We start from the raw sequence: 72,089 nt of genomic DNA on the forward strand, positions 1-72,089 counted from the left end.
CAGTTTACATTCCAATCCCAAAGAAGGGCAATGGCAAAGAATGTTCAAACTACTGCATCATTGCACTCATTTCACATACTAGCAAAGTTATGCTCAAAATCCTACAAGCTAGGCTCCAGCAATATGTGGACCAAGAACAGTGGTGGGTTTCAAAATTTTTAGAACCTCTTCTGTTGTTGTGGTCTGCTTTGTGGGAGTGACTTGATAGCCATGTGACTGGGAGGGAGTGGTTGCCTTCCATGTGATCGAGTGGGAGTGGCAACCAAAATGCTGGCTCAGAAACTCTGGCATTTGAAACACCCAGGTCTTAAGACCGTTGTATCCCTAACCCCTTAGAAAAAAAAACCCCAGGGGTGTTGAAAATTGACAGCTTTAAGACTTGTGATCTTCAACTCTCAGAATTCCTCCTCTTGCTCTTCATCTTGTGACAAAATTAGTGGACCAGATGAATGCCGTCGACATAGTTTACTTGGACTTCAGTAAGGCTTTTGATAAGGTAGACGATAACCTACTACTAGATAAAGTAGAAGAATGTGGGTTAGACAGCACCACCACCAGATGGATTTGTAACTGGCTGACCAACCGCACTCAACGTGTAGTCCTCAATGGAACTGCATCTACATGGAGGGAAGTATGCAGTGGAGTACCCCAAGGCTCTTTCTTAGACCCAATACTCTTCAACATCTTCATCAGTGATTTGGAGGAGGGAATAAATGGGGAACTCATCAAATTTGCAAATGACACCAAGCTGGCAGGAATAGCCAACACTCCAGAAGACAGGCTTAAGATACAGAAGGATCTTGACAAACCTGAACATTGGGCACTATCTAATAAAATGAAATTCAATGGTGAAAAGAGTAAGGTTCTACATTTAGGCAACAAAAACGGAATGCACAGGTACAGTATAGGTGGTACCGTGCTCAATAGTAGTAACTGTGAGAGGGATCTTGGAGTTCTAGTGGACAACCATTTAAATATGAGCCAGCAGTGTGCAGCAGCTGCCAAAAAAGCCAACACAGTTCTAGGCTGCATCAACAGAGGGATAGAATCAAGATCACGTAAAGTGTTAATACCACTTTATAATGCCTTGGTAAGGCCACACTTGGAATACTGCATTCAGTTCTGGTCGCCACAATGTAAAAAAGATGTGGAGACTCTAGAAAGAGTGCAGAGAAGAGCAACAAAGATGATTAGGGGACTGGAGACTAAAACATATGAAGAACGGTTGCAGGAACTGGGTATGTCTAGCTTAAGAGAAAGAAGGACTAGGGGAGACATGATAGCAGTGTTCCAATATTTCAGGGGTTGCCACAAAGAAGAGGGAGTCAAACTATTCTCCAAGGCACCTGAGGGTAGAACAAGAAGCAATGGGTGGAAACTAATCAAGGAGGGAAGCAACTTAGAACTGAGGAGAAACTTCCTGACAGTTAGAACAATTAATCAGTGGAACAGCTTGCCTCCAGAAGTTGTGAATGCTCCAACACTGGAAGTCTTTAAGAAGATGTTGGATAGCCATTTGTCTGAAACGGTATAGGGTTTCCTGCCTAGGCAGGGGGTTGAACTAGAAGACCTCCAAGGTCCCTTCCAACTCTACTATTGTATTATTGTATCTTGATGATGTGCAGAATGGTGGGGGGAGGGAGCTGGAACCGGTTCTAAACGGCACAGTAGATTTGTGGAACCTCTTCTATAGAAGAGGTTAGAACTGGCAGGAACCCACCCCTGACCGAGAACTGTCAGAAGTATAGGCAGGATTTCAAAGAGCCAGAGGAACTAGAGATCAAATTGCCAACATAAGCTGGATCATAGAGAAAGCTTGGGAGTTCCAGAAAAACATCTACTTCTGCTTCATTGACTATGCTAAAGTCTTTGATTGTGTGGATCACACCAAACTGTGGCAAGTTCTTAAAGAACTGGGAGTCTCCGCCCATCTGCCCCTATGCTTCCCCCCCACCCCAGATCCTGCCCTGGGTCTCCACAGGAACCCGGTCTGCTTTAAAGTGAGATTATTAAACTGACTTCTGCATTTCAAATGTCTGAAAGAAATTCAGCCAATTAAAGAGTTTATATACAAATATTTGAAATAAATTATATGAAGGAAGACAATGGAATAATTTACCAATATTAAACAATTTCATCACTGGGGTTTTTAAAATAGAGACTGGACAGTCATTTGTCTGAAATGGTAATGGGTCTCCTGCTTGAGGACTAGAGCAGGAGTGTCATTTGATTTCATTGAGGGCTGCATCAGGGCTGTGTTTGACTTTTGGGGGGAGGTGTGGCCAAGGTGGGTGTGGCCAGCATGATGTCACTTGTGTCAGGGGGCGCCTATGGTAGCCCAAATGCTCTGCCAGCAGAAATGGGCTCCAAAGCTCCGTTTTCAGCTTAACACCCTCCTGCAACCCTCTGCCAGTGAAAACAGAGCTCGGGGGTGGGGGGCATGTTCTAGCTCCCTTTTTGCTGGCAGAGGCACTGTGGGCTATTTTCAGGGCAGCCCCACGGGCCAGGTCTAAGCACCCTGCAGGCCGGATCTGGGCCTTGAGTTTGATACCCCTGGTCTAAGGTCTCCTGCTTGACTAGAAGACTCCCCAGCTCTATTCTGATTGACTAATGGACTGAGTGGATGGGTGAGTTATAATGTGACCAGGAGGGTGTGCTCTATGAGGGCCACCCATGAACCTTACCCACAGATAATTCAGAGCTCCCTGGTTTCAAAAGGAGCATACACAGCAAAAATACAGGACATCAAGCGAACTAGCAAAATTCATGCAGTTGTTGTTTGAAACTTCTCTCAGTCGTGGGGAAAGGCCCTTAGATTTACTATCTGACTTTTATCATTAAAACTGGCACAAATTACCAATACCTTCTCTTTTATCTTTAGATCAACTTCAGTGTCATCAACCAGGTGGCTGAGCAAAATCATCATTTGCCTTTTTCATATCGGTTGACCCCAAACCAAGAACCTCCTTACTCAGCCATTGTCCAGCTGCTCCTGCATTTCCGATGGATGTGGATTGGCCTCCTTTCTCAGGACAATGAAAAAGGAGAAAAATTCAAAAGACGCTTGGAAATTCTCGCTCTAAAAAATGGGATTTGCATTGTCCTCTCAAGAACCGTCCCAGAAGCAAATATGCAGTCAAGTGCTGGAGACACTCTCCTCCAAGAAAAAAGGAAAATGTTCATTTCTCTTATCAAGAGTCAAATAAAAATTATAGTATGCCAACTGGACTTTCAAGCCTCAGCAATTGTAGCACTAATAATACAAACCATTGATATGACTAATACATCCACTGTGGGAAGGGTGTGGATTGCAACAACTTTGACAATTTTAAGTGTAGGTCTTTTTGACATCTTCCTTGATCTCCAAAATAAATATGCTTTGTTTTCCTTCCTCATCCAGAGAAAGAGAAGGACTCAGTATTATGACTATAAATCTTATGCCATATCATATGGAAAGGAAGCATTCCAATGTTCCTTTTCAAGTCCTCTGTTATCTAAGAAAATTTGGAAAAAATGCAGAGAAAAAGAGAACTGGGAATTCCCACCCCATGATGTGATTGCAAGAATCCTGTCTCAGGATTCCTCCAGTATTTCCCAAATAATTCAAGTTGTGGCCTGGGTCCTCAATGCTGCCTCTTCCTCCCAATGGAGTAAGAGGAGATTGCGGGCTGGATACCATCAATCAGCCCAGATTGTAAAGGCATGGCAGGTAAGTCTTCTCCTTTGAGATTCCATTGATTCTCCATTTCCAATTCCGCAATATTAAATTAGATGTAGAAAGGAGTGAGATATTCCAAAGAGCAGTTGCTCAATTTGTGCTATTTGAGAGTGAGTGTCAACCCTGAAGCTGGCCTGACTGAGGCCATTTTAAAGTTTCGGTGTTGTCACACTGGAGTCAAGGGATATGGAGGGGGGAATAGAGATATCTGGGGTTTTGTAGCCAAAACAAAATATTTTCTCCTGGGAACCAAGGACATTCCCATCAATGGCTGGAGGGAGGATGGGTTTAGTTACCAGGCAACCAGATGACACCTTGATTGGACCATGTGACTGATTGTTTGGAAAGGGGAGGGAAATTTTTACTTTTAATTAGGTGAAAACTGCAGGAGCATTTCGAGACAGTTTTCACCAGCCTATATGCTTATATGATATGTCCTTAAAAACTGATATTTGAGGAACCTGCTTGCCTCAGAGTCCTGAAATAGGGGCATATTACTTGGAACCCTGACATTAAACTGGCTCTAAAAAAAGTTTTTTTTATGTTTTAATTTTTTACAAACATATCAACGTGTGAACAGTGTGGCACCTGAGTGTCTTACATTTTGCTACAAATGAAATAATATTCATCATAGTTACTACAGTTGAAAAGCTTATATAGTTCTGGTAATGAAACACATATTTCATTGAATTATAATCTTTCATTATTTAGTTATTCAATATTTCAATACATTATTTTTATGCCAAGCATCTTGTAATAGGTATCGTTCCTTTAACTACCAACAGAATATTGATAATCATATTTGTTACATTTCACAAACTTACATTGTTCCAATAATAATGCACATATTTATGTTAAGTTATAATCTTCCATTATTTAATTATTCAATATTTCAATATGTTATTTTTATATTATTCTTTTTGGATCTTGAGATTTGTTAGATTCGGGCAAGGAGAGGACAGACTCCAGACAAATGTGACAACAGCTCTTTATTTGTTAAGTAGATCCGATCCAGCTGAATACGGGGTCGTGCAGCTCCCCTTTTATGGGGAGCTGGCAGACCTCCCGACCAATCAGAGTATCCCTTTGTTGCCGCCTAAACGGAGGACCTGAGTGGAGACTTACAGCAGTTTATGCAAATATCTAACACCCCTCCCTTCTTAGTAGGCGCATTCCAGTTCGTTTCGTAGTCCTGTAAGTATGCGGGTCTTTGCCTTGTTCTGGTCGACCTGCGTAGTTCGGGTTGAGCCGGTTCCTGTACTTGGTCAGACAGGTGTCTTTGTTCCACTCCCCTGGTTGGTGTCCGTTCGTTCGGGATACGCTCCGTAGTTACACCGACCTCGGGTACCTTTTCCGGTTCTGCTGAATTGAAGTTGTCTGTGAGGGGTGAGAAGGCTTGTTCTTTCTGTGTAAGCAACACCTCGGTAGGAATTAGCTCTTCGTTTGGTGACCTAAGATTGGAATAGGTTAGGCGACCCCGGAGTTGGTCAATGTGCCTCTTCCAATTCCTACCATCCTCCAGCTCCAACAGATAAGAGTGAGGTCTGGTGATGCCTATTACCTTTGCAGGAATCCATAGAGTTCCCCCTACATAGTTGTGGGCGTATACTGGATCCCCTATGCTAAAGTTCCGAATCTTACTTGTGGAGTCCAGGGGTGACGTGGCAGAGTAATTTGGGTGTAGCCGGTCTAGGTGGGACCTGAGCCGGCGGCCCATGAGAAGCTCGGCGGGGCTCCTCCCTGTGGTGGCGCTGGCCGTAATGTGTTGGATCAAAAGGTAGTGGTCAACCCGTGTTTGCCAATCACCCGGGCCGATCCTAGCGAGGGCCTCTTTTGCGGATCGCACCATTCTCTCCGCCTGGCCATTGGATGCCGGATGGAATGACGCGACCAGGGCATGCCGAATTCCCTGGCTGGCTAAGTAGGTCTCCAATTGCATGGCCGTGAATTGGGGCCCATTGTCGGAGACCAGAACATCGGGCAGGCCATGAGTGGAGAAAAGTCTCCGTAGTACCTTGATGACCGCCTCTGCCGTGGTAGAGGTCATCAGGACTACCTCTAGCCACTTCGAATATGCGTCCACAACTATTAAGAACGTATGGTCCTGAACTGGTCCTGCAAAATCTATGTGCACCCTCGGCCAGGGTGCCTGCGGTCGCTCCCACTCCTTGGCAGCCGCCTCTGGGGGAGCTGGTCTGAATTCCTGACAAGGGTTGCATGTGGCCACCCATTCCTCAATCTCCCTGTCCATGTTAGGCCACCAGACGTAGCTCCTGGCCAATGCCTTCATCCTTACGATACCTGGGTGTCCCACATGTAAAGCCTCTAATACATTTCTTCGTAGTTTGTTTGGTACAACCACTCGATCCCCCCACAATAAACAACCTTTCAATACCGACAGTTCATCGCGCTTAGACCAAAACTGTTTAAACTCGGGTCCCACAAGTCCCTTGGGCCACCCCCTCCATACCCATGTTAGTACTTGTTTGATTACGCTGTCCTTATTTGAGAAACGGGCAACATCAGCAGTGTCCAAACAGTCAATCAAAAGGACCGGTGTCTCCGGAGTGGGGTCGGCCAACAGATTCGGCAATGGGCAACGGCTTAATGCGTCCACATGCCCCAAAATGGAACCCGGTCGGTGTACCAGCTTGTAAGAGTACGCAGCCAGGAAAACAGTCCACCTGGTCATACGCGGGGAAAGAGATACCGGTGTGGGATGGTATCCTGCTAACAGACCTAGCAACGGCTTGTGGTCTGTTACGAGTTCGAAATCGCGGCCGTAGAGGTACTCATGAAAACGCTTGACTCCCGCTACAGCAGCCAATGCCTCTCTGTCCAATTGGCTATAATTTCGTTCCACAGAAGACAAGATCCACGAGTAGAATGCGATAGGAGCTTCATTTCCATTTGGCATTCTGTGGCTGAGAACTGCGCCAATGCCGAAAGGTGAAGCGTCGCATGTTAATACCAGAGGAAGGGTTTGGCTGTACTGGACCAGTAGAGAATCGGTCGTGAGCAGGCGTTTTACAGCGGTGAAAGCGGCCGCCTCAGATCTTCCCCAGGTCCATTTGGCGTTCTTTGCTAGAAGTCTGTGCAAGGGTTCAGCAACGGTAGCTTTCTGTCTGAGGAAAATGCTGTAGAAGTTAAGAAGTCCGAGGAAGGCCTGCAACTCGGTCTGATTTCGAGGTGTGGGGGCGCCCTGAATTGCTTTGATTTTTTTGGATGTTGGGTGTATTCCCGAGCCATCAATCATTTAGCCCAGGAATTCTACACTGGGCACATTAATTTGGCATTTTTCCTTTTTTAGACGGAGACCCTTTTCACGAATTCTGGTCAGAACTGTTCGAACACGTTTTAAAAGTTGCACCTCATTTGCAGCGGATACTAAGATGTCGTCGAAATAGGGGACGACTCCTGGTATTCCCTGCAAAAGCTGTTCCATGACGCTCTGGAACAGTCCAGGGGCAATACTCACGCCGAATTGAAGGCGGTTGCATTTGAATGCACCCCTATGCGTCACTATAGTCTGGGCCTCCGCTGTGGCGCTATCAACAGGCAACTGCTGGTAAGCCTGTGCCATGTCTAACTTTTCCTGGCCCCAAGGAGTGTAATAAATGTTGTACTATGGGCACAGGGTACACGCTTTGTTGTAGAGCGACATTAATTGTACATTTATAGTCCGCGCAGATGCGGACTGACCCATCTGGCTTTACTGGGGTCACTATTGCGGTTTCCCAACAAGCATGGTCGACTGGTTCTAGGATCCCCTGGTCAACCAGTTTATCTATTTCCTTATAAATTTTTGGTCGGAGGGCAAAAGGCACTCTCCTGGGCTTTAGTCTGATAGGCGCCACATTTGGATCCAAATTAAAAGAGATTGGCGTCCCCACATACTTACCAAGGATGGGGCTGAACACGTCCTCAAACTCCTTAAAAATCTCCTCTGCGCTGCTGTTTTCAATGGCGTTGATGCCTGTGACTTCCAGACCCAGGGCTTCGAACCAGTCCAGTCCCAGGAGGCTTTGCAATGGTGCGCTGGCCACGGTTACCAGCAACTGGACTGTGATGTTCTTGAACTGGACCCGAAATGTGACTTGACCCACGATGGGGACCCTGTTCCCCTGGTAGTCGCGCAGCAAGATGTCCGGGTTTCGCAGCTGGCACTTCGTGAGACTGGGGATCGCCTTCTTCATGGTCGACCACGAGATGATCGTCAGTGATGAGCCCGTGTCGACTTCTAGCTTGCATGGGGCATCCTCAAGGAGGACAGTGAGTTTCAGCTTTTTGGGCCGCTTGGTGCGGACCTGCCCTATCATTCTGAGATAGGTTCTCAGTGGTTCTCTCTGGGCATACTCTCTCTTGGCTGACTCCCTTGGCTCACTCTCTGGGTGCCCTTTGTTTTTCCGCCAAGCCCCTGGGTTGGGCTTCTGTTGGCAGTAAGATGGAGGCTTCCATGTTGTGGCAGGGACTTCGCTCCGGCACACCTTTGCAGTGTGCCCCATTTTGTCACAACGCTGGCAAACAGCGTCCCGGAATCTACAAGTAGACCAGGGATGTTTTCCTCCACAACCTGCGCAGGGCGGCAAATGGGATTTGAATTTCCGCGCTGGTTTTGTGCGGCTGCTGCGCATGCAGTGACTGTCTTCGCTCTCCCTGTCTTCGGTCTCTTGGTCGGTGGTCTCGTGATGCACACGGGTCTGTCTAGTCCTGGATTGGGGTGCATTGTGCTGGCGTTGTAACATCTCCGTTGACTTATCCGCTGATTCCAATGCCCTTGCCTCATCGAGTGCGATCTGCAATGTTAAATTGGATCTTGCCAACAAACGTTTCTGCAGGGAAATGTCCCGCACTCCGCATATGAGGCGATCCAGGATGTGCTCGTCCATATTTCTGAATTCGCAATACGTTGCCACCTTTCGAAGTGCTGCAATGTATTGGTTGATGGTTTCGTCCGCCTTTTGATTCCTCATGTAGAACTCGTGGCGGTGAACGTGTCGGGAAGGCTTGGGTGCGTAGTGTGTCTGCAGCGTCTGTTGTAAAGCCGTCCATGTGACTGCCTGGATGGGGGTTGGCTCCGATAGGTCTCTGGCCATCTCGAAAACCTCCCGACCGCAGTAGCCCAGGAACATGTTCTTTTTTCGGGAGTCCGGTACTCCCATGAGATCGTTTGCCTCAAGGAAGCATTCAAATCTCAGCATGTAGGATTCCCAATGTTCGGCCACTGGGTCGTACGGGGTTGGCGGTGTGTGCATAGCCATCTTGTCCTGCGATTTGAATTTGCCGCGCTGAAATGGCTGCCGGGGTTCCCGCCAATTCCCGGGGCTGGATCACTTGCTGGAATGTCTTCTTGTAGTTCTTTGTCCTATCTGCCTCTCGATCCCACCTTCGTCGCCAGTGTTAGATTCGGGAAAGGAGAGGACAGACTCCAGACAAATGTGACAACAGCTCTTTATTAGTTAAGTAGATCCGATCCAGCTGAATACGGGGTTGTGCAGCTCCCCTTTTATGGGGAGCTGGCAGACCTCCCGACCAATCAGAGTATCCCTTTGTTCCCGCCTAAACGGAGGACCTGAGTGGAGACTTACAGCAGTTTATGCAAATATCTAACAAGATTGTCTTCTGGGGTGTTGGCTATTCCTGCCAGCTTAGTGTTGTATGCAAATGTGATGAGTTCCCCCTCAATTCTCTCGCCTAGATCTTTTTTGAAGATATTGAAGAGTGCTGGGCCTAAAATTGAAGCTTGGGGTACCCCATTCCTTACTTCCCTCCAAGTGGATGAGGTTCCACAGAGGACTACATATTGAATGTAATTTGTCAGCCAGTTACAAAGCCACCTGATGGTGGTGTTACCTATTCCATGTTTTCAAGAATAATTTATTTATTTATTTATTTATTTATTTATTTATTTATTTATTTATTTATTTATTTATTTATTTATTTATTTATTTATTTATTATTATTTATTATTTATTTATTTATTTGTTTGTTTGTTTGTTTATTTATTTATTTACTTGCTTGCTTGCTTGCTTACTTGCTTACTTATGTATTTCCTTATTTACTTACTTACTTACTTACTTACTTACTTGCTTACTTACGTATTTATTAGTTTGTCAAACATGTACAAGATAGCAATATAAATATGAACCTGGACATGAACGAAGGAAATGGATAGAATCAAGATCACGTGAAGTGTTAATACCACTTTATAATGACTTGGTAAGGACACACTTGGAATACTGCATTCAGTTCTAGTCCCCACGGTGTAGAAAACATGTGGAGACTCTAGAAAGAGTGCAGAGAAGAGCAACAAAGATGATTAGGGGACTGGAGACTAAAACGTATGAAGAACGGTTGCAGGAACTGGCTATGTCTAGTTTAATAGAAAGAAGGACTAGGGGAGACATGATAGCAGTGTTCCAATATCTCAGGGGTTGCCACAAAGAAGAGGGAGTCAAACTCTTCTCCAAGGCACCTGAGGGTAGAACAAGAAGCAATGGGTGGAATCTAATCAAGGAGAGAAGCAACTCAGAACTAAGGAGAAATTTCCTGACAGTTAGAACAATTAATCAGTGGAACAGCTTGCCTCCAGAAGTTGTGAATGCTCCAACACTGGATGTCTTTAAGAATATGCTGGATAGCCAACTGTCTGAAATGATATAGGGTTTCCTGCCTAGGCAGGGGTTGGACTAGAAGACCTCCAAGGTCCCTTCCAACTCTGCTATTGTATTGTAATGTATTGTATTGTAATACAAATAAATGGGGACAGTAGGACAGAGATGGTAGGCATGCTGGTGCACTTATGCACTCCCCGTTTACGGATCTCTTAGGAATGGGGTGAGGTCCATGGTAGACAGTTTAAGGTTGAAGCTGTGAAGGTTTGAGGATGTAACCACAGAGTCAGGTAGTGCATTCCAGGTGGTGACCACTCCGTTGCTGAAGTAGTATTTTCTGCAATTGAGTTTGGAGCAGTTTACCTTGAGTTTGTATCGATTGCTTACCCGTGTATTGTTGAGGTTCAAACTGAAGAAGTCGTTGACAGGTAAGATGTTGTAGCCGACAATTTTGTCTACAATGCTGGTGCAGTTCCAGATTATCCAAGCCCAAAATTTCAAGCCTATTCTAGGGATTCTATTTTGAGTAGAGGAGTGGAGTAGTCTTCTTGTGAATTACCTCTGGACCTGCTCAATTGTATTCATTTCTGATATACAGTGTGGTTTCCAGGCAGACGAGGTGTATTTGAGAATTAGTCTGGCAAACGTTTTCAATGCCCTAGTTTGCAGTACAATGTTACTGGAGAAGAAGCTTCGCAAAATTAGGTTAACAACTCTTAACACCTTTTTGGCAATGCAGTTACACTGAGCTCTGTGGCTTAGATCGCTTGAGATGAGTCCTCCTTGGTCCTTGATGGAGTGAGAGTTGTGTATGAGGTCATTTCCAGCTAACTTGTATTTTGTGCTATGATTTTTATTGCCAATGTGTAGGACAGAGCATTTCTTAGTTGAGATTCAGAGTTGCCAAATGCACAACCATTCTGACACATGGTCAAGGTCACTTTGTAGCTTGAACATGTGACATAGTTTTTTGAAAAAAGAGATGTAAATTCCTGCGGAATGATTGAAAGAAACTTCCCATGAAATACTGAATCAATGTTTCAGATGGCAGTGGTGGTTTGAAGAGGTTGAATTATTCAGATTACCCCCAGTCCAGAATAATAGCAAGAATAACATTGAATAAAGGCTCAAATTGTCATGTTTTTTCTATGTTTCTGCAGTTTCATAGCTTCCTGAGAAACTTCCAACATCACAATATTTCCAGAGATGGGATTTCTTTTGAAGAAAATGGAGTTGCTGTTGGTGGCTTTGATATCATGCAGTGGACATCACTTTTGAACAAATCAGATGCGGGGGTGAAAATTGGTTATGTAGAAAGACGAGCCTCCTCGGAAGTCAAGATTTCTGTCAATCAAAGTACCATCCAATGGCCAACATTATTTAACAAAGTAGTTGAGGATGCTCGGATTTTGCTCTTCTGTTTATCTCAATAAGAATTATTTCTTTTGTGGCAGAAAAAAAATAATTCATATTGAGGCCAATTGAGATAACTTCCAAATGAGTGAACTTAAAGCCTCATTAATTTATTAGATATTTTCAGAGTTTGTTGTATAACTTCAAATCCATAAAAAAGCACACACAGATAACTGATTCAGATGGGTTCATTAATTTCTTTATATATATAAGAATAGATGAATAAATGTACAATACCAACAGGTGGTTCTTCCAAGTAAACACAAGGCAGGAGAGTTACAGGCAAACACAAGCAGTTAGTTTCATATCAGCAGACAAGCCCAGAGAGACTGATAGTTTACTTCACAGAACAGCAGATTGTTAATACTGCTAAGCCACGCCCAGATTTCTTACCCCATGTTTACTTGCTAATTATAAGGATACAGATTCAGCAATTGCAGGAAGGTTCCACACCCATTTGCACTATTCAGGTGACCCTGAGGGCACAGATAAATTCCAAGTGCCCTCAAAAACTTTTAGAAACCACCAGATGACTGCAAGGAATATAAATCCTTCCATACTCCACCATTCAGTCAGAACTGAAGAAGCTCCTGGAACTGAGAAGCAAAACGTCTTCAAGGGAAAACAAAGATCAGTGGTCTGGGAGACAATCCAGAATATGAAGGGTTTAGCCCACTGAATTGCATAAGAGAAAGATATGATTAAGAATGTGGTGAGGGAAGTGAGGGCAGATTAAAAAGTCATTTACATCAGTGGTGGGTTTCACATTTTGTTACCACCAATTTGCCATACATGTGTCTGCTTGCTTCTTGGGCGCCCCTTCCATGCATGCACCTGGCCTTGTGCGCTAGCACTTTGCTTGCATGCATGTGCCCGGCCACAAAAACATGCCTGAATAGTTTGGCATAGAACCAGGGAAAGTGGGCAGGCGTGGTGATTTCCCCCCATGATTTTGGGTTTGGGTTTGGGCGAACCACCTCTGATTTACATACAATGGTCAGTTATACAAGAGAAAGATAGGGACTCTAGAGAAACCTAGATGTTGTCATTTGCCCCTTGCAAGTAGAGTAATTAAAGGTCATGCCACTACTTCTTGACTGGTTTTGCTCAATGTGCTCCTGGGCTTCTGGAAGCAGTTGATTTCAGTAAATCCATCTAATTCATAAATTGCCCTGAAATAATCTTTCTATTTATGTTTAGATGGTACCTTATTCAAGATGTACAGAAAGTTGCTCCCCGGGTTACACCAAGCTTGTGAGAGAGGGAGCACCAGTTTGCTGCTACGACTGTTCTCTGTGCATGGAAGGAACATACTCTGTGCAGGAAGGTACAGTAGGTGGCTCCAAATATAATTTTTAAAAAATCAGGATATAATCAATATTCTCTATTGTTTTGGGGGAATATTGGATAAAGAAGCAAGAAAAACATCAACTTTCCTAGAGCATTCCCAAACCATTCAAAGGCACCACATTTTATATGATGATGTGAACATTTAAATAAATAATGAAGGGTAACTGATTTCTATTGACTTGTTACTTTCTTGTTTGGTTTTAGGAAAGAGGATAAGTTTTGAGAGCTGATAATCACATTCGTCTTCAGCCTTTAAAAATAGTGTTGATCATTTTAACTAATGTTGTATAATGTGGATATCCCTGGGCAGAATTATTATGATATTTCTTGAAAATGAAGTAGTTGATTTCTGATGTGGTTTTCATGCTCCTACAGTTGCAGAAACAGATACAGGCTAACCAATTTTATTCCCAGATGCAGCCCATTGTGAAAAGTGTCCAGATGACCAGTATTCCAATAAGAAGCGAGATCAGTGTGTCCCCAAAAATATAAGCTTCTTATCCTATGAAGAATTGTTGGGACTTATCCTGGCTTTCTTTGCCATTGCTTTGTCCCTAACCACTGCCTTTATTCTGGGAGTCTTCATTAAATACCGTGAAACTCCCATAGTCAAAGCCAACAACCGGGACCTCACCTACATTCTTCTGATATCCCTTTTGCTTGCTTTCTTGACCCCCCTTCTGTTTATTGGTCATCCCAAGAAAGTGACTTGCCTTCTTCGGCAAGTCACCTTCAGTTTTGTTTTCTCAGTTGCCGTCTCTTCCTTGCTGGCAAAGACAATTATGGTGGTAGTTGCATTTTTGGCCACGAAGCCAGGCAGTGGCATGAGGAAATGGCTGAGGAAGAGTCTGGCCAACTCTATTGTTTTATCCTGCTCTGGTATTCAAGTATGCATCTGTATCATTTGGCTGGGAATCTTTGCCCCATTCCCAGATTCTGACTTTCAGTCCCAACCAGAACACATCCTGCTGCAATGCAATGAAGGCTCTGTCACCATGTTCTACTCTGCCCTTGGCTACATGGGTTTTCTGGCTGCCATTTGCTTCTTTGTGGCATTTCTGGCTCGAAAGCTGCCTGGTTCCTTCAATGAAGCCAAACTGATTACCTTCAGCATGTTGGTTTTTTGCAGTGTTTGGATCTCCTTTGTCCCCACCTACCTGAGCACCAAGGGGAAATACATGGTAGCCGTGCAGATCTTCTCCATCCTGGCCTCTAGCCTAGGTTTACTGGGCTGCATCTTTATCCCCAAATGCTACATTATTATCCTGAGACCTGCCCTGAACAACAAAGAACATCTGATGATGAAAACTCATTAAGGTTTCTTATGTTGGTGTTTATTTTTGTTCAGTTTACATGCAGTACTTTGAACTAATGTTTTATGTGTTGTAGCTTATCTTTCTTCATTCAATGTGAATTTTGAATTATAATAATTGAGTAAAATGTTGCTAAAACAACTCAAATTCTTTGAATTAACCATATCCCTAAATTGCCACAATCTGAATTCATGTTAAATCATAACAATCATCAATGACATTAATAAAATTTCTGAAACCAGGCCAAATAAACTGTTACCAGAGATGTTTTGATGTGGTTTTATATGAAATCAAAGAATATGGCTAATGATGGTGGGTGTTTTTGTTATTATATAGGTTGATTCTGCGGTTGTTATATATTATTTTCTGGGTGATGTTCTTACTTTGTTTTAAAAATATTTAATTTCAAACACTGAATATATTTGATTGATCTCTTCTGGTTGAATAATGTAAGATCACTCACAGTTAAATAAATGAGATAGATAGATAGGTAGATGGGAGAGATCAAGAAACAGAAAAACAGAGAAACATATAACATTCCATATATTAAGAATAGATAAATTATGAGCATGAACTTCAGAGCAGCTTTAACCCCAGAGGGGTTAGCGAAGGTAGAGGGGAAGCCCCAAAGACTATATGGAGAAAGGCAATCTCCTGATGGAACATAGGGAAACCCCTTGGAGCCAGCTGGAAAAAAGATGGTCATTATGGCCAACCCAAAGCTGTGACAGATTGATGAAACACATGAAGATAAAAATCAAAGAGCAACATGGCTGAACTGGATGAGAACTCTCTAATCTTCTGCAAATGAATTTACCCTGATATACCACTAGAAAACCATGAAAGTGGGACTCAAAAAAAGGGGTTGAGCAGGATTTTTGCTCCATGAGAGTAGTGCCAACTAAGCTTCCAGAGCTATTGATGTATCTGGAAAATATTAACAAAGCAACAGTAAAAAAGGGGTGGAAACTGAGCTAGAAAAAAGCCTAGACTATGTTTTTGAAAGAACTTTAAAAAAAATCAAAGAATACTAGGAATATGCTTCCTATTATTGTTGTTGGACTGATGTCGGATTTAAAACACTTAAGGAGAAGCCTTTCCAACATTTAAAAAAGAACAAGGTCTGTCAGGGGGAAAAAAAATGCCCTGGGATCTGAGATCAATGGACCGTGGCTGATTCCCTTCCGCATATCTTTTGAGATATTGAGAAAAATAAAAGTCTTTAAGTATTCTAATTAATAAACAAACTTTAATAACAAAATAATAAAAGTAAATGAAACAGAAATAACTAATTGGTTACATTTTGATAATGAAAGCTACGTCTGCCAAAGTTGGCTGCCGAACAAAAAAGAGAAGAATTTTTGGAATGTGTAACGCGTGCGCAATAAATCACTTTCAGATAACATTTTGTTTTATGACCTGCGCAATAAAGCTTTCTTAGTTTAACTCTTGAATGTCAGTTTAGGCAGTTCAGGCTTAGCAAACTTTTTAACATCGTGACACCCCTTCTTTTGCTAGTCTGGGCTGACGTCATCAAATCATCAATTAAGGCACATCTTCTTTCGCAGATACTCGTGTTGATTTGCGGCGAGTGGTTTGTTAAGCATGTCTGCAATCTGATCATGTGTAGAAACATATTGCAATTTAACAAAACCTTGCTTAACTAATTGCTTTGTGTTTTGATAACGAATGTCAATGTGTCTGGACCTAGAACCTGTAAAATGTGACTCAGAAATATAAACAACAGATACATTATCTTCCATCACGGTGATTGGTCGAATCGGACGTGTCCAGATATCTGTGATCAAAGCATCAAACCACGTTAGAGAATTACAAGCATCTGAAACACAAGCATATTCAGCTTCAGTAGATGAACATGAAACAAAACTCTGTTTTCTCACTTGCCAGTAAACAGGACAACCATTTAGGAACATCATGTAACCAGAAGTGCTTTTGCGTGACTTCTTGTCGCTCGCCCAGTCGGAATCAACAAAACAAATCAACTTTGGTTGATCAGTGTGTGTTGGTTCTAGCAATAACTTCATGTGTTTAGTGTGTTTCAGGTATTTCAACAACTTCTTAATACATGACCAATGAAATTGTGTTGCCTTACCTACGTGTCGTGATAAAAGATTAACACTAAGTGCGATGTCAGGTCTGGTCCAACTACTAATGTATAATAGTGAACCAATGACTGAACAATAAAGTGTTTGATCCTCGAACTCAGGACTTGGTTCATGTGTTAAGTTGTGAAAATCTGTTTGCATGGGTGTCTTTGTTGTGCTAGCATCTTTCATGTTGCAATGATGTAGAATGTGGTCAATTTTCTCTTCTTGTGAAAGACTAAACCCCTTCTGTGTCTTTTCAATTTGAACACCTAAATAAGTGCTAATGTGCCCTAAAGATTTTAGTGTGAAGTATCTCTGCAAACTTTTGGCAAAAATCTCACTCATTTTCTTATTTGGACCAATATAAACAATATCATCAACATAAACAAGAATTATCTCATATGCATTGTTAGATCTTTTTGTGAACACGCATTCATCAGTTTCGGACTTAATAAAGCCCATTGAATTTAGTTTGTCAGTAAGACATAAATACCACATTAAACCTGACTGTTTCAGACCATAAAGACTTTTGTTCAGGAACCAGGTATCCCCTTCTTGCTTTCGGAATCCTGGAGGGCTTCTCACGTAGATCTCTTCATCTAGGTCTGCATGTAGATAAGCTGTGTCCACATCAAATTGGAAAACTTCTAAACCAAGAATAGTTGCAGTGGTTAAAGCAATTTTTACACTTTCAGTTCTGACTGTTGGTGAGTAAGTGTTTGTGTAGTCCTCAGGATAACGTTGAGCGAAACCCTGAGCTACCAGTCTGGCTTTGTATAAAGACTCACCATTTGGTTTCTTCTTGATTCTGTAGACCCATCGGGTGCCAATGACTTTCTTGTTTGCTGGAGGTTTTGCAGGTGTGAATACATTAAGTTTCTTTAAACTGTCCATTTCATCCTGCATTGCATCATACCATTTGTCTTGTTCTGAATCAGGAAGCTGTTTTATTTGTGTGAATGTCTCAGGAGGAAGAGTAACGTTGCAAATCAAAGGTACTGGTGTTTTTGTCAGTTGCCATGAATAACGTTGTGGAGGGATTCCTTTTGTGGCCCTCTTGGAGCGTCTAGGAACATCAGTCCAGTCTTCTTCTTCATCATCATCATCCTCGTCCTCACGTTCGTCGCTAGCATCAGCATCCGCGGCTTGCGAAGACGGAACATCAGGTTGTGAAGAACTGGTAGAAGGAATATCTGCCTGCGAATTGTCATCAGGCTGCGTGGCATCTGGAACACCATCTCTAGGAAAATAAACTTCAGGATCATTGGAATGAATCCTGGACCAGCCAATGTCTTCCTCAAAATTAGCAGATTGTGAAATGACAATCACATGTTTAGTATCAATGAATTTGTACCATTTTGAATTATCATCAATACCCATAAATCTCAGTCTCTTTGCTACTGTACCTCCCTTTCTTCTTTGACTTAAGGGAGTGTTCACCATAGCATATGAACCAAAAATGTGGAGGTTCTTGAGATCAGGCTTGTAGCCATACAGCATGTAGAAAGGAGTTTGATTGATTACACTGCTCCAAGTACGGTTGACAATGTAATTTGCATATTTGATTGCTTCACCCCAGTATGCGTTACTGAGATTGGCATCTTCTAGAAGACAACGCATCATGGTTTGTAGAACCCCTTGTCTTCTTTCTACGACTCCGTTATGAGCCGGTGTATATGGAGCAGATGTCTGATGAAGAATTCCATTCTTACGCATCCAGTCCTGGAAACGCTGAGACATGAATTCTGCACCACGGTCACTCTGGATTCTGGTGATGCGAACTTGGTATTGTGTAGAAACAAATGCTGCAAAGTCTTTAAAGATCTGAAAGGTCTCAGATTTCTCTCTCATAGGATATACAAATCCATATCTAGAATGATTATCTACAATTGTTAAAAAATACTTTCTGCCACCAAGTGTTGGTGGGAAAGGACCCACTATGTCAGTGTGTACCAAATCAAAAATGCGTGTTGACCGGCGTGTAGCGTGTTTGGGAATTGCAGCCGCCTTGGATTTAGCCTTTTTGCAAACCGCACAATCCAAAAACACCTTACACCCCTTTAGATCCAAACCTTTTGCGAACTCCGGCATCTTTCTAAGAACACGGAAACTGGCATGCCCCAATCTTCTGTGCCACTTATGAATACACCTGGAATGCAAAGGTTTACCAGTTAGTGAATTCTCAACATTAACAGTTTCATGAGGACCCTCAGGCTTGCTCTGAGCAACCTGTTTCTGTTTTCTCTGTTTGTTGGCTTTAGGAGCCTTCGGCACAGTAACGCTTTCTCTCTCTGGGACAACTCTCTCTGGGTTTGCGTTGTGCCTTTTTGGAGTTTGCATACTTGCCTGTGCTTGCCCTTTAGGCTTTGGCTTTAAGTAATAAACACCACCAATCAGCATGGTTTCAGCAACAATATCACCATCTTTAACTAAGTAACTTGCTTTTTCGAGGTGGTGAACCTGGAACTTTAACTCTCTAGACAAGTGACTTTGACTAAGCAAATTACTGGTTGCTGAAGGTATGTAATAAACATCAGGGATGTGTGTATCGAGCTCTTCAATGTAAACAGTTCCTTTTCCCATAACCTTGCAAGTGTGGTTGGTGAAGGAATACAGTTCTCGATACTCGGGCTCTGGTTCGCCCATCTCTGTGAAAAGTTCCCTTCTGTGGGTAACGTGCACAGCTGCTCCACTATCTAAAGTCCACAAAAGACGTCTGTCGAACTTTGGATCAGGTTGTGGAACGTTGGTTATGGCCAGTGTCACAAGTGGAGCTTGTGAATCACGCCTTGCACCACGACGACCTTGTCTTCCGCCTCTACCTCTGCCTCTGGAATCTGTTCCTCTGGGCTGGTACGTGGCGGGAGCTGGAACTCGTTGGGGACAATCCCGGGTGTCATGTCCCACACGGTTGCAGGTGTAGCACTTTGTCATCCTTGGAGCGTAGCCTCTTCCTCGGAAGGGACGTCTGGCTGGAGCCTTTAACGCTGGAGGCCGTTGCAGATGTGGGGTAGCTAACCTGATAGCTTCGTCTTCCACTAAAAGTCTGCAAACGTGGTTAACTGTGCGTTGAGCAATAGGCACGTAGTTAATCTTTGCAACAGCATCTTTCCATTCATAATTCAATGAGTTAATGATGATGCTAATCATTTGGATATCATCGATTACATGGCCATTTTGTCTCAATTCACTTCTCATTCTTTTCAGTTTGGTCAAATGTCCACCAATTCGTTCACCAGGTTTCAACTTCGAACCATGGAACTCGGACATGAGCAAACATGAGGATTCAATTGAAACGGGCCTGTAGCAATCTTCCAAAATAGCCCATATTTCTTGGGCAGTTGCATCAGGTGGAAAGATACCTTGGATCTCAATTTCCATTGACATGAGTAAAGTCGTGATTGCTCTGTTTACGAGGTCTCTTATCGCAGGTGTCCAGGGTTGACGGGGAGGATTAAAAACCATGGAATATGTGCCTTCTCTTCGAAGCAAGAGCGCAATTTCACTAACCCAGGCTTTATAATTCTCTCCTGACTCCTTTAATTTGGACTCACCAGTCAAGGGGGTGACTGTGAATACCTGCTGAGGAACAATTTGTTGCTCTGGTTGCAAATCTGGTTGTTGAACCAGGGGATGCTGGGGTTGCATCATTGGCCTTTGCGTGGCAACATCAAATTGGCTTCCTCGAATTCACCTTTGGCTTTGCCTTTTTCCATCTAGGGAGGATTCGACACCGCCAGGGGGTGTTGAAGACTTAACCTTTGAGGGCAAAGTTTGGGCTTCTGTAAAACTCATAGCTAATTCTTTAAACCTCATCATCTTTTGCTGTAATGATTTTTCTCCGCCAGCAGATGGCAGTGCAGCTTCACTTCTTGGCTGCAGCCCTCTATACATGGCTGGAAGTTCAATGGGCTCAAAGGGACCACGTGACCTCGGTGATGTGTACATGTCTCTTTGTTCTAATTGACCAATGAACTCTGTGGGGTGTGTCTTAGGCTGTTGTTTTGAAGACAAGATGGCGTCCTCAAATATTTTGGGAGTGGGGGAGCTCCTCCTACTTCGCTTTATTTCTTCAAAACACGCTCTCGCCTCCCTAGCATATTTTTCAAACAGCTTTATTTGATCAAGATAGCTTTGCATTTCTTGCTCATCATCTGGGGAGATTTCATAAACTTTGCTTTCTGCGTGGGAGGATTTTTTCTCTGCCGGCAGTTGCCGTTTAGACTTTTGCCGTTCGTTAATTGTATCTTGATAATGAGGAAGATTTACTGACCTCAGTCCGTAGATCTTGCCTTCTGTAACTCCTTCCCTCACATCTGGCTCGGCACCTGAAGAATCTTGCTCCTCTGTGTCTGAGGGAATGGATTCTTTCGAGCGCTTTCCATGTCCGTGTTTTTTTCTTTTCTTTCTCTTCTTTGACATGGCTAATTAGCCTTAGTCGGTTATCTTTAGATAGCATGAAGGGAAAATACAGCCATAAATTGTAGCCATCTCAGCTTGTATCATCGGACCAACTCTGCTACCAAGTTGTCAGGGAAAAAAAAATGCCCTGGGATCTGAGATCAATGGACCGTGGCTGATTCCCTTCTGCATATCTTTTGAGATATTGAGAAAAATAAAAGTCTTTAAGTATTCTAATTAATAAACAAACTTTAATAACAAAATAATAAAAGTAAATGAAACAGAAATAACTAATTGGTTACATTTTGATAATGAAAGCTACGTCTGCCAAAGTTGGCTGCCGAACAAAAAAGAGAAGAATTTTTGGAATGTGTAACGCGTGCGCAATAAATCACTTTCAGATAATATTTTGTTTTATGACCTGCGCAATAAAGCTTTCTTAGTTTAACTCTTGAATGTCAGTTTAGGCAGTTCAGGCTTAGCAAACTTTTTAACATCGTGACAAGGTCACCATCTATACTGACCAGAAAAGTGCATACAAAAGGGAAGTGACTGATGCAATATTTATAAATACTCCATAAAGACTCTTGTGATATTCAGAGAGGACATTAACCAATTTGAATGTGGAAAATATTCTTGGTGAACTTAGAAACTATACATCTATCTAGATATTATTTTGGGGGAAAGCTTAGAGAGCTGATGGGTTTTGGGGCCTCGATGGATTATGAACTTTAATTTGCAAAAAGACTCCCAAAGGACTACAATAGTAACAGTGTGGATAAATTTAATGTGGACTATAAATTTGACTGCTGAAGGAAGAATAAATGGAGGAAGCGCTTACTCTTAAGATATATGAGTAATTGATTATTAATGATTAATAGTTAATTGTTAATTAATCACCTTGTAATCTATAATGTATGTATGTATGTATGTATGTATGTATGTATGTATGTATGTATACTTTTGAGATTGTGGGCTTATCTTTACTGATATTTTTACTAATATAATATTAGAGAGTTGAAGGTGATGCATCAGGGAATAATTTTAAACTGTGTAAAAATAATTACTGTGTTTGCTATTTTGCTATCCTGGCAAGGTGGCTTCTGCACCAACATCTTCTACGTCTAGTCCAACGATCCAACAGACAAAAATTTCTTCATTTTTACAACAGGAAGAAACTGGAGAAAGTTCAAAGGACTTAACTGTTACTCAAATGTTCCAGTCTCTTATGAAGGGTCAAAGTGAATTGAAAAAAGAGGTAGCAGACTTTAAAAATCAGCTCAGAAATGTACAGCAGCAAACAACAGAAAATAAACAAAAAATTGGGGTACTGGAGGAAGGGGCGGTTGGGTTGAGGGAGGAGATTAAGGCAATGCAGAAGGGGAATAGAGAATTGGAAAATGTTATGGTAAAGATGGAGCTCGAAAGAATGTCCCTTTTTCTCAGATTTCAGAACCTACTGGAGACAGAAGATGAAGATCTTAAGGATACTATGTGTACAATCTTAGCAGAATATATTAAGAGAGATAAAGAACAGTTGCTGTGGGATATAGACCTGGTTTATAGGATTAATTCAGAATATGGCAGAAAACACAATGTTCCAAGGGAAGTACACGTTAAATTTCTTAGGAAGACCATGAGGGATGAGGTTTTAGGAGCCCAAAGTGGGGGGCATTAAAATACAAAGAAAAGAAATTACCATTCTTAAACAAATTCTGAAAAAGATAAGAGATAAGAGGAGGAAGTATTCCTCCTTATCCAAGAAACTATACAGCAAAGGAGTTTCGTTTAGATGGTTATTGCCAGAAGGAATGTTGATCTTTTGGGAGGGAAACAGAATTAGAATTAATACAGTTATGGAGGCAGAGGCCTTCATTAAAAAACATAGTGCCCTCCTAGAGGATGAAATTGTAAGTAGTGAAAAAGGTGACAATACACAAAACCTGAGGGAGGGAGGGGCCGTGGCTCCGCCAGAGGACAGGGGGGAGGGAGCAATATTGAAAAGACTCAGGTCACAAAAATAAATGTATCTGAAATAATTGTAATTGTTGATATATTAGAAAGTGGCAAAAGAGATGATTGATCATATGGTTGATACAATGTATAACAAGATGCTGTTTCTGTTTATCTTTTATTTTTTGTTTTTTGCTTTTCTCTGTAAAGGTTGTGAGATCTGGAGGGATTTCTACCCCTAGCACGATGTAGCTGCAAAAAATTTTTGTATATCCATCTACCCTTTTCCCACAAATTTTTAAAAAACCAATATTTTCTTTAAACAAAGATATATGAGTAATTGATTATTAATGATTAATACTTAATTGTTAATTATTAACCTTGTAATCTATAATGTATGTATGTATGTATGTATGTATGTATGTATGTATGCATGCATGTATGTATGTATGTATGTATGCATGTATGTATACATTTGAGATTGTGGGCTTATCTTTACTGATATTTTTACTAATGCAATATTAGAGACTTGAAGGTGATGCATCAGGGAATATGGGAAATAATTTTAAACTGTGTAAAAATAATTACTGTGTTTGCTATTTTGGAAAAGTACTTTTTGATTATCAGAGATGACAAGTACATAGAACCAGAGGTGGATTCCTTCAGGTCCTTTCTGATATGCCAGAAGAGGTAGTGAAAATCTGGTGTACTGGATCAGTCCAGTAGTAATGGTGGTTTGGCCAGGCCCCGGAACCTCTGTCAGAAGCTTTTTTAAGCCCGTTTTCCCTACCACTTTAAAACTAAAAGCGGGGGGGGGGGAGAGGGAGGAAGGAATGGAAGTGTCAGCCTCTGCTTTGCTACTTGCTTTTGGCTGCCATTGAAACGGGGAGTGGGGGGCATGGTATTTGGGAGGGGAAGTTTTCAGTACAGGAGTGAATGGAGAAGGGAGTGTTCTTCTCACCATCTACTGTGCATGCTGCAGATAGTGGATTTGCCGCCAAGGCCAACTGTACGGCATACCAACCTGATGATGCTTTTTGAAGATGCAAGCCACATGACACCGATGGGGTGTGGGGATTGGACTGTGGGATGGGGTTACCAGGGGGAGGGAGTTGGGTCACATATTGATATCTATGTTAACGCATGCTTTTATCCCAGATCTTGCTTTGCTTAGCTGCTATCTATTCAGTAAAAGTACTCTTAATTCTGAAAAATGGAATTGAGTAGTTTCTTTCTTGGTTACTGATGGAGGCTGACCTGACAGAAAGGGAGAAATAAAAAGAAATAAAAAGAAAGAAGGAATCTTCTTGTTGAAATCCACAAGTCTTAATGCTGCAAACTTTAAATTGAAACCTGCTTTAAATTGAAAAGCTCAACAGGAAGGTTACAAAGTGACATTCAGCAGTTTGTTTCTGGGTCAAGTGAACAAACTGGATAAAAGGTAGGATTCTTATATGGTTCTATATTTTTGAAGTTTAGGGGTTTGTGCAATATGGGCTTTGTGTTTCTAAAAGGGTTTGGATGATTTGCAGCTTATGAATGGAACCAAACTTTCTATAGACTCATTATCTCATTATCTATCTGGCAGGCATGTGGAATGAGCCTTTCTGGGAGTAATATTTTATTGGAGTGGGGGTGTCGGTGGCTTCCCACAGAGGGAAAGGAAAAAGAAAGAAAGAAAGAAAAACAGCGCAGCAATTTAGGGCTAGAAGAGTACTCAGTGGTCATCTAGTCCAACCCCCTGCTGCAGCAGGAAACCTTACATTGCCTGGATTATTTTGGTTCCTCAAACAGACAGGAAAATTGCCAGAAAGGAGAAGGAGTTGACTAGCACAATGCTGCCATGCAGAGGAAGGCAGAGATAGTCCTTGACTTATGACTACAATTGAGCCCAAAATTTTGGTTGCTAAACAAAAGCGTTGTTAAGTGAGCTTTACCACGTTTTACCCAATCCATGACATCTCCTGGTGAGTGACATCAAGTTGGCCATGCCCACCCAGTCACATGACCTCTAAGCCATGCCCACAAAATAGGCCACACCCACAGAACAGGTAGTAAAAAAAATTGAAACCCACCCCTGCATCGAACATATCAAAGATAGGAAAGAAAACCTCATCTACATCCTCATCAGCAACATTATCGGAGGCATCAAGCCCATCTAATCAACAATTGAGGCCTGTTAGTTAGGCCTGAAGAAGTCAAGCTTCTTCAAGGGAACTTCCAGCAAATGATAATGAGGAATGAACAGAGGATACAGAAAATAGAAATAAGGGCTGAGCAAACAGGGGGGAAATGGACGAAATGGACAAAAAGCTACCACAGGCTAATAGAAAATTAGAAGAGACAGTTTTAGATCAAAAAGAGTGGGGGTGGGAAAAGGAGCGGGCAGAATGAGAAGGTGCAAGAACAAAAGGACAGAAAGGACAGAAAGAGATAAGAACAACTAGAAGCGTAATAAATAATAATAATAATAAATATTTATTTCTTAGCCGCACCCTCTCCCGAAGGACTCGGGGCGGCGTACAATAAAACATATGAAATAAATATATAGACAAGACATACATATTACAAAAACATATACCAAGACATGTACAAGGAGGAGGTCGGCTAATGAATAAAAACAATAAAATACAATGTTTAGAAACCCCTAAATAATTGAATACAATTAAAATACCCAAATAAAAACCTGTCAGGAGCGATATAGTTAGATCAAAGTTGAGCCAGGCCAGCTACTTGGAATAGGTGGGTCTTGAGCTTTATACGAAAGGAGCGGAGGTCAGAGGTATTCCTAATATCCGGAGGGAGGTCATTCCACAGGGCTGGGCCCACCACAGAGAAGGCTCTACTCCTAGGCGCCGCCCCTCGACACTGTCTGGTGGACGGCACATGGAGGAGGCCCTCTCTGTGCGAGCGGATTGGTCGCAGGGATGTATGGGGCAGAATACGATCCCGCAAGTAACTAGGTCCTGAGCCATGCATAAGTGAAAAGAAGCCTGAAAAGAAAAAGGCTGAGAAAAACAGCCCAAGACACAAACCAGAAGTCTGTTCCCAAACTTCCATTTTGCACATTGGGTGGTTTTTCTCCCTCCGGAGGCTTCAAGAGGCTTGTCCGAAGCCTCCAGAGCAGTGGTGGGTTTCAAACTTTTTAAAAACCTCTTCTGTAGGTGTGGCCTGCTTTGTGGGAGTGGCTTGCCAGCCATTTGACTGGGTAGGAGTGGCTTGCCAGCAATGTGACCGGGTGGAAGTGGCTTGGCAGTCATGTGACTGGGTGGGCATGGCCAACTTGTAAAATGTGGTGAAACTCACTTAACAACGCTCCTGCTTAGCAACCAAAATGTTGGCTCAGAAACTCTGGCATTTCAAGCACGCAAGTCTTAAAGCTGTTAAGTTAGAAGACCCTTGCACCCATAATCCTTTAGAGAAAAAAACCCAGGGGTGTTCAAACTTGACAGCTTTAAGAATTGTGGACTTCAACTCCCAGAATTCCTCCTCTCGCTCTTCATCTTGATGATGTGTGGACAGGCGGGGGGAGGGAGCTGGAACCGGTTCTAAATGGCACTGTAGATTTGTGGAACCTCTTCTATAGAAGAAGTTAGAACTGGCAGGAACCCACCCCTGCTCCAGAGGGTGAAAAACATCCAAATGCGCAAACCGGAAGTCCATTCCCGAACTTCCGGTTTACTTACTGGGCCGCTTTTCTCCCTCTGGAACCTTCAAGAGGCTTCCCTGAAGCCTCCGGAAAGCAAAAAACAGCCCAATGCGCAAACCAGAAGTCTGTTCCCAAACTTCCATTTTGCATGTTGGGTGGTTTTTCTCCCTCCGGAGGCTTCAAGAGGCTTCCCTGAAGCATCAAGAGGGCGAAAAACAGCCAAACGCACAACCCGGAAGTCCATTCCCAAACTTCCGATTTGCACATTGGGCAGTTTTTCTCCCACTGGAGGTGTCAGAAAGCTTCTCTAAAGCCTCCAGAGGGTGAAAATCAAGATCAAAATCAGCTGGCCAGCACATACATGCGTCCTGGGGCTGCCAGGGCAATGCCTCGCGTGCCCTCATAAGTGGCTCTGCGTGCCACCTATCGCACGCATGCCATAGGTTTACCATCACGGATATAGAGTGATAAATGTATATTGAGTGTTATGAAATGAAATGAAATGAAATTTAATTTGTTAGCCGCACCCTCTCCAAAAGGACTCGGGGCGGCGTACAATAAAATACATACAATATACATATATATACAATACATACACAAATACAAATAAACACATACACATACATGTACCTGGAGGAGGTAACACTCATAAATATATATAAAAATAAAATTAAAATAGCTATTTAAAACACCCTCAGTTACAATTACAAAATTTAAAAAACCCGTCAGGAGCAATAGGATAAACCTATGGTTGAGCCAGGCCAGCTAATTGGAAGAGGTGGTTATGGTATAACTATGAGATTAATGGTTATAACTATAACATTGAATATTCTGTATATTTAAAAGAGACTACATTGTATGACCATGAAAATAATCGTTATAATGATAGTGTACAATACTATATATAGTTTTTTTTCCAATTTTTCAATTTTATTAACAAACATGTAAAATACACACACACAAAACTTACACATACAACACATTTACACAATGCAATTCAAACAGGAGCTTCCTGTTCTTTCTAATAGCAATTATCAATCGATACTGCTCACCTTATATTATTTCCCCTTCAATTGTATTTCATTTGGATTTCACCATTCTTAACTCTCTTATTTTACTCATAACTATTATTTTTGAGTTTTGTTATATTCCTTCATTGATTCTTGTTTCTTTCCTCCATCCACCTATACCATTTATCCCATAACTGATAGAATTCTGATTCTTCTTTTCCCTGAATTTCTTTAGTTAGTTTGTCCATTTCAGCACAATCCATAACCTTTCTTATCATTTCTTCTTCACTTGGAGTTAGTTTGTTTTTCCATTTCTGGGCAAAGGCAATCTTTGCTGCCGTAATTATATGTAGTATTAAAAACTGGATTTCCTTTTTTATTTCGCAGACATTATTCCTAATAAAAAATTTCAGGTTTCCATTCTATTTTAACCCTCGTTATTGCCTCAGGCCAATTTTTGATCTTTTTCCAAAAAAAATTAGCCTCCTTACAGGTCCACCATAAATGGTAATATGTTCCGTGTATTGATTTGTACTGGTTTTCCTTGTATGCAACTGATAATGTCATTTTTAAGTTTGTTCCCCCAAATTTTTTCCATTTGTCTAATTCAATATTATAGCCAAAGTTCTGCGCCCATTTTATCATTTGTTCTTTCACAATTTCCTCTTCCATTTTATACTTCAGGAGAAATTTATATATTCTCCCTATCATCTTTCTATCTGAGCTTTGAATAATTTTATCCAATTCATGTGGTTCTGTTTTGATGTCATATAATTTGGTATCTTTATTGTATTTAGTTTTGATTTGAAGGTAAGTTAGCCAGTCAACTTCCATGTTCTGTTCTGTAAGGTGACAACCGTCCTCCTTTAGGGAGGACAGTCCTTCTTTTGTAAGTTCTGTCCTCCCTCGAAAAGTGTCCTCCTATATGTCCTCCTTTTCGATATTTGAAGACTAATCTGTTGCGTGTTATGTGACGTATTTGTATTTGACATGACAATTTGTCAAGACTCAAGAATTTTTATCTAAAGAAATGCTAGACATTAAAATAGACAACAATTGTCTCTTTGAAGAAATTAGAAGACTGAATGTATATTTAATTCTGAAAAATTAATACACGACATGTTAAAAATCAACATGTTGAAATTGATAAAAGATGGGTGGATATTTTCAGCCATTTCAAAAATGAACATATTCCATGTGAACATTTATTTATACTTGTTCAATTTACATTGTGCTGCCCTGGAACTAATGCAGCAGTTGAAAGAGTTTTTTTCAATTGCCAATGATTTTTTGACAAGTGAGAAATCGAGATTAAATGTTGATACTCTAGCTGCAGCACTTGCCGTAAAATTCAATATGAAGGATATTTCTTGTTCAGATATTTCCAATATATTGTTAGAAGATGATACATTGACAAAAAATATTAATTCAATGGAAAAGTACTCATTTAAATAATAATTAACAGGCATGTAAACATAATTACAATATAAAATGTTGCAAATGTTTTTATTATGCATATATCATATTTTAGTGTATTATTGTTGCAATGAATAAAATATTTCTTTTATTTACGATATATTTTTTCCAATATATTTGTCCTCCTTTTCATTGTAAAAAAGTTGGTCACCTTAGCATTTTGGACAATAGAACGTGTTTTGTCCTCCTTTTCACTGTAAAAAAGTTGGTCACCTTATGTTCTGCCAATTCAGTTTCCCTGTCTATCAATTAAGTCTCTATATCTTGGCATTTTGTTCAAATTTATAAAATTTGGATGACTCGTCCTTTCTGTTGGTGATAGCCAATTCGGAATTTTCACATAGTGGATTTTTTTTTAGTTTGAGCCATTTTTGCAATAACGCTCTTCTAATTAAATGATTTTGAATGTATTTGTGTGTTTTATTTTTATCATCCCATAGGAATATATGCCAGCCTGCTTCCAAGGTCAAAATTATTTTATTCTTTAGCTCTATCCAATCCTTCACCCATGTTATTGTTACTGTTGATAGATCCCAATTTGGTAATGCTAAACCTCCCCTCTCCTTGCTGTCTTGCATTGACTTTAGTTTAATCCTCACTTTTCGTCCCTGTCAAATAAACCTAGCGGTTATTTTGTTTAATTCTTGAAAGAATTTTTTACCCGGATTAATAGGTGGGGCTTGCAACAGGAATAATATTCTTGGTAAAATATTCATTTTAATTGTCGCTATGCGTCCCATGAGTGATAGTTCAATATTTTTCCAATTTTCTAAATCTTTCTTTATTTGTACCACTAATTTATTATAATTATCGTCTTTAATTGTGGAACATTTTGCCGACACCCAGATCCCCAAGTATTTCACTTTCTTAGTTATTTGCATTCTGGTTGTTACTTCCAGTTCCTCTTCTTGCTCTTTTGCCATGTTCTTGGTTATCATTTTTGTTTTGTCTTTATTGATCTTTAGTTCTGCCACTTCGCCATATTCTTCTAATTTTTGAATTAATTTCAGGCTGAATTCTAATGGGTCCTCTAGAACAAATACTAAGTCATCGGCATAGGCTTGGGCCTTATATTCTTCATTTTTGAGTCTTAAACCTTTTATTCCCTGGTCCTTCCGAATTTCATTTAATAAAATTTCCAAAGTCAATATAAACAGCAAAGGAGAGAGGGGGCATCCCTGTCTGACTCCTTTTTTTATTTCAATCTTCTCTGTTAATTCTCCATTCATCACAACTTTGGCTGTGTGATTGTTATAAAATCCTTCTATCATTTTTATAAATTTTTCTCCGAATTTCATCTCGTCCAATAGTGTTATTATAAATTTCCAGATTATGTTGTCAAATGCTTTTTGTGCATCAAGGAAAACCAGTACCATTTGCTTTTCTGGATGTGCCTCGTAGTACTCTATTATATCTAGGATGATTCTCGTATTATTTTTAATGTGTCTGTGAGGTAAAAAATCTGTTTTGGTCCGGGTGTATTCGTTCATTTAAAACCTGTTTAATTCTTCCTGCCATAATTGCTGCAAATATTTTATAATCAGAGTTTAGTAATGAAATTGGCCTGTAGTTTTGAATTTCTTGTAGGCTGGTTTCTTCTTTTGGGATTAGCAATATTATTGCTTCTGTACATGATTCAGGTATCTTGGCTTTTCCTAAAACTTCATTAAACATTTCCACCCCTAACTCTTCCAATATTATTTTATTATATTTGTATAGCTCCACCGGTATTCCATCTGGTCCTGGGGTTTTATTATTTTTCTGGTTTTTCAAGACTAGTTCCACTTCGGCTAACGTTACTGGCCTGTTTATCGCCTCCCTTTGCTCTTTTGAGATTGGTGTTATCTTTTCTGTGTTTAAATAATGCTTCATTTTGTTTTCCTCCATACTACCTTGTGCATATAGTTTTGTGAAGTATTTATGAATAATATGCTTCTTTTCTTCTGCTTTGTATTGAATTCTTCCCTCATCATCTTTTAATTGATATATCATCCTTTTTTCTCTTTCATTCTTCAGTCTGTATGCCAGCCATTGTCCAGGTTTGTTGGCTTGTTCAAAGTAATTTTGTCTGGCCGCTTTAATTTTCTGTGCTAATTCCTTTTGAGTTATTAAGTTGAGCTTATGTTTTCTTATCTCTCTTTTTTCTTTTTTTAATTTTATTCTTTGGGTCTTTCTGTAGTTCATCTTCGGCTTCCATAAGTTCTTTTTGCATACATTCTTGTTGCTCTTTTTGTTTTCTAGTTTTTCTCACCATGTAGGCAATCGTAAGGCCTCTTGTGTATGCTTTCATAGTGTCCCAGAGATTTTGATTGAGGTATCTTCTTTTTTATTTATTCTGAAAAATAGTTTTAATTCTTTCTCCAGCATTTGAGTGTATTCTATTTCATTTACAATATTTGAATTCATCATCCATCTTTTTCTTCTTTGACCTTTCCATCTTAATTTTATTGGATTATGATCTGCCCACTCATTTGCTTCTATTTCAACTTCGTCTACTTGATTGCATAGACCAGATGAAATCCAAGCCATGTCAATTCTTGATAGGGACTGTGGGGGTTCAAATAAAAGGTATATTGCTTTCTTCTTTTGTGCCTTTCTCTACAAATATCATGTAAGTTATATTCCATTGCCATCTCAAAAAAGGATTTGGGTAGCTTTTTTTTTTTGCTTTCATAGTCCATTTTTTTTATCCACTATTGCATTATAATCCCCAATTAAGGAAATATTTTCATATTCTAATTCGTTTATTTTGTTGTGTAATTTCCTATAGAATTCCTCTTGTTTCTGATTTGGTGCATATATGACTATAAGTAATATCAGTTTTTCTGTTGTCTCTAATTCAATCATTAGTATCCTGCCTGCTTCATCAGAATAGACTTCTTTGGAGTTTATTTTTTCCTTTATATAGGTTGCTATCCCTCTTTTTTTATCTGCTAGTGCTGTATATAATTTCCCTAGTTTTTTGTTTTCCAGTAAGTTCTTATGTTCCCTTTAATATGCACTTCCTGCATACAGATTATATCTACCTTCAGTTTCTTAAGTTTATTAAACATCTGCGCTCTTTTTTTGGTGCATTCACTCCATTCAAGTTTATTGAGATAATGGTTATTTCCCGGTCCTTCTTTAGATGGGGTGTTTTTTGCTGCTTCTGGTTTGTATCTGACTTTTCCCTCTTGCGCCCTCCTTTTCTGCTCTCTCTCTTTCTTGCCTCTGTTCTTCTTTCCTGTTTCTTTCCTTGTCTTCTATATAGTTAAAAGAGACTTGATACAGACCGCAGCCTGTCATTTCAGAAATAGAAATGTGATGTAAAGAAAAATGCATAATACAAAATATATTTTAAAAAAGAAAGAAAAGACCAGGCAGTATGACAATGAGACAACCTTTAAAATAAATAGGTCTGAGATGCACACTTAGCAAAAGAACTCATACCTGCACATCACCTCAGCTCCTCAGATTTTGTTTAACCCTTCATCTTCAGCCATTGTGTTATTGTATTGCTATAGCATCATCTCTTGGTTCCCTATTAGATCAACTATGTAAGAGACAGCAAATATCACATCAGGAAGAAGTCAGTAACAAGCTATTTTTCAGATTAATGCCACAGGGGATTTTGACTAGATCTTCTTTCTAACCATGAAGACAGATAATCTTCCACATTCTGAAAGATATAAGATATTTAACAGGTGCCTCCAATAGATTATTCAATATATCATGATCTGGGGTATTGAACCCACAGGTGGGTTTCACATAAGTTTACCACCGGTTCGCCCCACATGTGCATGCCTGCTTTGTGAGCATGTGCGCCTACCACACATATGCGTGACATTCCATGCATGTGCTTTGCTCATGCACATGGCTTTAAAAATGTGGCTAAATAAGACAGCATAGACCCGGGTGTGTGGGTGGGGCGGCATTAATGGTTTGCCTAAACCGGTCTGAACCAGCTGAATACCACCTCTGATCTAACCATTGAGAGAGATAGCCTCAACCACATCAGACAGAATAAGAAGGAAATATAATGGTTCATTGCCTAGTTCAAGAATATTGAACTGTTTTCTCACATTTGAAGCTTTAGAATCTCAAGAATAAGTTTTCAGACTAAGAAAACAATCAAACTTCCCCAAATTGTTCCTTTCTTGACTCTCAAATTAGGATTATTCTCCTGTGTCAAACAAAACTCTTTTCTCCAACTGCACACTTTTGTGGCAATGCTCATTCCCAATTCCCCTTCTAATTTTTACAAGCATGTATTATTTATTCTCCTTTGTGATTTCCACCACCACAATTAGTTGCCAATCAATGTGACGACAAAAGGGATAGACAGCACCTGATACTCTGATTTGTAACAGCCTCCTTCTGTGATGAGAGCAGAGGTTGGGGTAAAGCTGGGCAAATACTGTAGCAATCTGAAATTGCAGATAAAACTTCCAAATCTGAGGGCAAACTGGACCATCTTCCCTGCAATTGTAGATGCTGAGATTTAACTCTGTGCTGAAGAAAGAACTATAGGAAGGATCTCTTGCAGTGTATGTCAAATGTTGTTGCTGATGCATATACAGCTTTTTCTGCTTCAGCTTCTGTCTCAAATTCCCTGTGCCTGTATGCTGGTGAAATGTCCATTTAAGGTGATAATAGAAGAAAAGGAATGGTTCCATTACTACAAGCCAGGAGACTACTGGATTACTGGAATAATGTCTAGAACCGTAGCTCTATTGTATAAATTTTCGTTCTCCAAGCCTCCAACCCACCAACTGAAAAGGTAATTGTCAGCATGTCCAGGATTCTGGTCATTGAGTTTGCCTGCTCCAATGTCTTTTCTAGGAATGATTTCCATTCTGTGATTCCTCACCTTGAGAAAGGCAAATTCATTATTGCTTCTCCCAATTTCCTTTAGAGGAAAGGCTCCTGGGGAACATAATGATTTTGTAAAAATTCCTTTTAAGTTCTTCCACAAGTGTCAGTCTCAACACTGGTCACTGCCAACACTGTCCCACGATGACTCTTATCTGGATGGGGTTCTGTCTGCTTTCAAAATGATTACCTTGAGACTGTGGAGAGTCAGCAACTTATTTATTCATATTTATTTTATTTATTTTTGAACAATAGTTCAGCAGTAACTCCCAATAAAGTGATTGAATGAATACCTTGGAATAGAGGGAGATATCTCTTGTATATTCGCCCCACCATTTCATTCCCTTCCTTACATTTACTCCATAATGTATACCACCCTCTCCAGTCTTTCTTTCCACCCTTTGCCACTTTTGTGGTACTTTCATCTCAAAAATGTCTATCCATTGCAAAGTCCAAATAAATTGAATACCTTAATTGAATAATGAGTACCTGATTATCTTTTTGGCTTTGCACCATATAGATATAAATAATAATAATAATAATAATAATAATAATAATAATAATAATATTTAATGCTTCTAGACCGTCCCCTCTCCCGCAAGGGACTCGGGGTGGTGTACAGTTCATACAAAATATAACAGGATACAATAAAATTAAATTAAATATGTACAGTTGACAATTGACATGGAGGAGGTTAAAATGTAGTTAAAAGAACTGTACAAAGCAGATATAAAATAAATTCAAACCCCTAAAAACAAATACAGTAAATTAAAAAACCCTAAAATAACCAGATATAATACATTTGCCAGGAGGGACAGTTGAATTATGCCAGGCCTGCTAGTCGGAACAGGTGGGTCTTCAGTTTTTGCCGGAAGGAGCGGAGGTCAGAAGTGGTTCGAATGTCGGGGGGGAGGTCATTCCAGAGGGTTGGGCCCATCACAGAGAAGGCCCTACTCCTCGGTGTCGCCCGTTGGCATTGCCTAGTGGACGGCACCAGGAGAAGTCCCTCCCTGTGTGAGCGTATTGGCCGCAGGGATGTATGTGGGAGGATGCGATCCCGCAAGTAACTAGGTCCCGTGCCATGGAGCGCTTTAAAGATGGTAATCAGCACCTTGAAACGCACCCGGAAAACCACAGGCAGCCAGTGCAGCTCGCGCAGGAGAGGTGTTACGTGGGAGTACCTCGTACTCCCCATCACAGCCCGGGCGGCTGCGTTCTGAACTAACTGCAGTCTCCGGGCGCGTCCCAAGGGCAGCCCCATGTAGAGAGCGTTGCAGTAATCCAGGCGGGATGTCACCAGCGCATGAGTGACCGTGCGTAGGGCATCCCGGTCCAGTAGGGGGCGCAATTGGCGCACCAGGTGAACCTGGTGGAACACCCCCCTTGCCACGGCTGCCACATGGTCATCCATTGACAGCCGGGCATCAAGGAGGACGCCCAAATTGCGCGCCCGTTCCACAGGGGGCAATTGTTCGCCCCCTATGGCCAGCGATGGGATCAGCTGGCTGAACCAAGGTGCCGGTAGCCACAGCCACTCAGTCTTGGAGGGGTTGAGTTTAAGTCTGTTGTCCCCCATCCAGACCCCGACGGCCTCCAAACACCGGGACATCACTTCGACAGCCTCGTTGGGGTGGTTTGGAGTTGAAATATACAGCTGAGTATCATCAGCGTAGAGGTGATACTCAAGCCCAAAACCACGGATGATCTCACCCAGCGGCTTCACATATGTGTTGAACAGGAGAGGCGAGAGGACCGACCCCTGTGGCACTCCACAAGTGAGTGGCCTCGGGGTCGACCTCTGTCCCCCTGTCAACACACATTGCCTCCGGTCGGAGAGGTAGGAGCCAAACCACCGCAAAACGGTACCTCCGACTCCTATCCCCTCCAACCGGCGCAATAGGATACCATGGTCGATGGTATCAAAAGCCGCCGAGAGGTCTAATAGGACCAGGATAGAGGAACAACCTCTATCTCTGGCCCTCCAGAGATCATCAACCAACGCGACCAAGGCTGTCTCTGTGCTGTGCCCGGGTCGGAAGCTGGACTGGCGTAAGTCTAGATACTCGGATTCGTCAAGGTGTCGTGGAAACTGCTGCGCCACCACATTCTCTACAACCTTCGCTAGAAACGGAAGGTTGGAGACTGGACAATAATTAGCTAGCTCCATTGGGTCGAGTGAAGGCCTTTTTAGCAAGGGCCTCACCACCGCCTCTTTCAAGGCGGTTGGTAAGGATCCCTCACCCAATGAGGCATTCACCAGGCCCAGAAGCCAGCCTCGGGTCACCTCCCAAGATGCCAGTACCAACCAGGAGGGACACGGGTCCATTAAACATGTGGTGGGTCGCAGCCGTCCACGCAACCTATCTAAATCCTCGGGGGCAACAGAATCAAACTCCTCCCAGGATGGTCTCACAAGACTCGCTGTTGGCGGCCCGTCTGGTCCACTGAGTGGGGCCCATCCGCTCCGGATCTTAGCGACTTTGTCCTGCAGATATTCCCCAAATTCCTCTGCTCTGCCCTGTTAGGGTGCCCCCTGTGTCCTCTGTGACAAGAGGGAACGGGTCACCCTAAACAGGGCGGCAGGGCGGTTATCCGCGGACGCAATAAGGGTGGCGCAATATCTACGTTTGGCCACCCTTAATGCCACAAGGTAGGTCCGCAAGTAGGATCTTACCTGTGTTCGATCAGATAAAGCTACAGTAAATATGACATGCTTTCATGAAAATCCAAACTGAAGATTTATTTATTGGAATTTGTCAAACAAAAATGAGAACAAGAACAAGGAAATAAAAATACAATGAGAGGGACAATAGGCGCCTTAGGGCACTTATGATGTAAGGTCCATGGAAGTCAATGTGTGACTGAAATTGTGAAAATATGTAGCTGAGACAATTGAGTCAGGTAGGGCATTCCAGACTTTGACAACTCTATTACAGAAATCATATTTTTTACAGTCAGAATTAAAACGATTTACATGGAGTTTAAAGTGGTTGTTCACAAACATATTATTGCGATTAAAACAGAAAAAAGTCATTTACAGGTAAAACATTACTACGTATAATTTTGTATGCAGTATCTAGGCCTGACTGCAAGCAACACAGTTTTAAGTTATCCAAGCTGAGAATTTTGAGCCTAGTAGCATAAGGAATTCTATTGTGTAGAGAAGAGTGCAAGAAGAGTGCAAGAGTACAGAAGAGTGCAAGAATTTACTCATGAAATATTTTTGAACCTGCTTGATTGTATTGATGTCAGATATATGGTGGGGATTTCAAACAGTTGAACAAAATTCTAAAATTGGTCTAGCATAAGTTTTATAAGCTCCAATTAGCAATACAATGTTTCCAGAAAAAAAGCTTTGCAAAATTAAATTTACGACTCTTAATGTTTTTTTAGCAACGCTGATACAGTGAGCTTTGGAGCATAAATCGTCAGCGATAAGTACACTTCAGTCTTTGACAAAGTGAGTTTCATCTGCTAGGTCAATTCCACCTAGCTTATACTTGACATTTTAATTATATTTACCAATATGTAAGACAGAGCATTTATTAATCAAAATTTGAAGTTGCCAAATAGATGATCATTCAGACACATAGTCGAGATCACTTTGCAAAACAACAGAATAATCTGCAGAATTGAATATTTTTATGTGATCGGTAAAAAGAACACAATTTCTTTTAAGTTGATCACATAAATCATTGATATAGAGAAAAAAAAAGATGTTGAAATTTCTTGCGTTGCAGTGAGAACAACTTCTACCACCTTCTGCCCTTCTTGTTGGCTGTTCATGAAGTCAACCAGAATCCTTGGCTCTTACCCAACATCACCCTGGGCTACAACATCTATCAGAACTTTTTCAGTGCAAGAATGACATATGAGGCCATGCTGGATGTGCTGTCTACAGGGCAGGAGAACGTCCCAAACTACAGATGTGGAAGACAAAAGAACCTGCTGGCAGTTCTTGAAGCGATGGATTCCGAACTCTTTGATCATATATCTAATGTCATGAGCATCTATAAAATTCCACAGGTATGAAGGCAAATGGAATTAATTCCAAGTTGTTCAGATTTTCCTAGAAGGCAGCATTTGTACTTATTTCTTCAAATAAAGTTCTCCAAATAAATTGAAAGTCAGAGAGTAAGAAAGAATTTTTAATTCACAAAGTATGTGAAGTGTTTGTGTGTGTGTGTGTGTTTGCATATATATGTAGTTATGTAGTTCCTGTGATCAGTTAGCTTGCCCACCCGCCCCCGCCTAATCCTGTCCTAAATTTCTGCATTTTTCAGCTTGAAATTGGTGTATTTTAAACACTGCATATGGGTGAAAATTGCACGCTAACAGAACCGGTTGTTAAACTGGTTGCAGCTCATCACTGTATGTACACACACACACACACACACACACACAAAAGACACACATTTTATATATCCCCTTCATGGATTACTGCCTATTCGTGGCAAAGGGGCTTGCTTAGCTCAATGATGTTATGAGCTAGGTCGTGCAGGGTCACCCAAGACGGGCAGGTCATAGCCGATAGATCTGATAAAATGTGATTCACTGGAGAAGGAAATGGAAACCTATTCCACTATCTTTACCATGAAAACCCATGGACCGAGAACTACCAGAACAGTGGTGGGTTCCTCCCGGATCGCACCGGATCGCGCGCGCTCCCTTTCAGCGCTCCACCTGGCTTGCGCGCTCCCTTTCAGTGCTCCACCTGGCTTGCGCGCTCCCTTTCAGGCGCTCCGCTCCGCTGAGGAAACATCTCCGTTCCCAGCCGAGCTGGTGGAGCGCAGACAGGCGTCGTTGCTTCGCCAGGGGCGGGGCAAGACTGTACTTCCGGTTTCAGCGCCGGAAGGGAGCGCGAGAGCCAGGTGGAGCGCTGAAAGGGAGCGCGCAAGCCAGGTGGAGCGCTGAAAGGGAGCGCGCAAGCCAGGTGGAGCGCTGAAAGGGAGCGTGCGCGATCCGGTGCGATCCAGCAGGAACCCACCACTGTACCAGAAGTATAGGTAGGATTTCAAAGAGGCATAGGAACTAGAGATCAAATTGCCAAAATACGCTGAATCATAGAGAAAGCTTGGGAGTTCCAGAAAAACATCTACTTCTGCTTCATTGAATATGCTAAACTCTTTGATTGTGTGGATCACAACAAACTGTGGCAAGTTCTTAAAGAAATGGGAGTACCAGACCATATTATTTGTCTCTCTAGAAACCTATTTGCAGGTGCTTCTTGCAACAGAGCCGAGGGAGTCCACTGTGCCACAGACATCCGGGTGTGAGTCCCTTGTCGTGAGGTGGGGCCCAGGGAGACAGTTGGGCCTGCTGATAGTATACTTGGCTCCTCGCTATGCATCAGCAGCCCTGCCCGAGCTCCTCGAGCTGATCTCAGAAACGGCAGTTGAGACCCCCAAACTTATGGTTATGGGGGATTTCAACCTGCCGTCGGTGGGAGAAGCATCCGAGGGGGTTCGGGAGTTCATGGCCTCCATGACAGCCATGGACCTGACTCAATTGATTCAGGGCCTTACACACGAGGGAGGCCACACGCTGGACCTCGTTTTTGTCTCTGGCCAGTGGATGAGTGATCTGGGAGTAGGGGATTTAACTATCACTCCCCTGTCATGGTCAGATCACTCACTTCTCCAACTTGACTTCCCTGGTGCTACCCCCCGCTGCGGGGAGGCGGAGCTGGAAGATATTAGATAGTTCCGCCCCAAGCGCCTGATGGAACCAGATAAGTTCCAGATAGAGCTTGGGCCACCTCCTGTAGACCTGACCCGCCCCCGGGTAGAGGACCTGGTAGCCGCATGGAATAATGCGACTGCCGGGGCCCTAGACCGAGTGGCGCCTTTGCGGCCTCTCCTGCGGCAACGAACCACCCTGGCCCCTTGGTTTACCGCGGAGCTAAGGGTGATGAAACACCACAAGAGACACCTAGAGAGTCGTTAGAGATCCTCCCACTCCGAATTTGACCGAGCACAGGTACGAACCCACTTAAGGACGTACCTTGTGGCATTGAGAGCGGCCAAACGTCGACATTGTGCTGCTCTCATTGCATCCGCAGAGAACCGCCCTGCCGCCCTGTTCCGGGTGACCCGCTCCCTTCTGTTTCAGAGGCCGCGGGAAGCCCCTTTACAGGGCAGGGCAGAGGAATTTAGGAAATATCTGTAGGATAAAATCGCTCAAATCCGGAGGGAATGGGTCCCTTTCAGTGGTCTAGAGGAGACGTCCGAGGCGAGTCTTGAGAGACCACTCTGGGAGGAGTTTGACTCGGTTGCCATCGAGGATTTGGACAGGTTACGTGGACGTCTGCGACCTACCACATGTTTATTGGACACGTGCCCCTCCTGGCTTGTACTGGCATCCTGGGAGGTTACACGCAACTGGCTCCTGGGCCTAGTGAATGCTTCGTTGGGCGAGGGGTCTCTGCCGGCCGCTTTGAAAGAGGCGGTGGTGAGACCCTTACTCAAGAAGCCTTCCCTGGACCCAACGGAGCTAGCCAATTATCGTCCTGTCTCCAACCTTCCCTTTTTAGCGAAGGTTGTAGAGAGTGTGGTGGCCTATCAGTTTCCACGACACCTGGAGGAAAATGATTATCTAGACCCGCGCCAGTCCGGCTTCCGACCCAGGCACAGCACGGAGACGGCCTTGGTCGCGTTGGTTGATGATCTCTGGAGGGCCAGAGATAGGGGTTGTTCCTCTATCCTGGTCCTATTAGACCTCTCGGCGGCTTTTGATACCATCGACCATGGTATCCTGTTGCACCGGCTGGAGGGATTGGGGGTCCGGGGCACCGTTTTGCGGTGGTTCGGCTCCTACCTTTCCGGCCGGACGCAACGTGTGTTGGCAGGGGAGCAGAGGTCGACCCTAACCCCCCTTACTTGTGGGGTGCCACAGGGGTCGGTCCTCTCGCCACTCCTGTTCAACACATACATGAAGCCGCTGGGTGAGATCATCCGTGGGTTCGGGGTGGGATACCATCTGTACGCTGATGATACCCAGCTGTACATTTCAACCCCGAACCACCCCAACGAGACCGTCAAAATGATGTCCTGGTGCTTGGAAGCCGTACGGGTCTGGATGGATGACAACCGACTCAAGCTCAACCCCTCCAAGACGGAGTGGCTGTGGCTTCCGACCCCCCGGTTCAACCAGTTGCTTCCATCTCTGGCCATTGGGGGCATGCAACTGGCCCCCATGGAGCGGGCGTGCAATTTGGGCGTCCTCCTGGATGCCCGGCTGTCCATGGACGACCATGTGACAGCCGTGGCAAGGGGGGCATTCCACCAGGTCCGCCTGGTGCGCCAATTGTGCCCCCTATTAGACCGGGATGCCTTACGCACAGTCACTCATGCGCTGGTGACGTCTCGCCTAGAATACTGCAATGCTCTCTACATGGGGCTTCCCTTGAGATGCACTCGGAGACTGCAGTTGGTCCAGAATGCGGCCGCGCGGGTGATTATGGGGAATACTAGATACTCCCATGTAACACCTCTCCTGCGCGAGCTGCACTGGCTTCCTGTGGTCTATCGGATGCGTTTCTTTAAAGCGCTCCATGGCACAGGACCTAGTTACCTGCGGGATCGCATCCTGCCCCATACATCCCTGCGACCAATCCGCTCGCACAGAGAGGGACTTCTCCAGGTGCCGTCCACTAAACAGTGTCGGGGGGCGACGCCTAGGAGCAGAGCCTTCTCTGTAATGGGCCCAGCCCTGTGAAATGACCTCCCCCTTGACATCAGGATTACCTCCGATCTCCGCTCCTTCCGTGTAAAGCTCAAGACCCACCTTTTCCAATTAGCTGGCCTGGCTCAACCATAGTTTTATCCCATTGCTCATGACAGTCTTTTTTAAATTTGTAATTTTAACTGAGGGTATTTTAATTGTTAATTTAATTCTATTATTACTATTGTATGCATTTAACGATTGTTACCTCCTCCATGTACATGTACGTGTATGTGTTTGTATGTATGTGTATATGTATTGTATGTATATGTATATTTGTATGGGTTTTTATTGTACGCCGCCCCGAGTCCTTCTGGAGAGGAAGCGGCTAACAAATTAAATTTATTCTATTTATTCTATTCTAACAGTGAGAACAGGACACGAAACCACTGATTGGTTCAAAGTTAAGAAAACGGTTCGGCAAGGCTCTATACTGTCGCCCTACCTATTTAACTTAGATGTAGGACACAGCAGAGGTGGTTTCTGCCGGTTCATCCCAGATTGGCTGAACCGGTAGTGGCGGTGGCTGGAGGCTCCGCCCATCTGCCCGTATGCTCCCCCCCCCCCACAGATCCTGCCCTGGGTCTCCACAGGAACTCGGTCTGCTTTAAAGTGAGGTTATTAAACTGACTTCTGCATTTCAAATGTCTGAAAGAAATTCAGCCAATTAAAGAGTTTATATAGAAATATTTGAAATAAATTATATGAATGAAGACAATGAAATAATATACCAATATTAAGCAATTTCATCACTGGGGGTTTTCAAAAAGAGACAGGACAGTCATTTGTCTGAAATGGTATTGGGTCTCCTGCTTGAGGACTAGAGCAGAACTGTCACTCAATTTCATTGAGGGCTGCATCAGGGTTGTGTTTGACTTTTGTGGGGAGCTGTGGCCAAGGTGGATGTGGACAGCATGATGTCGCTACTGTCAGGGGGCGCCTATGGTAGCCCAAATGCTCTGCCAGCAAAAATGGGATCCCAAACTCCGTTTTCAGCTTAGACAGCCTCCTGCAACCCTCTGCCAGTGAAAACAGAGGTCGGGTGGGGTGGGGATACTCTAGCTCCCTTTTTGCTGGCAGAGGCATTGTGGCCAGGTCTAATTACCCTGCAGGCTGGATCTGGGCCTTGAATTTGATCCCCTGGTCTAAGGTCTCCTGCTTGACTAGAAGACTCCCCAGCTCTATTCTGATTGATAATGGACTAAGTGAATGGGTGAGTTATAATGTGACCAGGAGGGGGTGCTCTATGAGGACCACCCATGAACCTTACCCACAGATAATTCAGAGCTCCCTGGTTTCAAAGGGAGCATACAAGACATCAGGACAGAACATCAAGGGAACTACCAATATTCATGCAGTTATTGTTTGAAACGTCTCTCAGCCGTGGAGAAAGGCCCTTAGATTTACCATCTGACTTTTATCATTAAAACTGGCACAAACTACCAATAACTTCTCTTTTATCTTAAGATCAACTACAGTGTCATCAACCAGATGGCTGAGCAAAATCATCGTTTTCCTTTTTCATATCGGCTGACCCCAAACCAAGAACCTCCTTACTCAGCCATTGTCCAGCTGCTCCTGCATTTCCGATGGACGTGGATCGGCCTCCTTTCTCAGAAAAATGAAAGAGGAGAAAAATTCAAAAGACGCTTGGAAGTTCTCGCTCTAAAAAATGGGATTTGCATTGTTCTCTCAGGGACCGTCCCAGAATCATATATGCCGACAATTGCTGGAGACCCTGTCCTCCACGAAAGAAGGAAAATGTTCATTTCTCTTATCGAGAGTCAAATAAAAATTATAGTATGCCAACTGGATTTTCGGGCCTTTGCAATTTTAGCACTAATGATACAAACAATTGATAAGATTAATACATCCATTGTGGGAAGGGTGTGGATTGCAACAACTTTGACAGCTTTGAGTGTAAATATTTTTGAGCTCGTGGTTGATCTCCAAAATAAACATGCTTTGTTTTCCTTCCTCATCCAGACAAAGAGAAGGGCTCAGTATTATGACTTTAAATCTTATGCATCTATAGTTATATCATATGGAAAGGAAGCATTCCAGTGTTCCTATTCAAGTCCTCTGTTATCTAAGAAAATTTGGAAAAAATGCAGAGAAAAAGAGAACTGGGAATTCCCACCCCATGATGTGATTGCAAGAATCCTGTCTCAGGATTCCTCCAGTATTTCCCAAATAATTCAAGTTGTGGCCTGGGTCCTCAGTGCTGCCTCTTCCTCCCAACGGAGTAAGAGGAGAATGCAAGTTGGATACCATCAATCACACCAGATTGTGCAGCCATGGCAGGTAAGTCTCCTCCTTTGAGGTTCAATTGATTCTCCACTTCCAATTCCTCAATATTAAATTAGATGTAGAAAGTTGTGAGATATTCCAAAGAGCAGTTGCCCAGTTTGTGGTATTTGAGAGTGTCAACCCTGAAGCTGACCTGACTGAGGCCATTTTGAAGCTTCAGTGTTGCCACATGGGAGTCGAGGGATAAGGAGGGGGGAATGGAGATAGCCTGGGTTTTGTAGCCAAAACAAAATATTTTTTCCTGGGAACCAAGGACATTTACACTGATGGCTGGAGGGAGGATGAGTGCAGTTACCCAGCAACCAGATGACACCTTGTTTGGATCATGTGACTGATTGTTTGGAAAGGAGAGGAAAACTTTTAATTTTAATTAGGTGAAAACTGTTGAAACATTTAGAGTCAGTTTTCACCAGCCTATATGCTAATATGATATGTCCAACAAAACTGATATTTGAGGAACCTGCTTGCCTCAGAGTCCTATTTGCTAGGGGCATATTACTTCCTTATTTAATGATTCAATATTTCAGTATGCTATTTTTATGCCAATTATCAGGTTGTGAGTATTGTTCTTTTTACAATTTTTCCTTGTTCCTATTGTTTCTATAGAATATTGATTGTATTTGTTAAAATTTAACAAACATATAGTTCTAATAATAATAAACATATTTATGTTAAGTTATAATCTTCCATTATTTAATCATTAATTAATTTAATTATTCAATATTTCAATATGCTATTTTTATATTATTCTTTTTGGATCTTGAGCTTGTCTTCTGGGCTGTTGACTATTCCTGCCAGGTTAGTTTTATCTGCAAATTTGATGAGTTCCCCTTCAGCCAGTTACAAGGCCACCTGATGGTGGTGTTATCTATTCCATGTTTTCAAAGATGTTTCATTTATTTATTTATTTGTTAGTTTGTCGAACATGTACAAGATATCAAGTATAAGTATGAACATGGACATGAACGAAGGAAATAAATACAAATAAATGGGAACAGTAGGACAGGGACGGGAGACATGCTGGTGCGCTTATGCACTCCCCCCTTTAGGAATGGGGTGAGGTTCACCGTAGACAATTTACAGTTTCAGGCTGTAACAACGGAGTTGGGTAGAGAATTCCAGGCACTGACCACTCTGTTGCTGAAGTCATATTTTCTGCTATCACGTTTGGAACGGTTTACTTTGAGTTCGTATCGAATGCTGACCCTTGTATTATTGAGGTTGAAGCTGAAGAAGTTGTTGACAGGTAAGACGTTGTAGCAGTCAATGTTGTGTACTATGCTTAGTTCAGACCACAGGTGGTGCAGTACCAGATTAGCCAAGCCCAAAATTTCAAGCCTGTTCTAAGTATTCTATTGTGAGTAAAGGAGTGGAGTACTTTTCTCGTGAAATATCTCTGGACCCCCTCAATCATATTGATGTCTGATATACAGTGTGGATTCCAGGCAGATCAGCTGTATTCGAGAATGGTCTGGCAAAGGTTTTGTAAGTCCTAGTTTGAAGTACAATGTTACCAGAGGAGAAGCTTTGCAAAATTAGGTTAACAACTCTTAACACCTTTTTGGCAATGCTGTTACACTGAGCTCTGTGGCTTAGATCGCTTGAGATGAGTCCTCCTTGATCCTTGATGGAGTGAGAGTTGTGTACGAGGTCATTTCCGCCCAACCTGTAATTTGTGCTCTGATTTTTATTGCCAGTGTGTAGGACAGAGCATTTCTTAGTTGACATTTGGAGTTGCCAAATGAGTGACCATTCTGACTCATGGTCAAGGTCACTTTGTAGGGCGACCTTGAACATATGAGAGAAACTTTTGAAAAAGAGCTGTAAATTCATGGGGAATGACTGAAAGAAACCTCCCATGAAATCTGAATCAATATGTTTCAGATGACAGTGGTGATTTGAAGAGGTGGAATTATTCAGAGCACCTCCAATCCAGGATAATAGCAAGAAAATTATTGAATAAAGGCTCAAATTGACATATTTTTCTATGTTTCTTCAGCTTCATAGGTTCCTGAGAAGCTTCCAACATCACAATATTTCCAGAGATGAGAATTCTTTGGAAGAAAATGGAGTTCCTGTTGCTGATTTTGATCTCATGCAGTGGACATCACTTTTGAACAAATCAGATGCGGGGGTGAAAATTGGATATGTAGAAAGACGAGCCTCCTCGGAAGTCAAGATTTCTGTCAATCAAAGTGCCATCCAATGGCCAACATTATTTAACAAAGTAGTTGAGAATGCTCGGATTTTGCTCTCAATAAGAATTATCTCAATAAGATTTTGCTCTCAATAAGTTTATCTCAATAAGAATTATTTCTCATGGAGCAGAAAAAAATAATTCTTATTGAGGCCAATTGAAATAACTTCCAAATGAGTGAACAAAGCCTCATTAATTTATTAGATATTGTCAGAGTTTGTTGTATAACTTCAAATCCATAAAGCACACACAGATAACTGATTCAGCTGGATTCATTAATTTCTTTCTATACATAAGAAAAGATGAATAAATGTACAATACCAACAGGTGGTTCTTCCAAGTAAACACAAGGCAGGAGAGTTACAGGCAAATACAAGCAGTTAGTTTCATATCAGCAGACAAGCCCAGACAGACTGATAGTTTACTTCACAGAGCACCAGTCTGCTTAATACTGCTAAGCCACACCCAGACTTCTTACTTAAGTTTCTGCATCCAATTCTTTGCACACACTCAGATCTCTTTAAGCTCCAATTGGCTGAATTAGTTGCTATGGCTATTCATTGGCTAACCTTGTTCCCATGTCTCTCCCAGTCATGAATATTTTAATAGATATCATTTCACTTTAGAGGTTTTACAATAATCCATCACACACTGGAACCTACTGCATTGCGTTGTAGGATTTGCAATGTACATTATTAAACTGGGATATGTTACTATTATTTATAGTACATCAAATTATCTTTTTTTCGGTAAGAGAAAAACCAGAATGTCTATGTAGATTCTCAGTCATGCAGGTCATGGATGTGCCAAAGGTGCTTTTTCAAAAGGCACCTGGACTTTGTTTTCCTTTGAAGATGTTTCACTTCTCATCCAAGCTTCTTCAGTTCTGACTGAATGGTGGAGGTTGGAAAGATTTGGAACTGCTGAAAAGACAGTGTTGTAAACAGGATATAGATTCAGCAATTACAGGAAGATTCCACCACCATTTGCACTATTCAGGTGACCCTGAGGGCACAGATAAATTCCAAGTGGCCTCAACAACATTCAGAAAGTCTGCTAACAACCAGATGACTGCAAGAAATATAAATCCATCCATACTCCACCATTCAGTCAGAACTGAAGAAGCTTCTGGAACTGAGAAGCGAAACGTCTTCGCAGTCGCCAACTTCAGGCTGGGTTTTGACCTTAAAGCGTGGTCAGAGCTGCCTTCTTTCTATAAATCATGGTGGGGTGTGTGGAGTGCTGGCTTTGTTTCAGTAAGTGGAATGATTGGTCATGTGGTTGTATCATGATAGGTAGATTGGTGCTGATTGGTGCTGGCTGTGTGTCCATTGTTGTTTCGTGTTGTAACGGCCTGGGTGTTGGGTGGGGCTCGTTTGTTGACTAGGGCTGGTTTCCAGATGTCTGCTATGCGGGAGGTATCGTCATGTATATTCATGTTGTGGGGGTGTTTCTCTATTTTAATAGCTTCCAGAATTATTCTCTTGTTGAAGTGTTCAGTTTTAGAGATTAACCTCATTCCTTCAAAATTAATTTCATGTCTTGAAGGTGCTGGAAAGGTGCTGGAAAAAGGAGGCAGTTATTTCTTTGCTTTCTTTTTTACTGCATTCCTGTGTTTTGTGATGCATTTATTCTCCTGTTCGTTTGTCCTATGTATATTGCAGGGCAGATTTTGAATGGGATTTTGTAGACTCCTTGGTTTTCTAGCTGGATTTTGTCTTTGTGGTTTCTTAAGATGTTGGCTATTTTTGGACAGTGTTGAAGGCTATCTTGATATTGTGTTTGTGGAGAATTTCGCTGATTTTATCTGTGGTGCCTTTGATGTAAGGGAGGAGGGTGATGCCGTTGTCCTGTTCTGTGTCTCGGTTTTTGGGGGGAGTCTCCCTTTGGATTTGGTTGGTAATTGTTTTTCTTTGGAATCCTTTGGAGATTAATATGTTTGTGAGAGTGTGTTATTCAGTTTTCAGGTGGTCTTTGTCAGCTAGGCATTTGGTTCTGTAGATGAGGGTCTTGGCTACAGAGTTGATCTGTGCAGGGTGGTGATGGGATTATGCGTTTAAGTAGCGGTTGGTGTTTTTTTTTTTCCTGGTAGATGGTGTGTCTTAGGGAGCCATTGGGTTTTTTGTAGATTAGGACGTCCAGAAAAGGAAGTTGGTTGTTTGCTTCTATTTCCATAGTGAATTGCATTTTGGGGTGTAGGCGGTTGAGATGTGTGAGGAAGTTGTCCAGTTTTTCTTTCCCGTGTGGCCAAATCACGAAAGTGTCATCAACAAACCCAAACTCTGGCTTAGATATGTTGATGACACTTTTGTGATTGTGTGTGTGTGTGTGTGTGTGTGTGTGTGTGTGTGTGTGTGCGCGTGTGTGTGTATCCTTATATATCTCCATATATGTATATATGTTTATGTATGTATATGTATACGTGTATATGTGTATGTATGTATGTATGTATGTATGTATGTATGTATGTATGTGTGTGTGTATTGTGTCACAACCCCTGGTATGCCCAAATATGGGAGGGAGCATACTGCTTCCCTTTTCTGTCTATCGGTTCACCCTAGGAGCCATCCAGGCAGAAAGCCATTTTTTTATGTTGCCTTGTTATATTTGTGTTGCATTTGGCAACAGGCAAATAGGCAACATACCTGTTTCCCTGGCTTAGCTGATAAAGGAGGAGAGCCTGTGGCTTAGTGGCTAATACAACTGCCTAATATGTAATACAGCCCAGGTAAAATCCCCAGTAAGGATATGGCTAGTTGATGAGAGCTAAATAGCTTGAAATAGAACTATACTAGTCTCCCTTTATTTATTTATCAGGACAAATACAACGTGTGTGTGTGTGTGTGTGTGTGTGTGTGTGTGTGTGTGAGTGTGTGTGTGTGTGAGAGAGAGAGAGAGATAGCATTCTCATTCATGCATTAAGGAGAAACACCTTTTGCAATAGCACTATTTTCCTTCGGAAGAAAGAATAAGGCAATGTTTTGGGATCTACAATGGAGATTGATAGAGAAAGAGAATGGCCTTTCATTGCAAGTAGAGTAATTAAATTTCACGCCATTACTTCTTGACTGATTTTCTCAATGTGCTCCTGAACTTCTGGAAGCCAGTTGATTTCACTAAATCCTTCTAATTCATACATTACCCTGACTAATCTTTCTGTTTATGTTTAGATGGTACCTTATTCAAGATGTTCAGAAAGTTGCTCCCCAGGTTACACCAAGATTGTGAGAGAGGGAGCCCCAGTTTGCTGCTACGATTGTTCTCTCTGTATGGAAGGAACATACTCCAGGCAAAAAGGTACAGTACGTGGCTCCAAAAATAGGGGGGGAAATCAGGATTCAATTAAAATTCTCTATTTCTTTTGGGGGGTATTTGATCAAGAAGCAAAAAAAAAAAAAAAGCAATACATTTCTTGAAGGCATCAACAAACTTTTCCAAGATTGGGCACTATCAGCAAATTTGGATATGATGTGAGCATTTAAATAAATAATGGAAGATTGCGGATTTCTATAGAGTTGCTTGCTTTGTTTTTGGAAAGAGTTTTTGAGAGCTGATAATAACATTCAACTTCAGCCTTTAAAAGAGTTATTAATTATTATTATTATTATTATTATTATTATTATTATTATTATTATTATTATTATTATTATTTATTCACATTTCTAAACCGCCCCGTCTCCCAGTGTTGATTACTTTAACTAATGATGTGTCATATGGATATCTGGGCAGAAATATTATATTACCAAGTTTCCCCGAAAATATGACAGCGTCTTATTTTCTTTTGCCCCACGAAAGATGGCCTTGGGCTTATCATCAGGGAGGGCTTATTGTTTTGGGGTTACCGGCCGGCTGCTCCCTTGTGAACTGGCTCCCGAAGAGCCAGGCACAGCCTCAGGGGCGAAGCAGTTATGAGGTAACCATGCTCATGAGCAGCTGCCCGGCAAATCCCCTCTCCAGCTGGGCAGAGCGCCATTCACTGACCTAGGGGTATCACTAAGACACAGGCCAAGTGACACTCTGCCCGACCCCCAGCTCCCGCGGCTTGGCACATTCGGGATACCCCCTAGGTCAGTGCAAGGAGCTCTGCCCGGCTGGAGAGGGGGTTGCTCGAGCGCCTGTTCCACCCCAAGCTTCACCAAGCCCTTGTGCAGCTCTCCCAGTGCACTGCCGCTGGCCACTGCTAGCCACCGCCGCCCGCTGCCACCGCCACCACGCTCTGAGCATAACTTCCAAACTCCAAACCTCAGGGCCGAGTCTTCCAGCATCGGCTGCTCTAGGAGTGCTCTCTATGGTGGGCCAGCTGGCGGACAGAGAGTCTTCCAGACAGAGAGTCTTCCAGCAGCCGGGCCACCATAGAGAGCACTCCTAGAGTGGCCGATGCTGGAAGACTCAGCCCCAAATTTTGGAGTTTGGAAATTATGCTCAGAGCGTGGCAGCGGCGGACAGCGGCGGACAGCAGCGGACAGAAGTGGACAGCAGCAGTGCCCTGGGAGAACTGTGCAAGGGCTTGGTGAGGCTTGTGGTGGAATAGGCGTTCGAGCAACCCCCCTCTCCAGCCGGGCAGAGCTCCTAGCACTGACCTAGGGGGTATCCCAAATGTGCCAAGCTGCAGGAGCTGGGGGGTGGGCAGAGCATGACGTGGCTTGGTGTCTTAGTGATACCCCCTAGGTCAGTGAATGGCGTTCTGCCCGGCTGGAGAGGGGATTTGCTGGGCGGCTGCTCGTGAGCGTGGTTACCTTAGAACTGCTTCGCCACTGAGGCTGTGCCCGGCTCTTCGGGAGCCCACTCGCACGGCAGCAGCCGCCCGGCAACTCCCCCCTCCGGCCAGGCAGAACACCACTCCTCAACCTAGTGGTATCCCGAAGGCGGCAAGCAACATGAGCACCTTCCCCCCTCCCAGGTCCCATGGGTTGGCGCCTTTGGGATACCGTTAGGTCGGTGTGCGGTGCTCTTCCTAGCTGGAGGATGGGGTTGGGTTGTCCAGGGGGGTTATTTTCAGAGGTGGGCTTATATTTTTGCCCACCCGAAAAATATGGCAAGGCATTAGTTTCAGGACAGGTCGTATTTTCGGGGAAACATGGTAGTCCTTGAAAATGAAGTAATTGATTTCTGATGCAGTTTTTATGCTCCTACAGCTGCAGAAACAGATACATGCTAACCATTTTTTTCCAGATGCAGCACATTGTGAAAAGTGTCCAGATGACCAGTATTCCAATAAGAAGCGAGATCAGTGTGTCCCCAAAAATATAAGCTTCTTATCCTATGAAGAATTATTGGGATACATCCTGGGTTTCTTTGCCATTGCTTTATCCCTAACCACTGCCTTTATTCTGGGGATCTTCATTAAATACCGAGAAACTCCCATGGTCAAAGCTAACAACCGGGACCTCACCTACATTCTTCTGATCTCCCTCTTGCTTGCTTTCTTGACCCCCCTTCTGTTTATTGGTCATCCCAAGAAAGTGACTTGCCTTCTTCGGCAAGTCACCTTCAGTTTTGTTTTCTCAGTTGCCGTCTCTTCCTTGCTGGCAAAGACGATTATGGTCGTAGTTGCATTTTTGGCCACGAAGCCAGGAAGCAGGATGAGAAAATGGCTAGGGAAGGGTCTGGCCAATTCTATTGTTTTATCCTGCTCTGGTATTCAAGTATGCATCTGTATCATGTGGCTGGGAATCTTTCCCCCATTCCCAGATTCTGACTTTCATTCCCAACCAGGAAATATCCTGCTGCAATGCAATGAAGGCTCTGTCACCATGTTCTACTCTGCTCTTGGCTACATGGGTTTCCTGGCTCTCATTTGCTTCTTTGTGGCATTTCTGGCTCGAAAGCTGCCTGGTTCCTTCAATGAAGCCAAACTGATCACCTTCAGCATGTTGGTTTTTTGCAGTGTTTGGATCTCCTTTGTCCCCACCTACCTGAGCACTAAAGGGAAATATATGGTGGCTGTGCAGATCTTCTCCATCCTGGCTTCCAGCCTGGGTTTACTGGGCTGCATCTTTATCCCCAAATGCTACATTATTATCCTGAGACCTGCCCTGAACACCAAAGAACATCTGATGATGAAAACTTTATTATAAGCAATAATAAAGTATATTATTTTATTTCCCTTAATATATTTATTAATATTGGTTACTGATGCAATATTTATAAATACTCGGTAGAGATTCTTTTGATAATCACAGGGGACATTAACCAATTTGAATGTGGAAAAGTAAATTAAGAAGTAAAATATGAATTTGGAAACTGTACATCTGTCTAGATACTATTTTGTGAAAAAGCTTAGTGACTTGATGGGTTTTGAGGCCTCGGTGGATTATGAACCTTAATTTGCAAAAATACTCCCAAAGAACTACAATGGTAACAATGTGGATAAATTTAACGTGGACTATAAATTTTACTGCTGAAAGAAGAAGAAACAGTGGAAGCGCTTACTCTTAAGATTTATGAGTAATTGATTATTAATTATTGACTTTGTAATCATAGATATATGATATATATATATGCTGATATTTGTACTAATATAATATTAGAGAGTTGAAGGTGATACACCAGGGAGTGTGGGAAATATTTTTCTTTTTTTAAAAAAAAGTTTTTTATTTTTTCTTTCAAATTTATTCTTAAATATACATTCTTATAATTGCTATTTAACATGTGTCAATTCATATCATTTTTCCGCCTGTATATTTACATTTTCATACTTTCTTATTTCCCCTTCCTCTGATTTATCAGTATTGTTTAGAATAAAAATAATATTCTTGGTAATATATTCATCTAAATTACCACTATTCTTCTCATTAGTGATAACTGTAAGTTTTTCTATTTCTCTATATCCATTTCAATTTGATTTCTTAATTTATAGTAATTATCTTCTTTAATAGTTACGCATCTCGAAGTCAACTGTATTCCCAAATATTTCACTCTTTTTACTATTTGAATATCTAATTTCTCCATTGTTTCTCTTTTCTGTTTTTCTGTTATGTTTTTCACTAACATTTTTGTTTTGTCTTTGTTAATTTTCAATCCTGCCACTCCTCCATACTCATCTATTTGTTTGTAATAGTTTTGGACCTTTTTCCATTGGATCCCCAATAGTGAATACCAAGTCATCTGCAAATGCTTGCAATTTATATTCTTCTTTTTTAACTTTCATTCCTTTTATATCTTTATCTTGCCTTATCTTTCTGTTCACAATTTCTAATGTCAATATAAATAATAGTGGATAAAGCAGACACCCTTGTCTAGTCCCTTTTCTAATCAGCACTTTTTCTGTCATATCTCCATTTACTATTACTTTAGCCTGTTGTTCCTTATAGCTGGTTTTAACCTCCCCAAAATCCATCATTTGCAGTTGCATTATCATAAATTGCAAATTTACATTATCAAAAGCTTTCTGTGCATCCAAAAATAACAATGCCATTTGTTTCCCGGGATGTACTTCATAATATTCTAATGCATTCAATATAATTTGCATATTATCTCTAATTTGACTCTTAGGTAAAAAAAACTATTTTGATCTTAGTGTACAAATTCATTTAACAATCTTTTAAGTCTTTCCGCCATTATTGATGCAAAGATTTTATAATCCACGTTTAATAAAGAGATTGGTCTATAGTTCTTTATTTGTTGCAAGTCTGTTTTTTTCTTTTGGGATAAGAGTTATATAAGCCTCCGACCAGGAATCCGGTATTTTTGCTTTCAATAACAGCTCATTAAATACTTCTAACATTATGTTGCTTAGTACATCTTGTAGTATTTTGTATTTTGTAATACTGTTTTATCTTTTCCTCTGCTGTTGTGTCTTGCTGGTAAACAAGAACAACCAACAAAAAACCCCACCAAATTCCTACAAAGAGAGCAAAAGTAATTTTAAAAAATGACCACAATTGTAAAATAAAAATATATCTTTAATCCCCCTTATTCCCTCCAACTCTAACAGTAGGAGAGAAAAGGAGGAAAGAAGAAGGAGAAAAAGGAGAGAAAAAAATAAAAATAATAATAAAAAGTAAAAATCCAATAAGTACCCGTTAGGTGGAAAGTTACAAGTTAAAATCAAAAAAGAAGTTGATTTAAAAATGGAAGCAAGTATAGATTCACGTGAAGAAAATAGCTTCTATTCTTAATATAATCAAAAGCTCCACAGTTCCAAACATTTCCAAAACAAGTCCAGAGCTTCAAAGTTATAATCAGAATAGCGGAGAAACAAAAAGATGACTCCACAGTTGGCATTTTGTCTTATATAATTAAAACAAGTGTTCAAGATAAAGTGTTCAAGGTTATTTTTCCTCTCTCTCTGTTGTCACTAGATGGCTCTGTTGTTTCTTAGAAGAGTAGCTAGGAAGGGGGGGGGGGAAAGGTTCAAAAAAGCAATCTCAAAGATCAGTTCTTTAAATATCAGTTTTTAAAATATCAATTTCAAAATTAAAGTTTTTTACTGGCAATCAACTCTATCCAAACTGCTCTCTATTTCTTCAGACCATTCTCCCAAAACTATTTGCTGAATTCTTCATTTCTATTGGCGTTCGCTTCTCCGCTGCTACTTCCTGGAGAGGTATCCCCCTTTTGTCTTCTCTCTTTGTTCTCAGTCAGTCAATCAGAGAGAAAAAACAAACAAACTTTTGAATGCAGTGTGCCCCAGGGTATTATCAAGATCCCACCTAGATGTTTCACATTGCTTTCTTACTCTCTTTTTTGAAGCCAACTCAATTTTTGACAACTCGCTGTGGCTGTCTTCCTTCCCATCTAGGTCGAAAGCTGTTGCATATGTTCGGGGGGGGGGTTGCAGCCCGTCTCTTCACCTCTGACCCTGCTCTCCTTCCTCACTGCCCCTCCAAGACAGTTTTGAACTCAAAACAAGCCACCCAGGATGATAGGATATCGCCGCTCCTCCAGAGCTCTGAAGATTGCGTGCAAACCGTTGAGACGCTGGCTGATTCGTCCTGGAAATATTTTTCAACTGTGCAAAAATAATTACTGTGTTTGCTATTTTGTAGAAGTACTTTTTGATTATCAGAGATGACTAGTACATTGAACATATAAAAGATAGGAAAGAAAATCTCATCTACATCCTCATCAGCAATATCATCGGAGGCATCAAGCCCGTCTAATCAACAATCGATAGAAAGCACGTTAGGCCTGAAGAAGTCAAGCTCCATGCAGAGTATGCAAGTGATGCTACTATCGATCCAAGAAGCCATGAGCAAAAGTGAGGAAGTTATGTCAAAAAACTATGATGAGATCAAAAATGAGATGGGAGAGATGAAGGGGGATATTCATAAGATGGATGAAAAGATAAGGAACTTCCAGCAAATGATAGTGAAGAATGAACAGAGGATACAGAAAATAGAAATGAGGGCTGAGCAAACAGGAAAAAGAATGGAAGAAATGGACCAAAAGCTACCACAGACTAATAGAACTCTCTTCTAAGACAGTTATCTTTGTCGAGATGGAAAAGGCAGCTCTCTGATATTTCAGAATATTGTGGAAGAGAAAGAGGAAGTCCTGGTTGAAGAGTTGCTGACTGGAGTATTACAGAAAAAGAAGCATGATGTACAAACTGAAATGGACAAAATATTCAGAATCCATACGAACTATGCAAGAAGGCAAACATTACCAAAAGAGGTGCACGTGAGGTTTACCAAGAAGATGCTGGGAGATTAAATACAGAAAAGAACTAGAGATGAGCCTATGAAGTACAAAGGGAGTTAAATTCTGACCTTAAAACAAATACCTAGGAGAGTTAGAGAGGAGAGGAGAGCAGAGGAGACAGCATCAATGATGTCAGAAATTAGATCAGAGGTGGGTTGCAAATCTCCAAGGCTACTGGTTCGCTCATGTTCGCTCGCTCGTGTGCACGGGATTCTTCTGCACATGTGCAGAAGCATCCGAGTGGGTAGGCAGAGCCTACCACCACTACCGGTTTGCCCAATCCAGGTCGAACTGGGAGCATTCCACCTCTGAAACAGATGTGCAAGAGGTAGACATAGCAACGAACATGTGGGCAGATCACAACCTCATAAAAGTTACATGGAAGGGACAAAGGAAGAAACTGAGATGGACAATAAATCAAACTATTTTAAAAGACAAGGAGTTCACACAAATGATGGAAAAAGAAATAGAATTTTGTTTTGAAGTAAATAGAAAAGAAGAAACATCCCTGCAAAAAGTCTGGGATATGGCAAAAGCATACATGCGAGGATTAGCGATAACATACCGCATTTTTCAGAGTATAAGACAAATCTTTTTACCCCAATTAAGAGGGTGAAAATCTCAGTGTGACTTACACTCTGAATGTAGCCCCACCTACCCGATCATTGTCTCACATTTTCAGGTGGTTCCAGGCGGTGGGGATCCTCACTTCTATTTGGATTTTGGTAATGAGCCTTTTATACATTTAAAACAAACCCTATCACCCTATGTGTATTTAACTGGAGGGGGGTAGGGTGGGGTATGATTTTCATGGGGGCAGAAGAGAGACTTGGCACTGAAGGCTCTACTCCCGAGATGCCTCATTTTCCTACCTATAACCGTAGGCATTGAAAGCCTGGCTTTCTCTCAGCAAGCCCGATAGAGAAACAGCACTTCAGTCCTTCTGGATGCTGCCATCTCATAAACAGGTTGCCTGGCTTCCCAGCAATCCCCCTGCACCTTTGCTCCTGAGGTCAGAGCCCAATTCCTGATGTGGCCCTGAGAAGTGCGGGGGTCGGGACTCGGTTGGTGAAACGGGCACTGAGCAGGCGGCATAAGGCAGTTGCTGTGATCTACACCACCTGGAATGCCTTCTTTTCAGATCCGCCACCATCCACATGTCTGGTTGAAGATCCACCCCTCTCTTCCCTACATATTCATATAAAAGGACAGATTTATCATGACAGCCATTCGAGTGGACAGTGAACTGCCTCTGATTCTGATCATGCTCCAACTGGATGGGGAAGCCGCTACCGCTAGGCTCCAGCTGGTTGAGTGGAACCACCTGTGCCATGGAGGAAACACCCCCTGCGCCTTCCGCCCCTCTTCCCCACAACTGGCTGCTTTGCCTTTGTCCATGCATGGTGGGGAAGAGCTTGGAGAGGAGCCCAGGTGGTGGGGGAGAGTGTGGAATGGGGGGGATCCATCTCCTCATATCTTGATCAAGCAGTCCTTGCAGGCCAGCTGTCAGGGGAGCAATCCATGGGGTTCTCCTACCAGGAAACTTTATAATGGGAAGAGAGGGGGGGAACCCCTCTGGTTGCCAAGCTCGGTGACAGGAGCCAAAGCAGCCTTCCGCATGCCAGGTTTTTGGTATTGGGAAGGAAAGTTTTTTCAGGTGCAGCAACATGATTCCCTCCCCAATTGCAAAAACGGTACATGTGGAAGGCGACGGATCTGAAATGACGGCGTTTGGGGCCAGGAGTAAAGAGAAGGTCAGTCTGCAGTGCCCACCATACTTCGAAGTGTGTAGAGTGTTATGGTATAACAATGAGATTAACAGTTATAACTATGACGTTCAATATTTTGTATATTTCAAAGAGACTACATTGTATGATTATGAGAACAATGGTTATAATTAGAGTAAAATGCAATACAATAGTAGAGTTGGAAGGAACCTTGGAGGCTTTCTAGTCCAACCCCCTGCCTAGGCAGGAAACCCTATACCGTTTCAGACAGATGGATATCCAACATCTTCTTAAAGACTTCCAGTGTTGGGGCATTCTCAACTTCTGGAGGCAAGCTGTTCCACTGATTCATTGTTCTAACTGTCAGGAAATTTCTCCTCAGTTCTAAGTTGCTTCTCTCCTTGATTAGTTTCCACCCATTGCTTCTTGTTCTACCCTCAGGTGCCTTGGAGAATACTTTGACTCCCTCTTCTTTGTGGCAACCCCTGAGATATTGGAACACTGCTATCATGTCTCCCCTAGTCCTTCTTTCTCTTAAACTAAACATACCCAGTTCCTGCAACCGTTCTTCATATGTTTTAGTCTCCAGTCCCCTAATCATCTTTGTTGTTCTTCTCTGCACTCTTTCTAGAGTCTCCACCTCTTTTTTACATCGTGGCGACCAGAACTGAATGCAGTATTACAAGTGTGGCCTTACCAAAGCATTAAAAAGTGGTATTAACACTTCACGTGATCTTGATTCTATCTCTCTATTTATGCAGCCTAGAACTGTGTTGGCTTTTTTGGCTGCTGCTGTGCACTGCTGGCTCATATTTAAATGGTTGTCCACTAGGATTCCAAGATCCCTTTCACAGTTACTAATACTGAGCAAGGTACCATCTATACTGTACCTGTGCATTCCGTTTTTGTTGTCTAAATGTAGAACCTTACTCTTTTCACCATTGAATTTCATTTTATTAGATAGTGCCCAATGTTCAAGTTTGTCAAGATCCTTCTGTATCTTAAGCCTATCTTCTGGAGTGTTGGCTATTCCTACCAGCTTGGTGTCATTTGCAAATTTGATGAGTTCCCCATTTATTCCCTCATCCAAATCATTGATGAAGATGTTGAAGTGTAATGGGCCTAAAACAGAGCCTTGGGGTACTCCACTGCATACTTCCCTCCATGTAGATGCAGTTCCATTGAGGACTACACGTTGAGTGTGGTTGGTCAGCCAGTTACAAATCCATCTGGTGGTGATGCTGTCTAACCCACATTCTTCTACTTTATCTAGTAGTAGGTTATGGTCTACCTTATCAAATGCCTTACTGAAGTCCAAGTAAACTATGTCGACGGCATTCCTCTGGTCCACTAATTTTATCACATTATCAAAGAATGCAATAAGATTAGTCTGGCATGATCTGTTTTTGACAAAGCCATGTTGGCTTTTGGCTATTACTTTGTTTGCTTCTAGATGTTCGCAAATTCGTTGCTTGATTATTTTTTCCAGAATCTTTCCTGGTATTGAGGCCAGGCTGATAGGTCTGAGGTTTCCTGGATCTATTTTTTTCCCTTTTTTGAAGATGGGAACCACATCAGCTCTTTTCCAGTCCTCTGGTAGTTCCCCGGTTTCCAGGATCTCTGAAAGATATAATTCAGTGGTTCTGAGATCTCGTCTGCTAGTTCCTTCAGAACCCTGGGGTGTAATCTGTCCGGTACTGGTGATTTTCATTTAGGGCAGACAGGTGCTCACTTACCATTTTCTTCCCTATTTCAATTTGTGTTCCTAATCTGATTTTTGTGGTGCTGTTTTTGATAGGTTGGACTGTTTTATCCCTTTGTGTAAAGACAGATGCAAAACATGAGTTAAATAGTTCTGCTTTCTCCCTGTTGCGTGTCACCTTCTTGCCACTTTCTCCTAGCAATGGACCAATTGTTTCCTTAAACATTTTCTTGTTTTTAACATGTTGGAAGAAGCTTTTTTTTGTTAATTTTTACTTTTGTGGCAAGCCTTTCTTCATTGTGAGCCTTAGCTTTCCTCACTTCATCTTTACAGGCTCGGGCTATTTGCTGATATTCTGCCTTAGTTATGTCCCCCTCTTTCCACTTTTTATACTTACCTTTTTTGTCTTTCAGTTTGTCAGAGAGTTCTTTATGCAGCCATGCTGGTTTCTTTTGGGAGCTGTTATTTTTCTTCTTCATTGGTATTGTGCTAGACTGGGCTTTTGTAATCTCATTTTTCAAAATTTCCCAAGCTTCTTGAGTTGTTTTCCCCTTGAGGATTCTCATCCATGGAATTTTTCTCAAGCTCTCTCTAAGTTTATTGAAATTAGCTTTCTTAAAGTCCAAGACTCTAGTTTGACTTTGTTCTACTACTTGTGTTTGCATAATGTTGAATACTATATATACTTTAAAAGACTTGATACAGACTGTACACTATTGTTGCAGAAATGGAAACATGATATATAATAGAGAAAAATGCATAATACAAAATATATTTTAAAAAAGAAAGAAAAGACCAGGCAGCATGACCATGAGACAACCTTTAAAATAAATCTTTAAGGTTATATCTATACCGCACTACAAAATTGTGGGATTGTGGGTTGTTTGTGTTTTTCAGATGCAACCCATTGTGAAAAGAGTCCAGATGTTCAGTATTCCAATAAAAAGCAAAATAAACATGTCCCTAAAATTATAATTTTCTTATTTTATAAAGAAATTCTGGGTACCATCCTGACTCTCTTTGTCATTGCTTTATTCATAACCATAATTACTGCCTTGATTCTGGGAATCTTCATTAAATATTGAGAAACTCCCGTAGACAAAGCCAACAATCAGAAACTCCCCTACATCCTCCTGGTTTCACTCCTGCCTCTTTCTTGAACTCCCTTCTCTTTATTGGTCACCCCATGAAAATGGCCTCTCTCCTTCAACAATCCATTTTCAGTGTTGATGTTTTTTCCAGTTGCCATGTCTTCCTTGCTGACCAAGACTGTAATGGTGGTGATGGTGGCCTTCCAAGTACAAAGTCCATTGTAGTAATAATTGTGGGTATGATTTTATCAAGGAACGCATGGTTTTCTATCAGTTTTGGGTGACACCTGTCTTCAAACCTGGCATAAGTCTCATAGCACAGGGATCACCAATGGATTCTGTCAGGACCCACAGCTGGCCCATATCTTTGGAGTCCATACTTTGGAGCCTACACCTTTGGAATCAGAGCTTCAGATTCATGTTCATCCTTGAAGCAACTGATTCTCCAGGTAATATATGTAATTTATTAACTTATACTCCATTAAATAGTTTTAGAGGGTGCAATGGAGAAAGGTCTCAGATAGCAGAAGAACTCATACCTGCACATCACATAGCAATGGCCCTGGGCTCAGCTCTTCAGATTTTGTTTAGCCTTCACCTTCAGCCATTGTGGTATTGTATTGCTTTAGCATCATCTCTTGGTTCCCTATTAGATCACCTATGTAAGAGGCAGCAAATATCACCACTTCATAAAGAAGTCAGTAACAAGCTATTTTTCAGATTAATGCCCCAGGGAATTTTCACTAGATCTTCTTTGTAGCCATAAAGACCGATAGTCTTCCACATTTTGAAAGAGACAAGACATTTAACAGGGGTCTCCAATAGGTTGTTCAATACATCATGATCTGGAGTTAACCATTCTGGAGTATCTGACCCAGAGATGGGTGTCACATAAGTTTACCACTGGTTCGCCCAGTGTGCACACTCCTGCTTTGTGAGCGTGTACGCCTTCCACGCATGTGCATGAACTTCCATGCATACGCTTTACTCACGCACATGGCTTAAAAACGTGGCTTAATAGGACGGCATAGAGCTGGGGCATGTGGCAGGTCACCACTAATGGTTTGCCTGAATCGATCTAAACCGGCTGAATACCACCTCTGATCTAACCATTGAGAAACATGGCCTCATCCACATCAGACAGAATAAGAAGGAAATATAATGGCCCATTGCCTAGTTCAGGAATATTGAACTGTTTTTCCACATTTGAAGCTTTAGAATCACAAGAATAAGTTTTCAGACTAAGGAAACAATCAAACTTCCCTGAATTGTTCCTTTCTTGATTCTCAAATTAGGATTATTCTCCTGAGTCAAACAAAACTCTTTTCTCCAACTGCACACTTTTGTGGCAATGCTCATTCCCAATTCCCCTTTTAATTTTTACAAGCATGTATTATTTATTCTCCTTTGGAATTTCCACCACCACAATTAGTTGCCAATCAATGTGTCGACAAATGGGATAGACAGCACCTGATACTCTGATTTGTAACAGACTCCTTCTGTGATGAGAGCAGAGGTTGGGGTAAAGCTGGGCAAATACTGTAGCAATCTGAAATTGCAGATAAAACTTCCAAATCTGGAGGGAAACTGGACCTTCTTCGCTTTAATTGTAGACTCTGAGATTTAACTCTGTGCTGAAGAAAGAACTATAGGAAGGATCTCCTGCAGTGTATGTCAAATGTTGTTGCATATACAGCTCTTTCTGCTTCAGCTTCTGTCTCAAATTCCCTGTGCCAGTATGCTGGTGAAATGCCCATTTAAGGTGATAATAGAAGAAAAGGAATGGTTCCATTACTACAAGCCAGGAGACTACTGGATTACTGGAATAATGTCTGGAATCGGAGCTCGATTGTATGAATTTTCATTCTCCAAGCCTCCAACCCACCAACTGAAAAGGTAATTGTCAGAACATCCAGGATTCTAGTCATTGAGTTTACATGCTCCAATTTCTTCTCTAGGAAGGATTTCATTTGTCCTATTCTTCACTTTGAGAAAGACAAATTCACTATTGCCCATTCCAATTTCCTTTAGAGGAAAGGCTCCTGGGGAACATGATGATTTTATAAAAGTTCCTTTATATACCAATACCTAGGCCTGACAACAAGCGACACAGTTCTCAGTTATCCAAAGAGAGAATTTCGAGCTTAGTAGCATAAGGAATTCTATTGTGTATAGAAGCGTGCAAGATTTTTCTTTTTGTGAAGTACTTCTGAACCCACTCGATTGCAAATATGGTGGGGAATCCAAACAGTTGAACAATACTCTAAAATTGATCTAGCATAAGTTTTATAAGCTTGAATTAGCAATATAATGTTTCCAGAAAAAAAGCTTTGCAAAATTAAGTTTACAATACAATAATACAATACAATAGCAGAGTTGGAAGGGACCTAGGAGGTCTTCTAGTCCAACTCCCTACCTACAAAACTTAATGCTTTTTTAGCAATGCTGTTATAGTGAGTTTGGAGCATAAATCGTCAGTGATAAGTACACCTAGGCCCTTTACAAAGTGAAGGTCATCTGTTAGTTCAATTCCACCTAGCTTATACTTGACATTCTGATTACGTTTACCAATATGTAAGACAGAGCATTTATTAATCAAAATTTGAAGTTGCCACATAGATGACCATTCAGACACATAGACGAAATCACTTTGCAAAACAACAAAATTGAAAAATTTTAAGTGATTGGCAAAAACAACGCAACTGCTTTTTAGATGATCACATAAATTGTTGATATAGAGCAAAAAAAGATGATTAAATTTCTTATGTTGCAGTGAGAACAGCTTCTACCACCTTTTTTCCTTCTTGTTGGCTGTTCATGAAGTCAACCGGAATCCTTGGCTCTTACCCAACATCACCCTGGGCTACAACATCTATCAGAACTTTTTCAGTGCAAGAATGACATATGAGGCCATGCTGGATGTGCTCTCTACAGGGCAGGAGAACGTCCCAAACTACAGATGTGGAAGACAAAAGAACCTGCTGGCAGTTCTTGAAGAGATGGATTCTGAACTCTTTGATCATATATCTAATGTCATGAGCATCTATAAAATTCCACAGGTATGAAGGCAAATGGAATTAATTGCAAGTTGTAAATTGTTCAGAATTGCCTAGAAGGCAGCACTTGTCCATATTTCTCCAAATAAATTGAAAGTCAGAGTGTAAATATTAGAAGAGTGGAAAGAATTTTTAATTCACAAAGTAGGTGAAGTGTCTGTCTGTGTGTGTGTGTGTGTGTGTGTGTGTGTTTGTGCATACATAAGTAGTTATGTAGTTCTTGTGATCAGTTCGCCTCACCCACCCGCACCTGCCTATCCTGTCCTAAATTTCTGCATTTTTCAGCTCAGCTGATTCACGCGGCACAGAGGATTTCTGTGACTCAGGTGATTTACCTACTGGGGTTTCCCTAGAAGGTGAGCTGCAGAGCTTGAAATTGGTGTATTTTGAACGCTGCACATTCACGCAAAGTGCATGCTCACAGAACCTTTCTGGAGGGTGTTTTTTGGTTTTTTTGTCAATTTTTTTATTTTTAATTTTCAAAACAAACACAACACAAAGAATCCTCCTTCTTTACATACTGTAGAAAGTGTATCAGTTGGTTACAAAAGGCTTTCGTGCATCTCTTCCATAGTCATCAAGCATAGTTCATATTAACTCAAGAATTTTAACTCAGATGTTTATACATGTTACCATCATCATACTTCCATTTTCATTTGACTGTAATTGTTTAAACGTCCTTCATCATAAAATATACCAAAATTTAGCCTTCATAGTCAATAAAAGGGTAGAAAAAGCAATACTGAGACAGAATGATCTCAGTTTGAATCCAAGGCAAACCATTAAATGTCACAGCAGTCCAGGTCTATGTCCAAACTACTGAGGCTGAAGAGGATGAAGTCATATGAAGCACTGCAACACCTTATAGCACCAAAAAATGACATCAGGCGGGATTGGAATGCTAAAGTAGGAAGGCAAAACATAACTGGAAAACAGGCAAGTTTGGCTTTGGAGTAGAAAATGAAGCAGGTCTCAGGCTGGTAAAATTTTGTCAAGAAAATACGATGGTCATAGCAAACACTCTTTTCCAACAACCCAACAGATGACTCTAAACATGGACATCACCAGATGGTCAACACAGAAATCAGATTGATTATGTGCTTTGCAGCCAAAGATGGAGAATCGCTATACAGTCAGTAAATATAAGACCAGGAGCTGACTGTGGCTCAGTTCATGAGCTTCTCGCTGCAAAATTTGGGCTTAAAATGAAGAAGATAGTGAAAAACACTAAGCCGCTCAGGTATGAACCAAATCGTATCCATGATGAATGTACAGTAGAGGTGACAAATAGATTTAAGGAATTAGATCTGATTTCTTAGATCTATGGACGGAGGTTCACAATATTATACAAGAGGTAGCAACTAAAACCATCCCATAGAAGAAGAAAATGCAGGAAAGCAAAATGACTTTCTGAGAAAGCTTTACAAATAGCTGAGGAAAGAATGGAAGTGAAAGGCAAGGGAGAAAGAGGAAGATACACCCAATTGAATGCAGAATTTTAGAGAATAGCTAGAAGAGATAAGAATGCCTTTTTAAATGAACAGCAAAGAAATAGAAAAAAAAAACAATAGAAAAAGGAGGACCAGAGATCTCTTCAAGAAAATTGGAAATATGAAGGGAAGGTTTCATGCAAAGATGGGCATGATAAAGGACCAAAATGGCAGGGACCTAACAGAGGCAGAAGAGGTTAAGAAGTGGTGGCAAAATTACACAGAAGAACCAAAGAAGAATGAACTTAGCATCCCTGATAACCACGATAGGATGATCACTGACCTCAAGCCAGACATTCTGGAATGTGAAGTCAAATGAATCTTAGGAAGTCTGAGCAACAACAAAGCTAGTGGAGGTGAGAGTATTCCAGTTGAGCTATTCAAAATCTTAAAAGATGATGCAGTAAAAGTGCTACACTCGTTCTGCCAGCAAATTTGGAAAACTCAACAGTGGACATAGGATTGGAAATGGTCAGTTTACATTCCAATTCCAAAGAAGGGCAATGCCAAAGAATGTTCAAACTACTGCATCATTGCACTCATTTCACATGCTAGGAAATTTATGCTCACAATCCTACAAGGTAGGCTCCAGCTGTATGTGGACCGAGAACTACCAGAAGTATAGGTAGGATTTCAAAGAGGCAGAGGAACTATAGATCAAATTGCCAATATACGCTGGATCATAGAGAAAGCTTGGGAGTTCCAGAAAAAACATCTACTTCTGCTTCATTGACTATGCTAAAGTCTTTGATTGTGTGGATCACAACAAACTGTGGCAAGTTCTTAAAGAAATGGGACTGCCAGACCATCTTATTTGTCTCTCGAGAAACCTATATGCAGGTGCTTCTTGCAACAGTGAGAACAGGACATGGAACAACTGATTGGTTCAAAATTAAGAAAAGAGTTTGGCAAGGCTGTATACTGTCGCCCTGCCTATTTAACTTATATGCAGGACACAGAAGATGTGGGTTTCTTCTGGTTTGCCCCAAATCTGGTGAACCGGTAGTGGCGGTGGCTGGAGTCTCCGCCCATCTGCCCGTATGCTTCCCCCCCCCCCCCACAGATCCTGCCCTGGGTCTCCACAGGAACTCGGTCTGCTTTAAAGTGAGGTTATTAAACCAACTTCTGCATTTCAAATGTCTAAAATGTCTAAATGTCTAAAAGAAATTCAGCTAATTAAAGAGTTTATATAAAAATATTTGAAATTAATTATATGAATGAAGACAGTGAAATAATATACCAATATTAAACAATTGCTTGATGGGAGGTATAACAATATTTCAAGCTCAACATATGAAAGAATAAAAAAAGCAATATCTGTGAGAATAATCTATGAGAAATAAGTGTGTCAGTTTTAAAAGATATCCCATGAGTGTATAGCAGTTTTTCACTGTTTGAGAGGCTGCCATAAAGAAGAGGATTAGGGCAGGGGTGTCACTCGATTTCATTGAGGGCTGCATCAGAGTTCTGTTTGACTTTTGGGGGGAGGTGTGGCCAAGGTGGACATGGCCACCATGATGTCACTTGTGTCAGAGGGCGCCTATGGTATCCCAAATGCTCTGCCAGCAAAAATGGGCTCCCAAACTCCATTTTCAGATGGGACAGCTCCTGCAACCCTCTAACAGTTAAAACAGAGCTCATGTGTGTGTGTGTGCTCTAGCTCCCTTTTTGCTGGCAGAAGCACTGTGGGCTATTTTCAGGGCAGCCCCAAGGAACAGATCTAAGCACCCTGCAGGCCGGATCTGGGCCTTGAGTTTGATACCCCTGGACCAAGGTCTCCTGCTTGACTAGAAGACTCCCCAGCTCTATTCTGATTGACTAATGGGTGAGTGAATGGGTGAGGTATAAAGTGACCAGGAGGGTGTGCTCTATGAGGACTGTCAGGGTGTGAATTCCGCCCTGAATTAATGAGGTGTGAATCTTGGCATTCCTTGAAAGCATACCTGTGAAGTAAGCGAAATAAACCCGAGGCATAATCTAATAAAACATTTTAATTGTAAATAAAGTAAAAATACAAACTTACTAACTAAATTAATTACATCTTTGGCAGAGCCTCTGTCTGCCTGGCATGCAGACAAAGGAAGGAAGGAAGAAGGAATATGATATAATGACGTGCAGTAAATCATTGCTGATAAGAAGACAGTTCATTGCTGCACAGAATGTAGGCACAGCTTGCAAACCAAATAAACACAGTGACAAGGACCACCCATGAACCTTACCCACAGATAATTCAGAGCTCCGTGGTTTCAAAGGGAGCATACAAGGCAACAGGACAGAACGTTAAGGGAACTACCAATATTCATGCAGTTATTGTTTGAAACTTCTCTCAGCCATGGGGAAAGGCCCTTAGATTTACAATCTGACTTTTATCATTAAAACTGGCACAAACTACCAATAACTTCTCTTTTATCTTTAGATCAACTACAGTGTCATCAACCAGATGGCTGAGCAAAATCATCATTTTCCTTTGTCATATCAGCTGACCCCAAACCAAGAACCTCCTTACTCAACAATTGTCCAGCTGCTCCTGCATTTCCGATGGACGTGGATTGGCCTCCTTTCTCAGGACAATGAAAAGGGAGAAAAATTCAAACCAAGTTTGGAAGTTCTCGCTCTAAAAAATGGGATTTGCAAATGTCCTCTCGGGAACGGTCCCAGAAGCAAATATGCAGTCAAGTGCTGGAGAAACTCTCATGCAAGAAAAAAGAAAAATGTTCTATTCTCTTATCAAGAGTCAAATAAAAATTATAGTATGCCAACTGGATTTTCAGGCCTTTGGAATGTTAGCAATAATAATACAAGCAATTGATAAGACTAATACATCCCTTGTGGGAAGGGTGTGGATTGCAACAACTTTGACAGCTTTAAGTGTAAGTTTTTTTGACCACTGACTTGATCTCCAAAATAAATATGCTTTGTTTTCCTTCCTCATCCAGAGAAAGAGAAGGACTCAGTATTATGACAATAAATCTTATGCATTTATGGTCACATTGTATGGAAAGGAAGTGTTTCAATGTTCCTATCCAAGTCCTCTGTTATCTAAGAAAGTTTGGAAAAAATGCAGAGAAAAAGAGAACTGGGAATTCCCACCCCATGATATGATTGCAAGAATCCTGTCTCAGGATTCCTCCAGTAATTTCCAAATAATTCAAGTTGTGGCCTGGGTCCTCAATGCTGCCTCTTCCTCCCAAAGGAGTAAGAGGAGAATGCAGGCTGGATACCTTCAATCACCCCAGATTGTACAGCCATGGCAGGTAAGTCTTCTCCTTTGAGGTTCCATTGATTTTCCATTTCAAGTTCCGCAATATTAAATTAGATGTAGAAAGGGGTGAGATATTCCAAAGAGCAGTTGCTCAATTTGTGGTATTTGAGAGGGAGTGTCAACCCTGAAGCTGGCCTCACTAAGGCCATTTTGAAGGTTCAGTGTTGCCACACTGGAGTCGAGGGATAAGGAATGGGGAATGGATATAGGTGGGGTTTTGTAGCCAAAACAAAATATTTTCTCCTCGGAACCAAGGACATTCCCACTGATGGCTGGAGGGATGATTGGTCTAGTTACCAGGCAACCAGATGACACCTTGATTGGGCCATGTGACATTGTTTGGAAAGGGGAGGAAAATTTTTAATTTTAATTAGGTGAAAACTGCAGGAGCATCTAGAGTCAGTTTTCACCAGCCTATATGCTTATATGATATGTTTTAAAAACTGATATTTGAGGAACCTGCTTACCTCAGAGTCCTGTAATATGGGCATATTACTTGGAACACTGACATTAAACTGACTCTAAAAAAATGTTCCCTAAGTTTTTTTATGTTTTAATTTTTTACAAACATATCAATGTGTGAACAGTGTGGCACCTGAGTGTCTTACATTTTGGTACAAATAAAATAATATTCACCATAGTTACTACAGTTGACAAGCTTATATCATTCTGGTAATAATACACATATTTTCTTGAATTATAATCTTTCATTATTTAGTTATTCAATATTTCAATACATTATTTTTATGCCAAGCATCTTGTAATAGGTATCGTTCCTTTTACTACCAATAGAATATTGATAATCATATTTGTTACATTTCACAAACATATATAATTCTAATAATAAGAGACATATTTATGTTAAGTTATAATCTTTCACTATTTAATTATTCAGTATTTCAATATGTTATTTTTATATTATTCTTTTTGGATTTTGAAATTGTCTTCTGGGGTGTTGTCTATTTCTGCCAGCTTAGTGTTGTATGCATATTTGATGAGTTCCCCTTCAATTCCCTCTCCAATAACTTTTTTGAAGATATTGCAGAGTGCTGGGCCTAAAATGGAAGCTTCCGTTGCCCCATTGCTTACTTCCCTCCAAGTGGATGAGGTTCCCCAGAGGACTACATGTTGAATGTAGTTTGTCTGCCAGTTACAAAGCCACCAGATGGTGATCTTATCTATTCCATGTTTTCAATAACTATTTATTTGTTTGTTTGTTTGTTTGTTTGTTTGTCAAACATGTACAAGATAGCAGGTATAAATATGAACCTGGACATGAACGAAGGAAATGAATACAAATAAATGGGGACAGTGGGACAGGGATGGTAGGCATGCTGGTGCGCTTTGCACTCCCCCCTTACGGACCTCTTAGGAATGGGGTGAGGTCCATGGAAGACACTTTAAGGTTTAAACTGTGAAGGTTTGAGGATGTAACAATGGAGTCAGGTAGAGCATTCCAGCTGGTGACCACTCTGTTGTTGAAGTTGTATTTTTGAGTGGTTTACCTTGAGTTTGTATCGATTGCTTACCCATGTATTGTTGAGGTTCAAGCTGAAGAAGTTGACAGGTAAGATGTTGTAGTCGACAATTTTGTCTACTATGCTTAGTTCAGACTGCTTCTGGTGCAGTTCCAGATTATCCAAGCCCAAAATTTAAAGCATATTCTAGGGATTCTATTTTGAGTACAGGAGTGGAGTACTCTTCTGATGAAATACCTTGGGACCCACTCAATCATATTAATGTCTGATATACAGAGTGGATTCCAGGCAGATGAGCTGTATTTGAGAACTAGTCTGGCAAAGATTTTGTATGCCCTAGTTTGCAGTACAATGTTACTGGAGAAGAAGCTTGGCAAAATTAGGTTAACAACTCTTAATGCCTTTTTTGTAATGCTGTTACAGTGAGCTCTGGGGCTTAGATAGTTACAGATGAGTCCTCCTTGGTCCTTGATGGAGTGAGAGTCGTGTACCAGGTCATTTCCGCCTAACTTGCATTTGGTGCTCTGATTTTTATTGCCAATGCGTAGGACAGAGCATTTGTTAGTTGAGATTTAGAGTTGCCAAACGCATAACAATTCTGATGCATGGTCAAGGTCACTTTGTAGGGTGAGCTTGACCATGTGACATAGTTTTTTGAAAAAGAGCTGTAAATTCCTGGGGAATGACTGAAAGAAACTTCCCATGAAATACTGAATCAGATGGCAGTGGTGATTTGAAGAGGTTGAATTATTCAGAGTACCCCCAGTCCAGAATAATAGCAAGAATAACATTGAATAAAGGCTCAAATTGTTTTTTTAAAAAAAGTTTTATTGGTTTTTACAGATTTTTTCAGGGAAAAGGGTTAAAAAGGGTATAAAATTTTTTGACAGCTACATCATTCGGGAGAGAGCAGTCCCACCCAAGTCTCACAACTTTTACAGACAAGAATAAAAATACATCAACATTTGAGTAGAGATTAGCAGTTTTAAGTTTAACACTAAGTCATCAGTATATTTCAATCATTTTTTTGTATTACTTCCATAAAGGTACATTATAACAACAATTGCAATAATGTTTCAAGTCACTTTTGTGATCTGAGTCTTCTAGTTGTTGCATCCGCCCCCGTCCATTGGCAGAGCCTCAGCCCCTCCCTCCCTCATCTCTTGTGTACCATCACCCATTTCATCTAGGAGAGCACTATGTTTTTTAGTGAAAGCCTCCGCCTCCACAACTGTATTGATTCTAATTCTGTTGCCCTCCCAGAAAATCAACATGCCTTCTGGTAATAACCACCTAAACCAGACCCCTTTATTATATATTTTTTTTTTGCTAAAGAGGAATATTTGTTCCTCTTATCTCTTACTTTCTTTGGAATCTGTTTAAGAATGGTTATTTCTTTATCATTATATTTTAGTGGTCCTCTCCTTTGAGCTCCTAGAACCTCGTCTCTTGTAGTCTTTCTAAGAAATTTAACATGAACTTCCCTTGGAACATTGTGTGTTCTTGCATATGCTGAATTAATCCTATAAATCAAGTTTATATCCCACCACAGCTGTTGTTTATCTCTATTAATGTATTCTGCTAGTATTGTGGTCATAATCTCCTTAAGATCTTCGTTCTCAACTTCTGGCAAGTTTTGGAACCTAAGGAAAAAAGACATCCTTTCAAATTCCATTTTTATTATGTGGTTTTCAAATTCTACATTCCCCCTTTGGATTGTCTTAACCTCGTCCCTCATCCCGACCACACCCTCCTCCAGTACATCTATTCTCTGTTCATTCCGTGGCTTGTTGTTTCGTTTCTCTGAGCTGATCATTTAAGTCTTTCAGTTGTTTTTTCATTTCGTCCTGTCCCTTTAAGATAGATTGAAGCATCTGGTGAATAGATAAGTCCTTTGTACTCTCTTCAGCGGCTTTAGGTTGTAAAAATGACCCCAGTTGTGATTGCTGAGTAATTGGACTAGACATAGAAGATGTTGGGGCCGATGAAGCCTTGCCAGGCGGTAATTTCTTTGAACCCATCATAAAGTTCAGAGATAGTTATTAATCTGTGCAAAGAAATGGCATCTGTGGGAGAGCACAGCCGGTAGAGATCACAAGGCAGGCAAATCCAAGGGAGAATAAATCTTCTAATACAGGACTAAATCAAACACGTGAATCAAAATATTCCAAATCCAAAGGAAAAGCGTATTTAGAGAGGCTCCTGGAGATCTCTGGGGTGGAGACTAGTTCAGAGCCATAAAATCTTCCAAGGGAGGAATTTCATTCATAAAGACAAAGAAGAAGGAGGAAGTGGCCATCTTGGCTCAGCCTTTACAGGTGGTCAGGAAACAACAAGTCCAAAGTTCCCATGCATAGTTTAGAGAAGAGTCACTTCAACCATCCTTTCTCTCGGAATTGTGGTCAAAAATTATTTTTCCATTGTTTAGGGGAAGTGAAAATAAGTTTTTAACTCTCTCTCTGTCTCCTATTAGAGGGAGAGATTTTGCAAGAGCCGCTTTTCCGAGGGGGGTGAAAATCCCCCCCCTCCAATCTTAACTCTTCCAAAGGTTGA

The 72,089-nt window shown here is 41.5% G+C and overlaps 1 protein-coding gene across 1 annotated transcript; it reads left to right on the plus strand.

The window, feature by feature from the left end:
• Positions 1 to 9,011: 9,011 nt before the first annotated feature.
• On the plus strand, positions 9,012 to 52,162 carry LOC309401393 (vomeronasal type-2 receptor 26-like; the record flags this gene model as incomplete). The annotated part of the gene is made up of 4 exons (XM_081970462.1): positions 9,012 to 9,070; positions 37,597 to 37,882; positions 50,512 to 50,595; positions 51,221 to 52,162. 4 exons carry the CDS (start codon positions 9,012 to 9,014, stop codon positions 52,160 to 52,162), a joined length of 1,371 nt encoding a protein of 456 aa, XP_081826588.1.
• Between the last annotated feature and the right edge of the window lie 19,927 nt (positions 52,163 to 72,089).

Source organism: Natrix helvetica (assembly GCF_964273705.1).
Source record: "Natrix helvetica genome assembly, chromosome: 1".
Taxonomy (NCBI): Eukaryota; Metazoa; Chordata; class Lepidosauria; order Squamata; family Natricidae; genus Natrix; species Natrix helvetica.